The sequence below is a fragment of the Archocentrus centrarchus genome, chromosome 12, assembly GCF_007364275.1.
Source record: "Archocentrus centrarchus isolate MPI-CPG fArcCen1 chromosome 12, fArcCen1, whole genome shotgun sequence".
In the NCBI taxonomy this organism is placed as follows: Eukaryota; Metazoa; Chordata; class Actinopteri; order Cichliformes; family Cichlidae; genus Archocentrus; species Archocentrus centrarchus.
Window position 1 is genome coordinate 24,615,273 of NC_044357.1, and position 72,089 is coordinate 24,687,361.

Genomic DNA, 72,089 nt, shown 5'->3' on the forward strand with positions numbered 1-72,089 from the left:
CTACCCAATGGGAACTCTTTGCTTTTAACTGCTGTACGCTTCCGTCCCAGCCAGGAATTGCGCCACACGACCGTTGGTGGAAGTGTCTTACTGCCCGCCGAATGCAATTTTATTTAAGGTAAGAGGCTTCAAAAGTAACACTTTATGTCTATGTTGTTCGAGCAACTGGATATTGTATTACTTTACTGTGAGTAACCTAACAAGTTTACTGGCAGTATGTTCAATTTAATCCAGTTTATCGTAATTCAGAGTAAGTCATAGCTCTCTCCCCACCTCAACAAACTAGCTAAAAATTGAGCGCGAAGGCACACAAGAAATGTCCTCAGTCCCCATTTATTCCGTGTTATCAAACTGTTGATGATTGGTTGTGGAGAAATTAGATCACACTAACGCCGTTAATGTGAGAGGTTAGTAACTAGGCTCCTAATACTGAGTCGGGCGAATTGTGCGCATTATAATAAACCCCACAGACTCTGCTGTTCGTGGTCATTTGAGATATCGAGATCATAGTTGAATTATCTACTTTTCCCCCGGCAAATTCCTACAATTCCCACACTTTCTGCCAGTTTGGCGAAGGAGAGTGGATAGCATAAAGTTTGATAAACTAACTGGGCCCTTGGTGCCGTTTCTACTCCACCATGGCACCTAACGCACACCTGTCATTGCGCTAAGTCGCATGGCGGACAATCGCAAGGACACACAGACAGCTCGGTATCAGCTCGGTGTTGCATATAAAACAGATATGAGGACACCTTCCTGTTGAGCAGTTAATTCTGTGATGGTAAAATTTAGCTTTTTGCAAAGTACCCGGCAGATTCAAGTACGCTCAGATATGTGGGAGCCTTAAGCTGCAGTATGTCACTTTTATTGAAAGAAAAAAAATTTTTTTTTTTTTAGGGGTGGGACTTTAACGCGTTAATTTCGATTAATTAATTACAGGGAAAATAACGAATTAAAAAATTTTAACGCATTTTAATCGCACTTTGCACCGTGGAACGTTTCTCAGTGCACGAGTTCCAGGCATACAGATTATATCGACGCACGATGTCAAAAATTCAGGGGCCGCATCCTGCGAAGTACCCGGCCCACGTAGACCTCGCAGCCCACGAAGACCGCAATGACAAGAAGTGAGCGGCTAGCCTTCATATCAGCACCGCCTGCCCTCACTTCTGCGTAGCTCATAGCAACCGTGAGTGTGAAGCACAGCTGTGTAAAAGCAGCTGTTAAACGGAGAACGAACTTTTTCTCCTTTTTGTGGTTTAATTTTAAGTCTATAATTCAAAATAAGCTGTTAAAACAAGCATAACCATTTCTGTTTTTTTCTTAGCTTGATGCCATAAAAAGGTTTTCTCCATTACTGCTGTACACCACAATATTAACTTTATTTATTCAAGTAGTAAATTGCAGTAATTAATGCTTTTTGCACTCTCCTACTTCCTCTGCTATTTGCATGGTCTATGCATATTTTTGTGATTATTTGGCATAAAAAATTCTAGTTACAATTTGATAACATTGTAGCATTATCCTGCTATATATGTAATACATTATCATGTTGTTTATTCAAGCAGGTGATAACTGTGTGACAGTTCATCACAGGCAGACATAAATACATTTTTGGTTTCTTTCCAGATCCTGAGGAACAAAAAGCAAACGTCATAACCTCTCAAATAATTAAGGACCTCGTTGTACATACAAAGGTATGTGTAAACTCTTACTTATTTTGTTCAGTTGACCTTCATATATCATATTTGCTGAGTTTGTGCTCAAAATATTACTTTTTTCAAATGACTTTATGCTATGCATTTATTTCTCCATGTTAATATAATAATTTTTTTTATCCACCTTTAATGGTTAAGGTAATTTGATGCAGTTTAACCTGAAGTTCAGTTCAATTCAGTTTATATAGGGCCAATTCACAACAAATGTTGTCTCGAGGCACTTTCTTAAAAAAAAAAAAAAAAAAAATCAATTCAATCATACATACATTCCAATTGATCCTAGTTATCAAACAGTACAGTAAGCTCAATTAATTATCCAAAGTAGTTCAAAAAGTTTGTAAGGAAACCCAGCAGAGCATCGAGTAATTGACTTGCAGCATTCACTCCTCCTGGACGAGCATGCAGCGACTGCATGGCGTTGTGTTGTTGACTAACCTGAATTTGAAATGAAAGTGTCATGTCCTGGGCCGTTGGCCCAGCGTTTTGTGTTAGTTTATTTCCTAGTGTTGTGATATGTCTGCGTCTCTGTCCTGAGTCTGTGCCTGTTCCCCGTGTTTAGTCAGTATGTTCCTTGGTTTGTCACTTCCTGTTTATTTTGACAGTCTGGTTTTCCTGTGCTTTGTGTTCAGCTTTGCTTCCCCTGTGTAATTAGTTTCATTTGCCTCACCTGTTGTTCCCTGCTGTTTCCTCTTGCCCTGATTACCCAGTGTGTACTTAAGCCCTCAGTTTTGTTTTGTTCTCTGTTGCGTCGTTGACGTTGTGTGTCCGTGTGTTCCTGTGTTCCTGTGTTCCCTGCGCCTGCCCTTCGTCTCCCTGTGCCTCCCTTCCAAGGTTTTTGTATTTTTGTGTTTCCCCGGTGGAATAAACGCCCTTTTAAGTTACCTCTGGAGTCCTGCGTTTTTGCCCTTCCTTGCCCGTTTCCTCCCCGGCCATGACAGAACGACGCAACCAAACTAAAGACCCTGCAAGCTCCGGCTGCTACAACGGCACTCGCCTGGCGCTGGGGGGACCAGCTTTTTTGAACGGTCCCCGGCGACGCCGCTCACCGCCCCCGCCTAAACCGCAGGTCTGCCGCGTGGGCGGACTGTTTTTGGCGCCGGCCGCTCCCTCACCTGTCACTCCGCTTGCTGGTCCCTCCTTTTCTCAGCAGTCGCCGCAGCCACGGAGGACGAGATACCGGAGGAAGCGGAGAGACGTTTTCCTGGAGCCGGCGCCCGGAATGACTCCAGAGGAGTCATTTTTCCGATTCCTGGGTCACAGGGGTCCTTGGCCTCCCACCACTTCCGCGTCACCACTGCCTGCTGCTGACGGAGGAAGACCAAGCTCCCGGCAGCATCAGAGAGAATCGCCGCGGGAGCAGAAAGAGCAACTTCAGCCCGTCATGTACTCTGCTGCTTCCTCCCTCTCAGAGGAGAGCAGGAAAATTCTGATCCGAAGAGTGGACCGATTATGCTTGGACTTGTTATCTGACCCGTGTAAGGAGGAACAGGAAGCCATCACCACCAGGCTTCAAGACCTGATTGCCAGTTTCCCTTGGCTGTTGGACTCCTTGCACGGGTTAGTGAAAGACTTTGTAATCACCACCCTTCACCTACAGCCAGCACCACAGACCACTGCTGCAGCCTCTCAGCCACTCCTGTCAGTTCCCTTAGCTTCTTCCCAGTGTTCCCAGTCAGCTGTAGCTCCAGCTCCCCCTCAGTCGCAGTGTTCCCAGTCAGCTGTAGCTCCAGCTCCCCCTCAGTCGTGGTCCCAGACCCCTCAGTTAGCTCCAGCTCCCTCTGCTCACCCTGCTCCAGCTCCCTTAGCTCCAGCTTCCCCTGCACCCGTACCTGTTCCGCGGGTGGGGGCAGCCACGGACGGGCTGACCTCTGCACCCGTACCTGTTCCGCGGGTGGGGGCAGCCACGGACGGGCTGACCTCTGCACCCGTACCTGTTCCGCGGGTGGGGGCAGCCAGGTCCAAGCCTTCGCATCGGTCTTCTGTGTTAGCTGCAGCAGCAGGGTCTCAGTCAGCTCTAGCTCCAGTCGCTCTCTCTCGCCTTCAGTCAGCTCTAGCTCCAGTCGCTCTCTCTCGCCTTCAGTCAGCTCTAGCTCCAGTCGCTCTCCCTCGGTTCCCCGTGTCAGCTGTTTTAGTGCCCTCTCAGTCAGCTCCCTCTCAGGCCCCAGTGTCAGCTAGCTCTCACCTCTCTGTTTCCACGCAGCCAGATCTCCCTAGCCCTCAGGCTGCTCCCACGCAGCCAGCAGCGCTGTCTCGCACTCAGTCTGCTCCAGCCCCTGTAGCTCTCCCTCGCACTCAGTCTGCCCCAGCCCCTGTAGCTCTCCCTCGCACTCAGTCTGCTCCAGCCCCTGTAGCTCTCCCTCGCACTCAGTCTGCTCCAGCCCCTGTAGCTCTCCCTCGCACTCAGTCTGCTCCAGCCCCTGTAGCTCTCCCTCGCACTCAGTCTGCTCCAGCCCCGGTAGCTCTCCCTCGCACTCAGTCTGCTCCAGCCCCGGTAGCTCTCCCTCGCACTCAGTCTGCTCCAGCCCCTGTCGCTCTCCCTCGCACTCAGTCTGCTCCAGCCCCTGTCGCTCTCCCTCGCACTCAGTCAGCCCCAGCCCCTGTCGCTCCCTGTCCACTCCACTCTCAGTCAGTTCCAGTAGCTCTTCCTCGGTCCCCAGTGTCAGCTAGTTCCTGGCCTGCTTCCACGCAGCCAGTCGTCTCCCGGCCTGCTTCCACGCAGCCAGTCGTCTCCCGGCCTGCTTCCACGCAGCCAGTCGTCTCCCGGCCTGCTTCCACGCAGCCAGTCGTCTCCCGGCCTGCTTCCACGCAGCCAGTCGTCTCCCGGCCTGCTTCCACGCAGCCAGTCGTCTCCCGGCCTGCTTCCACGCAGCCAGTCGTCTCCCGGCCTGCTTCCACGCAGCCAGTCGTCTCCCGGCCTGCTTCCACGCAGCCAGTCGTCTCCCGGCCTGCTTTCACGCAGCCCCCTGCACCTCGGCTATTCCCCGAGCAGCCCCTGCTGCTCAATAAAGCAGCAGTGTGTCCTGTTCCGCGGTCCCAGCCTACGCATCCGGTGCCTCACTATGTAGGCCCCGTTCAGCCCATGGGCCCCGCTCAGTCCGAGCCGGTGGGGGTCTTCGCTCAGTCCGAGCGCCCCGCGCCAGAGGGTCCCGCTCAGTCCGAGCGCCCCGCGCCAGAGGGTCCCGCTCAGTCCGAGCCGGTGGGGGTCTCCGCTCAGTCCGAGCGCTCCGCGCCAGAGGGCCCCGCTCAGTCCGAGCCGGTGGGGGTCTCCGCTCAGTCCGAGCCAGGGGGTCCCGCTCAGTCCGAGCCGGTGGGGGTCTCCGCTCAGTCCGAGCCAGGGGGTCCTGCTCAGTCCGAGCCGGTGGGGGTCTCCGCTCAGTCCGAGCGCTCCGCGCCAGAGGGTCCCGCTCAGTCCGAGCCGGTGGGGGTCTCCGCTCAGTCCGAGCGCTCCGCGCCAGAGGGTCCCGCTCAGTCCGAGCCGATGGGGGTCTCCGTTCAGTCCGAGCCGATGGGGGTCTCCGCTCAGTCCGAGCCAGGGGGTCCCGCTCAGTCCGAGCGCTCCGCGCCAGAGGGTCCCGCTCAGTCCGAGCTGATGGGGGTCTCCGCTCAGTCCGAGCGCTCCGCGCACGGGGGTCCCGCTCAGTCCGAGCCGGTGGGGGTCTCTGCTCAGTCCGAGCGCTCCACGTCACCCGAGGGTTCCCCACCAGAGCCCGGGGTCGCCCTTCTCCGCCGCCGCATGCCCCGCGGTCGGCCTCCAGTGTCTGCTCCCCGTCGCCGCCGCCGCACGCCCCGCGGTCGGCCTCCAGTGACCCCTCCTCGTCGCCGCCACCGCTGGGAGCGCGGTCGGCCTCCAGTGACCCCTCCTCGTCGCCGCCGCATGCCGCGCGGTCGGCCTCCAGTGTTTTCTCCGCGTCTCCGCCGCCGCCGCTGGAAGCACGGTCAGCCTCCGGTGCCTGCTCCCCGTCGCCGCCGCCGCTGGGAGCGTGGTCGGCCTCCAGTGACTCCTCCTCGTCGTCGCCGCCGCCGCTGGGAGCGCGGTCGGCCTCCAGTGACTCCTCCTCGTCGTCGCCGCCGCCGCTGGGAGCGCGGTCGGCCTCCAGTGACTCCTCCTCGTCGTCGCCGCCGCCGCTGGGAGCGCGGTCGGCCTCCAGTGACTCCTCCTCGTCGTCGCCGCCGCCGCTGGGAGCGCGGTCGGCCTCCAGTGATTCCTTCTCGTCCTCGTCGCCGCCGCCGCTGGGAGCGCGGTCGGCCTCCAGTGATTCCTTCTCGTCCTCGTCGCCGCCGCCGCTGGGAGCGCGGTCGGCCTCCCTCGTTGGGATTTTGCTTTGTGGCCCCTTGGCCTCTGCGGCCTCCTGAACTGTGTGTTTTTTGTTTTTGGATTTCCCACTGACTCCCCTGAACTGTGGACTGTTTTTTCCCCTGCTGTTTTTTGTTTTGTCATAGCTCCTGGACTGTTCCTTGTTTCGACCCCCTGTTTTGGACTGTCTCCGGCCTTGTGCCATCGCCTTTTGTTCTGGTCCTGTGTTTTTGTTTTCTTCCTGTACGGGTTTGATTTGTTTTGTTCACGCCCTGTGATTTCTGTTTTGCTCCCTGTCTTTGTTTTTGTTTCGGGCCCTCCCTCCTGGTCCCCCGCCTCCCGCCCTTGTCTGGTTTTGTTTTCTGGTTTTGGCCGTCGGGAGCCGGCCTTTGGGGGGGGGGTACTGTCATGTCCTGGGCCGTTGGCCCAGCGTTTTGTGTTAGTTTATTTCCTAGTGTTGTGATATGTCTGCGTCTCTGTCCTGAGTCTGTGCCTGTTCCCCGTGTTTAGTCAGTATGTTCCTTGGTTTGTCACTTCCTGTTTATTTTGACAGTCTGGTTTTCCTGTGCTTTGTGTTCAGCTTTGCTTCCCCTGTGTAATTAGTTTCATTTGCCTCACCTGTTGTTCCCTGCTGTTTCCTCTTGCCCTGATTACCCAGTGTGTACTTAAGCCCTCAGTTTTGTTTTGTTCTCTGTTGCGTCGTTGACGTTGTGTGTCCGTGTGTTCCTGTGTTCCTGTGTTCCCTGCGCCTGCCCTTCGTCTCCCTGTGCCTCCCTTCCAAGGTTTTTGTATTTTTGTGTTTCCCCGGTGGAATAAACGCCCTTTTAAGTTACCTCTGGAGTCCTGCGTTTTTGCCCTTCCTTGCCCGTTTCCTCCCCGGCCATGACAGAAAGCATAAAATATAGAACATGTTTTTCATAGATATACAGTTAATTATGATGGCATTTGGTTTGTACCCATTTGTTGTGTACAGTCTTTAGATGGCAGACAAAAACTATTTAAGTATATAATATTAAAACAGAACCAAGGCTAAAATTATAGCTCCTCAAATTCTCTCACTGTACATTATACAATTACTGGCACTATTATTGAGGTAGGTTGCTGTGTATACAGTGATACTGTATATATAAATTCATAGGACCTTTTTCCTCAATACTTTACATCTTGGCGTATGGGATGGCAATGTAAGATCTGCAAGTCTTGGTCTGCTACAAAAGGAAGCCTCCTAAAGCATTACAGACTACAGCACGCAACTTTTGGTCGTGGGCAGAATCAGCCATGTCTCTATGGTGGTTGCCCTTGCACATTCAGAACACAGAGTGCGCTTCGCACACATCTATCCAGATACCATACAGCTAAGGAAAGTCTACAACCAAGTATTATTTCCACTTTTAAGTGTTTAGTTTGTAATGCTAGTTGTTCATCTCAGAAGGACTTCTTTCATCATATCGGGAATCATCTGAAAGGCAATGAAACTGTCTTGTGTGTGTTTGAAGGGTGCAGTTTTCGGACAAATATTTACAATACATTTCTAAAACACAGAAGCAGAAGACACCAACCCTATTCTCTGAGTGATTTTAAAAAGGCTGTGTATGAGAGACATTATCATCAAACAGCTGACCTTTCTGATCTACCAGAGGCCAGTACTGATGAGCGAACTACTTTAAATGGTGATCCCGAATGTGCATCACACCTCATTTTGAAAAGAATTGCCTTGCTTCTGCTAAAGCTAGAGAGCATATGTAATGCATCTGTGAAGTGCATTGATACCTTGGTTGATGATCTTCACTTCATTTCATCTTCAGCATCTGTTGCTGTTGTTAGAAATACACTTGATTCAACACTGAGAATAAATAAATGCACTGTAGACCCGGCCATCATAACTGACTTGGCCGAACAATTGTGTACCTTCCATCCCATTACTACAGCACTAGGAGCAGGTGGTCCTCTTAGTTCATCTTTCAAGAGAAAAAGCTATTTTAAGGAACACTTTCAGTGTGTTGACTCTGTTGAATATATTCTTGATTTTCAAAAGAACAAGACCTTTCAGTATGTGTCCATTCTCAAAACTTTGAAGGATATTGTGAAGAATACAGAAATTGCAGAGGGAATTTTATCCGGTTGTTCAAACAGAAGTGGATATATTAAGTCAATTTTTGATTCCAGGTTTTACAAACAAAATCCTTTTTATGCTGGAGGAGAAACACGACTCTCAATAATCCTTTATGTTGATGATTTTGAGATGTGCAACCCACTAGGGACTTCAAGGAAAAAACACAAAATTACAGCAGTTTATTGGACTTTGGGAAATTTGCCATTTGAATTGCAGTCTGAATTAACATCTATACACCTAGCATTACTTTGCAAAGCTGTTGATGTCAAACAGTTTGATTACAAAGTTGTTTTGGAACCTCTCTTGAAAGATCTTGTAACTCTAGAAAAAGGAGTTTTTATCCCCAAAGCTGGGACAAGTATTAAAGGGACAGTACACTGTGTTGCAGCTGATAATCTCGGTGCACATTCCCTTAGTGGACTTGTTGAAAGTTTCACAGGGCCATACACATGTAGATTTTGTCTTGGACATTCTTCCAAATACCAGATACATGAAGTGCGAAGTGGAGCATTTTCTCCTCGTACAAAGGACAGCCATAGTTTGCATGTGCAAACTGTTAAAGAAAATCCAAGTTTAACACATTTCTTTGGTGTAAAACGTTCATGTCCACTTACTGACAAGTTGAGTCATTTTCACTTTGTCTCTGGGTACCCACCAGATGTACTTCATGATGTTTTTGAAGGGATTGTTCCAAGGGAACTTGCATTGTGTATTCAGGTTTTCACAAAGAAGAAGTACTTCAGCTTAACGCAGCTCAATGAGTTAATTGCGTGTTTCCCCTATAAGGGCTCAGACAAATGTAATAGCCCTCAGGAAATCCCTCAAAATTACATAACTCGCAAATCTATTGGGGGAAATGCTCATGAAAACTGGGCCCTAATACGGTTGTTGCCACTCATTGTTGGTTCATTGATAACTGAGGGTGATTTTGCTTGGCAGGTTCTCTTGACTTTGAAAGACATAGTTGAACTGGTGGTTGCTCCTGTTCATACACGTGAGACCATTGCATACCTTGACTTCAAAATATCCGAACATCGTGACAGATTTTTGGCAGTTTTTCCAGAAGAGACATTGACACCCAAACACCATTTTTTGGAACATTACCCGACATTGATTGAAGAATATGGGCCTCTGGTTGGAGTATGGACAATGCGCTTTGAAGCAAAGCACAGCTTTTTTAAGAAAGTTGTGAGGCATACAAACAATTTCAGGAATGTCTTGATGACCCTTTCAACACGACACCAGATGATGATGGCATACCACCTGCAAACAGATCGTGGAAAGCAGGCACTGTGTGTTACTAAAATATCTGAGGTGCCTTTGAGTGTGCTGCATCCAGACATACAGGAAATCTTGAGACAAACAGCACCACTTCTATCTGCTGTGCAGTTAGAAAAGACTGTGACCTGTTATGGAACAAGGTACAATGTTGGGATGATTCTGTCCTATGGCTCTACAGACAGACTTCCTGATTTTGCTGAGATTATTCAGATTGCTATTTTGGAAAACTGTGTGCACTTCATCGTGAAGCAACTAACTGCCTGGTATGAGGAGCATCTAAGATCTTTTCAGTTGGAGGACACTGGGAAAATGGCACTTTGGGAACAGCAGAAGCTTGCCGATATCTACCCCTTGGCTGCATACAGTGTGGGAGGAAAACGTTTGGTTACACTCAAACATCACATCTGTTGTTCGTTTTAGGTAAATTATATTATATAAACTTTACATCTGTACACACATCATGGTGTCTGTGTTTGGGTTCAGGAAACTGGGATTTTAATGTCTTTTGAACTATTTAATCATGGTGATAATTATGGCAGATGTATTGTGATGATTCTATAATTCACATCGTAATAATAATAATTTTTCTTAACTTGTTTGGATTACCCACAACGATATCTTTAAAAGAATATATAAATTGATCAATTAAAAAGTTAAATAATTTAGGAATATTCACATCAATAATTTAATGTTAAGTGGAATGTTTTTTAAAAGAGTCAGTTTATTCCGGCCTCTAAATCTAAACACTTAAAGTTGTCCAACACTTGATAGTAGTGTTAATTTACATTAGACATATAACTAATAACATCCATAAAATTTTTTCCCTTCAGCTCTCAGCGGAGACGGTCGCACTTTTCTTCTCTCCCCAGCCCTTCCTTTTTCCCCTGCTTTGCTGCTTTAGAGCCTCTCTTCACACAACTTCCGAACTGGAATTTATAATTATGGATCTGGTCAGCTGGTCTCTCAAGGCCATTGTTTTGATCAAATTTTCATCATGAGGAGATTAGTTAATTAGTGTAATTGTTTTGTTTGCTTTTTTTTGGTCATTTTTAACATTCTCTAAATTTTTTGGTTCCTCTTTTTCTGATGGCATATCTAGGCTCTTTATTGTAGTATTTACTATACTTGTGTATAAGCATCTCCCTCTATTTGTTCTCATTATCAGGCTAGCAGAGATGGAGGCAAAAATTCGAGTAATCATTGAAGACCGGATTGAGAAGTTGGTCCTTCCATAAGGAATCCCACTGACTGTGGAGGAGCTGCAAACATCTGTGAAAGAGTGCTTTGGAATTTCTGAAGAGTTTAGTCTTCATTATTTGGACGAGGAGTTTGAAGATTACTTCACTCTACATAAAACGGATCAAATTAAACATAAAATACTTCCGGCGCCGCGTGAGCAGGCAGCCAGTTTCAGCAGCTCCGCACTCATTCCGTGTTTTTTCTCATTTTGTTTAGTATTAGATGTGTTTTTGTGTTTCTGTATCTTCTGCTCTTTTTCCTCATGATGGAGCAGACTTTTTTCTGGAAAACTTTGTTTTTGTTTTTTACCCTTTTTATGGTGTTTATGTTTGGAGACTGCGAGAGGGGCCACGCTCCTATTGTTTACTCTCGGGACCAGCTGATCTCCATCGGGAGCTCCGCTGTGCCTACTCCTGCAGAACGACCTGATATTCCCCGCGAACTGAGAAGGAAGAGACGCGGGAGACGTGCGGGCATAGGTCGTCGTTGCCAGGGGAGAAGGTACAGGCCCGTCATCCCGTCCATCATCATGGGAAACGTGAGATCTCTTCCCAACAAAGTGGACGAGCTGGCAGCGCTAACGCGACATCAAAGGAGCTACCGGGAGAGCAGCCTCATGTGCCTGACGGAGACGTGGCTAACCGAGCTAACCCCGGACTCACACATAAACATGGACGGCTTTCATTTGATCCGTGCCGACAGAACCAAGGAGAGTGGTAAGAAGAGGGGCGGGGGTCTGGCTGTGTTTGTGAACGATAGATGGTGCAACTCCAGACATCTAACCATCAAAGAGACGCTCTGCAGTAAGGACATTGAACTGCTCGCTGTTGGTATGAGACCGCACTATCTTCCTCGGGAGTTTTCACATGTTATTGTGATAACTGTGTATGTGCCGCCCTCTGCTAACGCTGCTGCAGCCTGCGATGTCCTCCATGCTACTACCAGCAGACTCCAAACACAGCACCCACAGGCCCTCTTTCTGATCTCAGGGGACTTTAACCACATCTCCCTGTCCTCCACTCTCCCCACCTTCACCCAGTATGTCACCTGCCACCAGAGGTGGGAAGTAACGAAGTACAAATACTTCGTTACTGTACTTAAGTAGATTTTTCAGGTATCTGTACTTTACTTAAGTATCTATTTTTCTGACTACTTTTTACTTTTACTCCCTACATTTTTACACAAGTATCGGTACTTTCTACTTCTTACATTTTCAAACAGACTCGTTACTTTTTAACACGTCAGAGAGAAGTTTGCATTTCCGGTCAGTGCGCCGTCAAACATCAAGTGATCTGAGCCTAAACGGAGGAATAATAACACATAAGAGACAATCGTACTGGCGTATCCTCCATCACCGGGGCTGATCTCGTACAAAGGGATTAAATACGCAAACCCATATAATTAATGTCTCATTTATAGCGCTATAATCAGGGGTTACAGCGGGCCGGACCGAGTCCGTAAGTTGCGCTGCGGCACATAAACAGCTTAGCTAGCGCTACTGAAGCGGAGCGAGCATGAAGGGAGTAACGTGTGTCAGGTAAATGCAACGTTAATAAATGCTCAAGAAATATCAGCAAACACACAAAGTGTGTGCAGTTTGTCACACAGTGTGTCTGCTAGCTAAAAGAAGAGCTGCTGTATTTCAGGGAGAGCAAAGAGAGAGAAGTTCACTCAGAGATGGAGAAAGAGGACAGGAGAGGAAGAAGAGAGGTTAGAATTAAAGGTAAGGACTGGAAAATAAACTGAAGTATGCTGACTTTGTGTAATTCAAAGATTGTATGAAAATGCTGCAGTTTAGTGTGTAATAAATAGGTTAGCTTGTTGTACTGTATTTACAGTAAAGCTCTGTGTTGGACTGGAGTACAGTGTTTGTGTTCATGGTCAGAGTTACAGGTTACATCAGTGCAGCAGAGATGAGTCTGAATCAAAGCTGCTGATGCTGAGATCACTGAATCCAACATTTCTACAGCCTGTATGCTGTCAGTGTAGGGGATGGAGATCAGCAGATAGCTGTGAAATACTGGGTTACATCTTTGTGAATTCAGTTCATCCACACAGAGCAGTAAACCTCAGAGCAGCAGCAGCAGGTCAGCTGATCACAGCCTGCACACCAACATCATTTACTGCAGCTCACAATAGAAAGTTGTGATTCTTCTCCCCATGCAGAGTCACTACAGCTGATCTTAGGGTTCCTCCACCTTCTGAATCCCACTGTAACCCCTGAGTATCCTCATGTTGGTGTTTAGGTGGAGACACAGTCACCCTCTACTATGGAGGACACAGAGAATAGAGCTGTGCTTAAATTCCCTTTCGCAGTTTGTGTCCTACATAACAGTTTTAAGCTGAGTGCACTCATTAGGATTAAAATTTAGATTGGAATAACATTTGTATTCTCATGTAATATTATTTTATGTTATTACAATAATATATAATGAGGTTCGGTTAGTTTTACACAAAAATAGCAGGTAGAAACATCCTCCAAAGAAGTACTTTTACTTTCTTACTTTGAGTACATTTCAGAGCCTGTACTTTTTTACTTTTACTTAAGTAGAGAAGTTGAACCAGTACTTCGACTTTTACTAAAGTATTTTTTAACATAAGTACTTGTACTTCTACTTAAGTACAGAATGTCAGTACTTTTGCCACCTCTGCCTGCCACACCAGGAATACCAACACACTGGATCTACTGTATGCCATCAAGGAGGCATACAGCTCATCACCTCTGCCTCCCCTGGGGGGCTCAGATCACAACCTGGTTCATCTCCAGCCTGTGTACAAACCCTTGGTACACAGAGAACCAGTTGTGACACACACAGTGAAGAAATGGTCTGAGGAGACTGAAGAAGCTCTGAGAGACTGCTTTAGCTCCACTGTGTGGGAAGAGCTTTGTGCCCCTCATGGGGAGGACATCGACAGCATCACGGACTGCATCACTGATTACATCAATTTCTGCGTGGAAAACACTGTGCCCACCAGGAGGGTACTGTGTTTTTCAAACAACAAACCCTGGATCAACTCCGAAATAAAGGCTCTCCTGAAGGAGAAGAAGAGAGCCTTTAGATCAGGAAATAAGGAGGAGCTGAGAGCCGTGCAGAAGGATCTGAGAAGGAAAATCAGGGATGGAAAAAACATCTACAGGAAGAAGATGGAGGACCAGCTACAGCAGAGCAACATCAGTGGGGTTTGGAGGAGTTTGAACTCAATTTCAGGCCACAAACCAAGCCCTAGGGTTGTGGGAGACTTAGAGTGGGTGAACAACCTGAACCAGTTCTTTAACAGGTTTGACCAGCCACCCACCCCTCCCCCAGCCCAGTCCCCCCTGCTGTCAGCCCCACCATCTTTAATAACTGCCAACCTTTCTTCTTCTTGGGACCTCACACCTCTCAGCTCTCAGCCATCACCCACCCCCTTCACTTCTGAGGACTCCATCTCACAACCCCCATCCCCCACCTCCATCTTGTCCCTCTCAACTCATCATGTGAGGAAGGAGCTACGTAAAATCAAGGTGCGAAAGGCTGCTGGTCCAGACGGCATCAGCTCCAGGCTCCTGAGGTGCTGCGCAGATCAGCTGTGTGGCATCATGGGATACATGTTCAACCTGAGCTTGAAGCTGGGGAAAGTACCACAACTGTGGAAGACCTCCTGTGTGGTACCGGTACCAAAGACCAAACATCCAAAGGATCTTAGCAGCTACAGGCCGGTAGCCCTGACATCGCATCTAATGAAGACCCTCGAGAGGCTGGTCCTCAACCATCTACGCCTCATGGTGTCGTCTTCGTTGGACCCGCTGCAGTTCGCCTACTGGCCTGGCATCGGGGTGGATGACGCCATCATCTACCTCCTGCACCGAGCTCTGACCCACCTGGAGAAGCCTGGAAGCACTGTGAGGATCATGTTCTTTGATTTCTCCAGTGCTTTTAACACCATCCAGCCAGGACTTCTGAGAGACAAGCTGGAACTGTCAGGAGTGGACCACCACATCTCCGAGTGGATACTGGACTACCTCACTGACCGCCCACAGTACGTGAGGACACAGGGCTGTGTCTCTGACAGGCTGGTCTGCAGTACGGGGGCCCCACAGGGAACTGTGCTGGCACCGTTCCTCTTCACCCTCTACACTGCAGACTTCTCCATCAACTCCCCACGCTGCCATCTGCAGAAGTTCTCTGACGACTCTGCCATAGTTGGCCTCATCACAGGTGAGGATGACTCAGAGTACAGACAGTGGACTCAGGACTTTGTGGACTGGTGCCAGCGGAACCACCTCCTGATCAACGCCGCTAAAACCAAGGAGCTGGTAGTGGATTTCCGCAGGCGCAGACCCACCACACGGACACCGGTGAACATCCAGGGAGTGGACATTGAGATAGTGGACTCTTATAAGTACCTGGGTGTTCACCTAAACAATAAACTGGACTGGACTCATAACACTGATGCGCTCTACAGGAAGGGTCAGAGCAGACTCTACCTGCTGAGAAGGCTGAGGTCTTTTGGAGTGCAGGGGACACTCCTGAAGACCTTCTATGACTCTGTGGTGGCATCAGCCATCTTCTATGCAGCAGTATGTTGGAGCAGCAGCTTGTCTACAGCTGAGAGGAAGAGGATAGACAAGCTCATCAGGAAAGCCAGCTCTGTCCTAGGATGTCCTCTCGACTCAGTGCAGGTGGTGGGAGACAGAAGGACTCTGACCAAAATAACATCACTGATGGACAAGGTCTCCCATCCCATGCATGAAACTGTTGCTGAGCTGGAGAGCTCCTTCAGTGACAGACTGCTGCATCCTAAATGCACAAAGGAGCGTTACCGCAGATCCTTCCTCCCAGCAGCTGTAAGACTTTATAACCATCACTGCTCCCAACAAAACCACAATAACCTACACAATGTAGGATAATATATAATATACTGTAAATAGTCCGGCCTGTTAAGGTTCAACACACAGGCACATCATGTACATTGTATATAGTGTTATTATTATTAGTAGTATTAAGGTTAATCTTGTTTGTTGATTTTATATATATATATATATATATATATATATATATATATATATATATATATATATATATATATATATATATATATTCTTTTCTTAATAGTGTGAATTATTATATTTTTATTTATATTTATAATAACTGCGGCTGCTGTTACACCCAAATTTCCCCTCTGTGGGACAATAAAGGCTGTTTCTTCTTCTTCTTCTTCTTCTTCTAAAGACACTGTAAAGGTTGTCTATGCTGCCCCAGTTATTCTTACCTTTCAGCAAGTTGATAAAAGTGTGGACATTTCTTTTGGTCAGCAGTCAATAGACTGTGACTCTGTTTCTTCTGTGGAGCCATCTACAGTGAATGCAGAGTCCTCTGTTGAAACATCATCTTCACTGGACACCATTATCCAACCTAGACGGAGAAGCACCACTGAACGATGTCAGCCATGGCCAAAGTCGTGTCCTGTTCCATAATTTTCTTATGAGACTGAGATGTACCTTGAAAGAGCCAATGAAGAATACCGGAAGAATGGAACACTTCTGACTGCCTCAAAGGTCAGAACAGACATACTGGAAAAGCTGGCTGAAGCTATGTATGTGTATACAGCTTATTCATCAGGTGTGCAGATATGTGATGTGGCTGAGGCACTTGTAAAGAAACATCCTTGTTTGAAAGAACCTGGCTCCCTCTATGGTAACTATGGGTGGCAACAAAGCCTAAAATACAAGATGGCAAATTATCGCACCAAACTTAGAAGCTACGGGATTCCTGAGGTCATGTGCAATGCATTGAAGCGCAAGAGCCCTGCAGACCAGAAATCTGCAAAAAATGTCAAAAAGCCTCGAAAAGCAGAAGTGAACTACCTCCCACCTTACCCAGCAGGAGAGGATGAGGAAACTCAAGAACAAGAAAGGATTCAGTTGCTAACGGAAGTAAGGAAAAGAGACAACAACAAATTGATTAAAGAAAAGATGGCCCAAACCTTCGCACACAGAAGAAATGAAATCGTTAACCAATCACCCACCATAGAAGACATCAAAGCCAGATGGCCAGCTCTATTTGATGCATCTAATGTGAGTTACAAATGTATGGTGATCAGAAACATTCATTTACAGTTGTGAGAGGTCAGGTATTTGATACAAGATGTTTTACTGTCATCTAGAGATGCAAACAATTAATCGACTTTTAATTGTTGATTAATGGTTACTTAAAATAAAATTTGATTAACTTAGACCTTCTTTCAGTGTTGTAGTGCAGCTTTAAGTGTTTCAGATATTTTATTCTTTTCATCGTTTATTTTTCTATTCAGCAACCTAAGAAGTTCCTGTTTATCTTTTATAAATAATTTATATTCAGTCTGTATTTAATGCAGCTGACAAAAAAATTGTTTAAATGTAATGATGTACTTCTATTTTAAGTTCAGCATATTATGAAAATTTCACTCTTTAAGTTATGAAAAGACTGACTCTTTTGATACAAGAGAATAATTTTAAATAAAATGGCCACTTATCAATTAATTGTTAGTTGATCGATAAGATCAGTAAACTTTTAGATTAAGATAAGATAAGATAAGATAGATAGTGTTTATTTGTCACATGCACAGTTATACACAGTACAATGCACAGTGAAATGTATTTTGTACCTGCAACCATATATACACACACATATAAATAAGAAGAATAAAAATAAAAAAAGTAATTCACACTATACACTATACTCTATATACTATACACTATACACACTTTTATAAATTATAATATTTACATTGTGCAATAATGGTCCAGTTAGGGCTCAGAGTTGAGCAGACGGATGGCTTGTGGGTAAAAACTCTTCTTCAACCTTTCAGTCTTAGTCCTCAGGCAGCGGTAACGCCGGCCTGATGGGAGCAGGGAGAAGAGAGAGTGTCCGGGGTGGCTGGGCTGTTTTAGGATCTTCATGGCCCTCAGCCTGCACTGCTTGGTGTAAATGTCCTGCAGGTTGGGGAGGGTGGTTCTGATGGTCCGTTCAGCTGAACGAACCACCCTTTTTAGGGCCATGAAGTCCTGCTTGGTGCAGTTTCCCATCCAGGTGGTGATGCTCCCACGCATGATGCTCTCGATGGTGCAGGTGTAAAAGTTCCTGAGCACCTTGAGTGGGAGCTTGAAGTCTCTCAGCCGCCTGAGGAGGTAGAGACGCTGTCTGGCCTTCTTCACAGTGATGTTTATGTGATGAGTCCAGGACAGGTCCTGTGAGATGGTCACTCCCAGGTATTTGAAAGTGTCCACTCTTTCCACCTCAGCACCACTGATGACAAGTGGATGGTAGTCCCTCTGCTGCTTCCTGCTGAAGTCCACGATCAGTTCCTTCGTTTTGCTGACGTTGAGCAGGAGGTGGTTCTCCTGGCACCAGTTCTCCAGGTGGGAGACCTCTCTCCTGTAGGCTGTCTCCTCATTGTGAGAGATTAGTCCCACAACAGCAGTGTCGTCAGCAAACTTGATGATGACGTTGGACTCTGACGTGGCCTCGCAGTCATGGGTGTACAGTGAGTACAGCAGAGGGCTGAGCACACAGCCTTGGGGGGATCCAGTGTTGAGGGTGAGGGAGGATGAGGTGAGGTGACCCACTCGTACCACCTGTGGTCTGCTGGTCAGGAAGCTGTGAACCCACCTGCACAGGGATGGGCCCAGGCCCAGGTCCAGCAGCTTAGAGACCAGCCTGGAGGGAACTATGGTGTTGAATGCTGAGCTGTAATCTACAAACAGCACTCTCACATAGTTCCCCTTACCAGTGTCTATGTGTGAAAGGGTCTTGTGGAGGAGAAAGGATATGGCGTCATCTGTGGATCTGTCTGGCCGGTATGCAAACTGTAGTGGGTCGAGGGTGGTGGGCAGTGAGGAGGTGATTACCGTACTTTCCAGACTATATATCGCTCCAGAGTATAAGTTGCATTAGTCAAAAAATGCGTCATGAAGAGGGAAAAGAAACATATATAAGTCTCTCTGGACTATAAGACGTAGGACTAGCCAAACTCTCAAAACAACTGCGACTTATAATCCGGAAAATATGGTAATTCATTAATCGATAACTTGCATCCCTACTGCCATCTCATGAAGCATAATTCAGGTGTTTTGAATAATAAATATAGTTTACAGGTTCATCATTTGTCTTATAGATCCAGGATGAGTTTCATCGAATTACAACAGTGCATCTGGAATCAAAGTTCATGTCCAGGCTGGACGAATACTCTCCTAGGCTTCTGAACCTTTTCAACTCAAAGGGTGGAGCCATCGGATTAAGGTTGCGGACTGTCCTACTGAAGGTAACCATAAGTTTGGCCATATAATGTTTTATTTATGTTTGCATCAAATCTGGAAGACAAGTAAGTGTACATCTTTGTAATTACAACAGTTTGTATGCACTTAATAGTCACCAAATTAGACATTGTTCATCACACCTTATCAAAAATGTGACTATTTAATTGTCTCATGCAAAATATTTTTATCTTTACATACAGAAATTAAATACTCTGCCCTAAATACACTATATTGCCAAAGTATTGGGTGATACCACAAAATCAATGATTTTAAGTATTCCAATGACTTCCAACTTGACTCCACTGCAGAGTCCTTACTATTCACAATCATCAGCACCTCTTGTAAACACTGAGACAGACTAGCAGCTCGTTTGTCCAAAGGTGACAAAACTCAACTACGAGTCTATCATATGTTCAGTGATAAACATGACATTTGAAATGTTTTGGTTTTATGAAAGGACTAGTTACTTTCTGGAGTGATTGCTAGTCTTCTGAAACCTCAGTTTAGACAGTAAGTGATTCAAAAGGCTTGCTGCTTTGGCACTGCGTTATTAACAGTCTTTTCTCTAAATCTAAGTCTCCTCTTAAAAACTGAGCCATGATCTTCAGTAATATTAATTTGTCATTTTAGGCTCCTAGCAATCCCACTATCAACTTGACCCGAGACCTTGTCATCCAGTGTTTGATGTTGTACTTTGGGGAATCTGCAGATCAGCTCTTTACAGAGTATTGTGTAAGTTAAAATGCATATATCCTTATGTCTGTTTTTTGACCGTCACCTTTAGCTTTACAGTCTAAAATACTTTTTTTTTTTTTTCTTATTGTAGGATGCAGATGAAGACCATGTGGCACAGAACCTTTCTGGACAAGCAATGAAGATCTACAGCATCAAAACTGATCCGTCAGAGGATAAAGAGGACATTGGTATTGTGATAGATGGAACAAAGGTCCTAGCTAACCTGGGCAACTTTCCGAGGGCTTGTGCCATGCTCATGGGTGTGACTTATGCATTGAATCTTGCGTACCCCAAGGAGCTCAGGTACACTTTTGAAGCCTTTCAGAAACTCTTCCTCGAGCTGGATGGGTCAAAGCTTTCCCCAAAAGTACACAACCTCAAGAGCAAGTTACTGGCTACTTGAGGGTGCAGAATTTTGTGCTGCAGTTAAGTCTTCAAGTCTTGTTCAGAAAAAAAAAATGTTATTCACATTGATTTGAAGGATATGATGTAATGCTTTTGACAATGAGAAATGTGTTTTGAAAATGCAGAGCTTCTTAATTTGACTGAGGACTTTGCCACCAGCTTAGGATCTACGGATGTCAGTGACACAATACAGTCCACTTTCACTTTAAACCACCTCACAGTTCCAGATGGACAAAATTATTGTTTGACCTTCATCTGTTTTGGTCAACTCTTAGTTGTAAGCACTTTCTGTACAGATCTAACACTAAGAAATCAACCTGTGAAATTGTTCTGCCTCAAATAGCAAGTGTCTTTGTTTGCCTACAGAAATACTTTATCACTCTGCTTGCGGGCCTCAAAGTTCCTGTCATTCTTGACCATTTGAAAACAATTTTTTTTTTTCTGATGTAGTGTTTTGTTGTTCACTGTCAGATGTCTGATTTTCAGTGCTGCAGTTCTAAAAAAGTCAGTTTTTCATACTTAATGAGGGGCTTGGTGTTGTGACTCTGTTGTGTACACCAGAGATACATAATTGTTGCATGTTTTTAATAGAGGAATTTTGAATTGGCACAAATAAATTATTTGAGTACCTCTTAAGTCCTGTTCAAAATAGAAAATGAATGCATTGCCATCATACGTATCCCTGGTGTACACATTGTTTTCTTACAGGATTCATTGTTAGTTCTTTGTAATTTTACACAAACATGGTTTAAGAAAAGGATAAAAATTTGTACGTTAGCAAAATTACCGAAATAAATGTATTCTTGCTGGTTTTGTACATGTGATATTTCTTAACTGAGCTTCAATGAATTCTTGCAAAAACAAGTTATGGTATTAAGTTGATTCAATACAGAAAAGTTATGGCAACAAAGTGACAGTCAAGAATAAATAGATTTTAAGACATCTGGTACCAGTTCAAAGAAAATTTGAGCAATTAATTTAAGTAAACATAACTAACAGTTGCAGTTAAAATGTGTTGAATTAAGTGACTTTGTTACAAGTTATAAGTTTATGAAACTTGATTAATTTATTCAATCCAAATAAATCTTATTCAGAATTTTAGAAATATAGCATCAATTTCACCCAGCAAAATTAATAAATATAATTTTTTTTCATTCAGATTATTTGTCAATATAAATTAATTCAACCTAATAAATTAGTAAATCCAAATCTTTTTTTTTTTACAGATATTTGGTATATTTAAATTAAATTCTTGTAGATATTTAGTAAATATTCATCAGTTTTTGTAATAAAATTGGTTTGGATTTACTCAAAATTTGTTAAACTATTAGTAAATCCAACATATTTTAACCAATTATTTCATTATTTCCTATTTAATAGTTTTACTTAAATTTACTTAATTAAATCAATAGTTTTTACTTAAAGTTGGAGCTCTTAAAATCTACTCAATTATATTAAGTGTCACTTTGTTGCAATAATTTTTTTAAGTAGATGGTGGTCAAACTTTTCTGAGTGTAGGTGGCGCTCTAATGTTTAGGGACTTTATACATATCATTGTGTTCAGGGCGGGAGGCTTATCACACCACTAAAGTGTGACGCAGATTGGGCAATGTGGCTTTGAGTTACTGCCATTTTTGTCTTCATAGGGAAACACCGAATGTTGCCATCCTGCCAGGTCATACCCTTTGGAAGAAACTCACAGTTTTGAAAACAGTGTAAGTGTCATGGTGCTGGGCCAGTGGCCCAGTGTTATGTTCCTTTTGTAAAGTTCTGTTTTGGGTTTTGTTTGTGGGGCTTGGTTATGTTTTGCTTTCTAGTTCCTTGTGTTCTCCCAGTATTCTGTGTCAGGTCTGCGTCTCTGTTTCCTCGTCTTACTTCCTGTTTTATTTTGATAGTCGTCTAGTCTCTGTCTGTTGTGTTCAGTTTTGCTTCCCCTGGTCTTGTCCTTGTAATTAGCGTCACCTGTGTTCCTGGCTGTTTCCACTCCCCTCGTTATCCTCCTGTGTATGTAAGTCCCGTGTTTTCAGTGCCTGTTGTTGCATCATCTTCGTCTAGTTCTTCATTTCCCCTGCTGTGTGCCTCTGTCAGTTTTCACTATTTTCTGGAGATCTAGTGGAGTTTAATTTTGTTCATGCCTTTTATTTGCTCTGCCAAATAAAGCTGAGTTTATATCTTACCTGTCTGGCGTATCCTGTGTTGGGGTCCTCCTTCCTGCCTGCCACACAGCTGATCCATGACAGTAAGGCTCCTTGAGGCTTTTCAGGGGAAATTTGAGATGGTTCAGCTCAACCACCTTGGAGCTGTACCTCAAAGTGTAAAACATGACATTTCTTGCTCCCACTAGATGGCGCTGCGACTGTCAGTAAATATTATCATATGTATGGGTTCAGGGGCGGATCGTCATCCTACTGTGGAAGTTTAATCCAGATTGAATAATGCAGGTTTGAATGAGAGGCAATCAAAATTTCCAGGCGGATGATGGAAATTCACTGTGGTGTCACGGCCATGCCCTCTGGTAAAAACTCAAATATGAAGTTGATAACATCCAAAAGACTTATTAGAGAAAGTATAAGGGCAGGAAATTGCTAAAATCAGCCATTTCATTCAAAATGGCTGACTTCCTGTTGGGTTTAGGCCCATTGGACCCTGTGGTCTTTTTTGTTCGTCTGGACGTTACATATGTGTACCAAATTTCATACATGTACTGAAACACAGCAGTGGGAACTGAACTAAAGGTGATGCTGTAGAGCCATTTTGAAAGGGCCATGCCTGAAACCATTAAAATGCTTAAATTTTCACCATAAAACACAGATCTGACGTGTGCAAAATTTCACGAGTTAAGCATGTTTAGGTCCTCAAAAAAGCAATTCATTTGCCTAAATGTCCAAAACAATTACAATAGGGCCTTTGCACAGGTTGTGCTCAGGCCCTAAAAATCCTGACATCAATGTATGTGGAAAATTGTTTTGTCAATGTTGTATTGTTTCAGAACAATAACTTTTATTTTGATAAAGTATTTTCTATTTACCTATAAACTTTGCCCAAATCTATCCTGTGTTTTAAGTAATTAATGATCCAAAGGTAAAAAAAAAACAAACCAGTTCAAACTTCATGAAAATTCTTCATAATTATTAAAAAGTATCTGTATCAGTATCGGCGATACTGGCCCTGTATTTACTTGGCATCGGCTCAATAATAAATCTTGCAGTATTGCACTCCACTACATTGAGCAGTGCATACGAGGAGTGATTGACAGTGCTAAGACCCTCCTCCTGGCTCTGATTGGTTGTTTTGACTGGGAATGGTTCAGGGAGGAGATGAGGAACTCGATTTTTTTCACAGATTATCGGTCTGATACTGTCATAACATGGTATCAGGTTTAACAAATATGTAAAAAACAGATTTTTTTTTTTTTATAAAAGTTACATACTGCAGCTTTAGTCTGTATAAGAGAGAAACTTGTGGCTTTAGTTCTTACTGTCGATGATTGTCAATTTTTCAGTTTTACACATTTACCTATGTGGTTTTGAAATAGCACCCATTTTCACAAAGATTGTTGTTGGTTTAAAAAACATAACTTTATGTATTGTTTAAATGAAAGGCAGAGAAAAGTCAAGACTATTGTGATGAACTATGAATAATTGTCTTACATTCTGTGATAAATGATGGAAGCCACCCAAAGATGGTTATATTTATTTGAGCTGAGTGTTTTAATATCTAGGTGTTTTTATGGGAATGTGGATCTTTCAAATCAGTTTGAGAAGTGAGTTTGATCATGTTTCACATTTTATTGTGTCATGTAGCGTCAGGCACGGCTCTTGGTCTTGCCTTGGTCTCTGGTTAGGTGGTCTTGACTGCAACACTGACAGTCTGAGAAATGAATTTGGAGTTTGTAAAACGATAAAGAGCTTTTGGTACTTACAGGAAAGCACAGAAGCAGCTCACAAACATTTTTTACATTGCTTGGGTATTAATCAGATACAAGCATCATGAAAACACATAAATAAAGCCAAGTGTAACCAGTCCTGCCGGTAAGTCTACCTGGGTAATTTCCTTCTCTTTCCTTTGTAGAGACCAAAGTATGCCTGAGATGTAACGCAGCATGCCAAGAGGTTTTAGTCTCAGTTTTGTTCTGCAGCCCAACCCAGCCCTCATTTTAAATTTTTCCTTAATTTTTTTTCTTTCTGCTTCTTATATTTTTGGATCTTAACAAATCACTTATGAGTATCTTACTAGGAATACTGAAACCAATGGACATGTTTGATTTTGCCAGAAATATAGATGATGCTGAATAATTGATTGCATTGCTAGGGTGTCTCTGGGTGTTGATTCTGTGACTGTAATGACAGTTAGAGCTGGAAACTGCTGCAGTGATACTGCAAAGTTTGGCCCCTTAGCCAAAACATCATTCTCAGTGTGATGAAGTTCCCCGTATCCCTGTCTTTGTGCAATTTCTGCAAATGCCATGCATTTTTGCCAATAACACAGAGTGCAATAAAATAAAATTGATGAACAACTTGTTTATAAACACGAAGAGAAAACGAGGACCAGAGCACAGAATGTCAAATAAAGTTTGCCACAGGGATATGTTTCTGCAATAAATACATTGGTACAAAAGCAAAAAAACAGAAAGCGGATGTTATAGACATTATGACTAATTAAAGCCATTCACTGACTTGCAACATTCAAATGTGTTTACAGCTTTTTTGTTTGCATATAGTAGATAAATAGAGTTCTAGTTCCTTAAACAAACCTATAAAATAGGATGAAGATGATAAAATCTACATTAGTGGATATTAAATTTGCCAAATATAATAATTAGCTTGATTGTAATTCTTCTGTTTGCATTCTTATTCTTTCCATGAAAACCAAAAATATGCTCATACCTTTCAATAACATCAGCTCGCACATTGTTAACAATTGTTAACAGCAATTATGATATATTATTGTAGACAATATATATCGCACACCCCTATGTGAGTGTATGATATTTAAAGCTGTGTATAAAACTAAAGTGCTATTAAAATTGAGAGGAAGCAACATGAGCACCCAACAACCCTACAAACATACTCAAGAGGTAACTTCACCATTGCAAGCTGCAGGTCTCTTACCTACACCAAGTAGCTGACAAGGAGAGAAAACTGAACTAATGGTGACACCTAGCAGAGAATCACAGTCCTTACACTTGCATGCAATGCTGTGCCAAACATTTTTGCTTTTCCAAGAGGTCTATAAATTCTCCTCTTTGAAAATGTTTTTTTTTTTTTTTTTTTTTGGGTTTTTGGCCCCAGCGGCTTTTTCGTGACAGACAGGAAATGGGGGAAAGATACAGGGGAAGACATGCAGGCAAATCGGCAATGGGCCAGGACGTGAACCCGCGCCGCCTGCACCGCGTGTGTATGTGGTCGCCGGCTTCACCACTAAGCCACCCAGGCGCCAAAAAATGTTTTTATTTTTCTTTATGTATTATTACTATTATTATTCAGAAGTGCATATCTAATATGGGAATATGGTGACTGACAGGTAAAAAAAAGAGTAATAGGGAAAGAGAAAAGAAAAACTGGAGAGAAAATAAAAGATAATAGGATAATAAGGGCACAGAGGAGAGAACAAAAGTAGAAAAATATATTGGTACAGCCAACGGCAGTATGTGTTTAAAGCACACACACACACAGAGTGAGTGAGTCAGTGTGGATGTCTGTGTGAATGACTCTCAGGAGCCAGCAGAGGCAGAGGGAGAGACCCAGGAGACTCAGGCCGCCCACAGCCCTCTGGAACACTGAAGACCTGAGGCCACACATATCGATGGGAACCACCTGCCCAACCCCCAAGAAGAAGGAGGGAGGCCCTAGCCAAAGCAAAACATAAGACCTAGACAACCAGAGGTAATGGGCAGACCACCCCCACCTCCTTGGTAGGAGTGGAGAACACAGTTCTAAGGCCCCCAGGAGCCCGATAACTGCCTGACACCCAGCAGAGGTAACCTGCCCCCCTTAACTTGTCAGCTGATATGTTGGGTGCATGTGTTGGTGTATGTGAGTGCATGGTGTGAAAAGGATGTGAATGAAAAAAAAACCCTCATGAATGAAAAATGAAAACAGAATAGTTTGCTGGTGCTTTCATGTATATGTTTATTCCTCTAAAATTCAGCTTTGATTCTTTTTAAAATAATTAATAAAGTGGAGCATGCCAGAAAATGTTTGGGAATTATTGTGATAGCAAAACTTTGATAAAATAAACAGAAGATGGTCTCAGTGCATAGCTAGACAACAACTGGACACAACAACATTACTGGAAAACTGTGCTTATTTTATTGTTCCCAACAAACAAGCTCAGTTTTATTAAAACAACAAACATAATATAAATACGATACCTCAGCTGTAAATTACTGTCATTCCCTATCGATAAAGTAAACGTGTCTTACAGAGTTTTGGACCACTAGTTGTGCTAGTGCTAACAAACACTGTCTTTACAGTAAACTGTAAAGACAGTGTTTGTTCGTGGTGCCCACAGGTGTGTGATTAGTTGGTACAAAGAGGACCAGAAATGTACATTGAAAGTTGCTGAACAGTGTAAGATTTAAATATTATAAAAATGCTTCAAAAGGAAGGAACTGGATTAAACACACATGTCAGTGATGTGCAACAATACTTGCACATCACTTGTGACATGTGTATGAACTGTTAAAGAAAGCGAGTACTTTTAAAATGAGCATTTCTGACACAGTTTCTCTGACTGTGCCATCATATGTAAGCAAATACATGGATGGAGCGCTTTGTTATTTGCCCCAATAAACACAGAAATCAAAGCTAAGCTAACATATTGAGCACTCTGGATCTGCTGTTTTCTTTTTAAAATTTGGGAAATAATTTTCATGATTTGGAATTTTCTTGAAGAGCTCCATGACTTGGTTAGTATCCCTGGACTTGTTGTTGAATACGTGATAGCGATTGCCACACGAGTTGATGATTTTCCTGAGAGGCTCCCGTTCATTAATAAACTGCTGCGGGCTGTGCTGCTCTTTCTTCAGGTCGTCTCCGTGGGTCAACAACACCACTGTTTTCTCTCTGATCTTGCAGCCTAGCTTGTCCTCCAGAGTTTCCAGTATTTCTTTCTCATCATCTGTGAACCGGCTCAGCTGCAACACGAGCAGCACGATGCCGGGCTCTGACTGACAGAGCTCCTTACATATCTCCATTGGTTCTTGTTGGTTTTGTAAGTGCTCGTGAAAGAAGTCCGGCGTGTCGACCACTCTCAGTATGATCCCAGATGGCAGTGGCATTATTTTTTCCTGACAGTGGGTGGTGACCGGCAGGGAGCTGGCCTCAGATTTAAAATACTTTGAACTTCTTGTGGTCACAGAAGACAGGATGGTGTTTGCAGATGCGCTCTTTCCAGTCCCAGCTTTACCCAGCAGGACAACAGTAAACACAATCCTGGATATTTCACTGGCCCTGTAGTCTGCAGAATAAAAGGTACATGTTTTTGACTTATCCATTCAATCAAAAGATCTCACACACACACACACACACACACACACACACACACAAATGTGACGTACAAAAGTACTTTTGTCAAGCACAAAGTCACAGAACAAAGTATCCTTGGAAAAGCGTGCAGCCATGCAGCATGTAAACGACCTGAGATGCTTTGCCCTGTTCAGTCAGAGAGACATCGACTAGAAGACGACTCGCTGCAAGCTTGAGGATCAACTCAACCTTATTGTTATTGGAGAGAAGTTTACCTGACCTCTATTTTTAAGATTAGGCTTAAAACTTTCCTTTATGATCAAGCTTATAGTTAGGGCTGGATCAGGTGACCCTGAACCCTCCCTTAGTTATGCTGCTATAGGCCTAGTCTGCTGGGGGTTCACATAATGCACTGTTTCTTCTCATTCTCCTTATTTACTTTGTTTATACTCCACTCTGCATTTAATCATTATTGATATTAATCTCTGGCTCTCTTCCACAGCATGTCTTTCTCTCCTCTCAGCCCAACCGGTCGCGGCAGATGACCCCTCCTCCCTGAGCCTGGTTCTGCTGGAGGTTTCTTCCTGTTAAAAGGGAGTTTTTCCTTCCCACTGTCACCAAGTGCTGCTCACAGGGGGTCATTTTGACTGTTGGGTTTTCTCTGTATTATTGTAGGATCTTTACCCACAATACAAAGTGCCTTGAGGCGACAGTTTGTTGTGATTTGGCGCTATATAAATAAAATTGAATTGAATTGAATTGAATTGTCTGTGGAGTTCTTTGTGATTGTAGTTTGGTGGCTCAAAGGTGAACAGGCCTTTGAAAGCTTGGAACAAATTCATCGATGATGAATCTAAGGGGTCACCTGGTTTACCTCCTGAGGCCAGTACCTGTGGTTGTGCTGCCCCTACAGGAAAGAAAATTAACATGTTGTATTTCACATGGGGTGGATGTTGTGTTCAGTGCTTCCAAACTTACAGGTGTGATGTCCGAGTGCTTGTTCTCCAGCAGGGATGACTTGGGGGTTGGGCACATGTAAAGGATGAGTTCCTGTGAAAATGCAGCATGCATACCCCCATTTATTAACACACAGCCTTTTATTTATTGTCTCTAAACATTGATGAAAATATATAGTATCTTCTGAAGCATACCAGTGTGTTGATCAGGCTCTGATACTCCCCCACAGGCTTGCTCACTTATGTCTGCAGCAATGACCAAAACATCAAGTCAGAATGATAAAACACACATATGTGTATTATATAAGTGTCAGCTTTAATTTGAAGGTATTCACATCCAAAGTGGAAAAAGGATGTAAGAGGTCAAATCCTTTAAGATGTAAAGAACCAACAATGACTGGCAGTTGACTGTTGTGAGTTGTTGTGAGTTATTTGGTCATCTTTACTTCAGCAGTTAAACAGGTAAAAGGGTTTTAGTTGATCCCAGGCATCTAAATTTGGATGATGTTGCAGAAATTGCAGGATTATTTCCATGGTTAGAAAAACTGCGACATCCAGTTAAAAGCTTAAGACTGTCCAGGAGGAAGGAATGCCGTGATCCCAGTCTGCCATGAAGAGAAGATTTGCAGAGGGTTCACCATGTGGTGCAACCCCTTCAGCAGCCTCAGGAGGCCAGATAAGACTTACAGTTACAGGGACCTTTGATAGAGTTGTGCTAACTAATGAATTAATAACACAATAGTGGTAACACCTTGCCTTCACAATCTGTACGTATAAATAGAATCAACATTTTTTCCTGCCAGCGTCCCAACCTGACCAATGTTTTTTTTTAATGATGTAGTTAAAACCAGAAACTTACCTGCTCTCCACTGTCCATATGGAGGACTGCCATGACCGCTGAAACTGAGATTAAAAATGCTTTAAATATCATGTTAATACCTATAGATAGAAGTTTAGCCTAATTTGGGGTTATATTTATTCAGCTAAGTTTCCCCCTATCAGCCTTTTATGAAGCTTTGTTCTAATGTGATTCAAGATTAATGGGAAACACCTGAGATCACTGATTTTTACAGGCTTCCAAACACCAGCTGGACTAAGGAAAAGTCTAATGGAATACTTTTGGATTGGTTCTTGTTTGGAGGTTACAGTTTTCCCTCAAAACCTTCTTGTTATTCTATCATTTTCAGCTTCCTATGATTAAAAATTTCAAAACAAATTGGCTCAAGAATTAATTATGAAAACGTGTCTTCCAGTGGACATTAATGGACAAGCTTTAGCATTTAGTCGCTCACATTTATGAGACAGCAAGGCTACCATCGGCTGCTGCCACGCCTTTCCTGATACAGGATCTCAAACTGGGGATCCTTTTTTTGTATATTTATTTCAAGTTACAAGACACGTAGTTATGAGAACAGACTTGTATGTATTTGGTAGGTAACACCAAAGTAATCGGGTATTTGTGATTTACTGACTGAGATAAAGAAACTGAGCTGCTTTGTTTCTGCCTGTCTTTTTATAAGGAGTGAGAAACACCTTAAAGAACAAAGCCTGGATCCAGTATAAAGGGGAATTTCTGCTGCTCATAGATAAACGTATAGTTGAAACTATCATGAAGTAAAGTTTTACCCTCTGTTCTGTAAGGTCGCCCTTCTTCGGTTCACCGCTTTTTCTATGTAGCTTTTGTAGTCATACAGGAAAGGCTGGCGGCCTGAACACCACTCTACACATTTACTGGCCAGATTTTCATTGGCGATTGTCAACATGATGCAAAGCTTTTCTCTGAGGTGGTTCAGTGACTGGAAGCTCTCGATGTCTGGCAGCGTGACTGCCAAGTTGCTTGTGATTTTCTCTCCGAAGGCATCCTGAAGTTGCTTGATTTGAGCCATGACTTTTTCCTCTTTGGTGTTTTCTGAATCCACTGCCAGTATAAACAGTTTGGGGCCGGGATACGAAAGCGCCATTAAGTCGATGATTTGCTGGTCCGGGTTCAGGCATCCTTCATTAAAGAAATCCGGGGTTTTGATGATTTTGAATAGTTTCTTTGCTTTCCATTCAAAGCTATCTGACACTGTGACAAAAGCATCTTTGTTGTTGAGGATCATGTTCCCAATGATGTTCTTCAGCTGAACCCTCTTTCCCAACAGAGCGATGATGGAGGTTTCAGGGTATGCTGTGGAAGGAAAACAGTATAACAGAATTCAAGTTTAACAGGACTGGAAAGGACGCTTTGGTTTTGAGATGTTTCCGTATATTTAACCTGCCAGTGTAAAGATCTCACTGGCAGATCTCACTGAAAAGTTGTTTGAGACTAATTGAATTAGTGAAACTAACTAAAGAACCAAAAGGATTTTATTGCCAGTAGATGATGATTCAGAATCTCTGTATATGAAAAGTAAACACTGTGAGAGAAAAGCTCAGGCCTCAGGCTGCTCCTAATATGTTTGCAGTAATTTTCTGCCTTCATGCTGTTATGGTCCCGGGCCGTCTGCCCAGCGTTTAGTTCTGTTTTCACTAAGTTTTATTTATTTCCTAGTTTGTTTTGGTTTTCTTTGTTCATCTTAGTTCTGGTTTTATTATTTGTGGTTTTCCAGTTCCCTTTGTCCCTGTCTGTCCTGTGTCTGTGGTCTCGTGTCTGTTTTGTCCTTATGTCTTACCCCTGACCTTCTGTGTTTTCATATTGAGTTTTATTCCCAGTGTTGTGACTAGTCTGCCTTTCTGTCCCATGTCTGAGTCTCTGTTTCCCTGTGCTGTGATCCCTGTTTAGTTTTCTGTGTCTAGTCTGCGCGTTCGTTGTTTAGTCACTTCCTGTTTTATTTTGACAGTCTTGTGTTCCCTGTGCTTCGTGTTTAGTTTTGCTTCCCCTGTTATTAGTTTCATTTGCTTCACCTGCTGCGCCCTGCTGTTTCCTCTTGCCCTGATTACCTGATGTGTGTGTGTGTGTGCCCCTTAGTTTTAGTTCTGGCAACAGTCCAGCCCAGTTTATTTGTTTGTATGGTCCTCATTTTCCTTGGAGTTCATTTTTCACCTTTTCTGAGTCTCCTGTTTTTGGGGTCCACCTTTCCTGCCTGCCACAACAACTATGACACATGCTGATCTGACATCAGATCATTATTTGCATTTATTACAGACAAAGCTTTTCTGTGTGTTTGTTTTTCTGTCCAATAAGTTCACTTGGCTGTGTGTGACTGTAATTTTTTGGTTTTCATAAATTGTAAAAAAAAAAAAAAAAAAATTAAAAAGTATCCACTATAAACACACCATACACAAGTTATCTGTTATCCTTGTACATGTAGCTGTGCATCCATCCACCTGCAGCAACCTTAAGATGCCAAAATACTGATGATGTCACCACTTCATTTCATTTCATTTCCATGAACAGAAAAGCAGCTGCTGATCATCAGCTTCTCCAAACCTTTCACTAAGTGAAAGGTTTGGAGAAGAGACTGAAGAAGTAAAGTTTACTTCTTCAGTCTCTGAAAACAATTTAAAGCTCCTCCTTTTTAATCCCAGCACCTGAAGAGGAATGCTGCTCTTCCTGCTTTCACTAACCGGTGGACTGAGACCGGGCGTTCAGAACAAAGATAAGATAAGCACACCTGTTTTTCTAGCTGTAGCTTACAAGCAAAGACAAAAGTGATTTCGAGCTGAGGTTAAAGAGGAGGGACCACAGCTGCAGAGCGCAGCTCCCTGGTGGAGATTTATTCATTCATTATGTTTTCAGTATTTGTGGAGAAGAGTGTGACTTGTAGTGACTTCAGATGAAAAACTGCCACATTTCAGACAAAATGTTGCACAATGATGAAGCTAAAAATCTCCAGAAGAAACATTCAAATGTATAAGCCCAGGATGTCTCAGCAGCATGCTGCCTGTGCTGTACAACTTCAGCTGGACTTCACATGCAAACAGGTTTTTGTGTAATGCAGATTATTAATAATGAGCAATGTATACTTTGTAGACTGTGCTATCAATTACATTTAGCAGCCAGTTTGCTTTCACGAGGCACATCTTATCCTGTATTTCCTTAAATAATTTCCTTAAATACAGCACTATTAGACCTGAGTTAAAGTAATAACTTGGTCAGAAGGAAGTTTTGCATCATGCAGATGTTGCATACAGGTGCTCAGAAACCTCTCCCAAACTATAAACGGGTGTCACTTACGTGGAATAAGTTTTCCGGCCTGCATTTTTCCTGCTCAGGAAAGAGTAAACATGTAGCTTTCCACACAGTCTCTGTATCTGAAGCTGTCACACTGAATCTCACTCATATAGGCCGGTCCACCTTATGTGGGCGGGCACTTGCACCATATTAATTGTGGTGAGGTTTGGTGTTGATTTACTCGGACAGGTGCCGAGATGGGTACCCACTCCTCAGTCCCAGCAGGTGAAGTTGGAATATTTTATATACCAATATACCAATCAGGTTGAAATGGTTTCATTATTGGAATTTCATGTCGTGACAAACATTTCTTTTCACAGGGGCTCCTCTGAGAATTGTGATGGTTGGGAAAACCGGAGTGGGGAAGAGCGCAGTGGGTAACACCATACTGGGCCGGAGGTATTTCAACTCATTGTCGAGTCCCCAGTCTGTGACGGAGACATGTGAGATAGAACGGGTCCACTGCCACAGACAGATGCATATAATCGACACACCCGGCATTTTGGATACATCTAAAAGTGCTGAGAACATAAAGAAAGAGATTGCAAAATGCATCCATGTGTGCACTCCGGGACCTCACGTCTTCATCCTGGTCCTTCAGATTGGCAGGTTCACCAAAGAAGAAGAAAACTGCGTGCAAGCCCTGGAGAAGATCTTTGGACCCGAGTTTTCTAAGTACGTGATTGTCCTGTTCACGCGTGGTGACGAGCTGAAGAACAAAACCATACAGCAGTATCTGCAAACCGGGCACCCCAAACTTCAAGAGGTGATAAACAAGTGCGGTAACCGTTACCACGTCTTCAACAACAAGAAAATGAGGAACAGAGCTCAGGTGGCCAAGCTGATCAGGAAGATTGATGAGATGGTGTCAGCGAATGGGGGAAAGTATTTCACTGATGAGCTGTTTGAGCAGTCCTTTCAGCAGCAGCAGCAGCTGCAGCAGCAGCCGGATAACAGTGATGCAGTGAGGCAGCCGGATAACACCGCCTCCATGTATGACCTGCTGCAGAGGGTGATACTGTTTCAGGCAGCTCTGGCCTCCTCCTCCCAGAACAGCGCCTGCAGCCCGGAGCAGTGTGACCCCGCTCCGGCGTACTCGCTGATCGGATAAGATTCTGATTCTTGTCTCGGGCTTCGGCTCCTCTTATAAAAAACAGCTCAGTCAGATTAGCTGCTGGTTTTTATCAGCACGTTCATTCTTAGTTCTTCAGTGGGAGGCTTTACTGCTTTTCTCTGATTCATGCCTTTAATCACTGAATCTCCTACAGTTACTAAATGATTAAGCTAATAATACATCTACTGTAATACCTAATCAATACCCAATGTTATTTTATAATGAAAATGATCCTGGTAATGCAAATGAGTCAAACCTTTTTATTTATCTGTGTTGTCTCTGAATTCAGCCCCTCTTAATTAGACTAATTATTAATTAGAGTCTGCTCTTTAAAATAAAACCTCTGTCACGCTGTCTGTTCATTCAAAACATCAGCAATAAAGTTACCACTGCTAAAAACGTGCTCTCTGTGGTCCTTTACTGTCACAGAAGGCATTAAATAAATCAACAGCAGTTGCAGCACATTGTAATACAAGTACTGATAATTGGCTAATATGATACTGCTGTATAATATAATGCAAGTGGCTGTGGCTCAGGAGGATTTGCCCCTTTTGATGTATACCCTCCTGTTTTTACCCCTTATGAATTTCTCCAGATTTTCAATCAATAGCTGACTCTACTAATTGGAAGGTTGGTGGTTCAATTCCTGGCTGCTCCAGTCTCAAACTATCCTTGGGCAAGATGCTGAACCCCAAGTTGCTCTGTGATGCAACCGTTGGAGTATGAATGTGTGTGACTGTCAGATAGTAAGTAAGCTTGTGTGAATGTGTGTTGGCGGGTAAATGCAGACATGTTGTATAAAGCAGAGTTACAGTAGAAAAGCGCTGTATAGGAACGAGTCCGTTTACTGTGTGCTGTGATTGACAGTCTGTTGTAAGGTGAAGCCACCACACCTGAAGCCTTTAGAGTCCCTCTACAGATTTTAGGGCTGCTGGAAAATCTTGACTTGAGGAATTTTGCGAACTCACAGAGAGATTTCCTGATGATCGTCTAAGTGGTGCAGGGCTGTCGAGGCTAGAATAAAGAACATTCATACATGCCTTTGCTTTTCAAATACAAACGGTTACATTATATTTGGTATGCAAAGGCTGTAGTGACACATTGTCCACAAAAACAGACCAGACTGCTATTAATGCATGGTAAGGTTTTAAAGAGAAATAAATACTTTGACACCATATATGTGGGTTAGGTCTCACTGTCTGTTAATCAATCAATCAATCAAATACTTTATTTTCCCCGAGGGGCAATTTGTTTTGCAGCCAACAGCAAAATAAATAAATCTATAAAAACAATCAAACATACAACACACACAACCAAGGACACAATTATCTAAAAGAGTTCAAAAAGTTAATAATAAAAGAATAAAAGAATAAAAGAGAATTTAAATCTGTTTGTTCTGCACTGTGGCAGAGAACCTCCTTCCTGAAGGCAATAACTGATACATTGAGGACAGGGGATGAGCGCTTTCACCCCGAATCCTTTCTGCCTTTTGGGTGGCTCGCACCCTGTACAGGAGGGCAAGATCATTAAAACTTACATTTGCCACCTTGCTACACAGTTTCACAATGTTCTCTAACCTTCTTTTGTTCTTGAGGCTCAGAGAACCAAACCAACAGATTAAAGAAAAGGTTAAAACAGACTCAATAAAACAAGAATAAAACATTTTCATAAAAATCTTATCCACGTTAAAACCCCTAAGTTTTCGATACAAATACATACGCTGATGAGCTTTTGCACAAATGGCATCTGTATTTGCATCAAGTGACAGTTTGTTGTCCAGTATAGTGCCCAAATATTTGTATTTCTCCACTACCTCTATTTCCTGGCCATGAATATGAACAGCAGGTATTGATGAGGTTTTCCGACGAAAGTCTATGATCATTTCTTTTGTTTTTGATGCATTTATGTCTAGAAAGGAATTCCCACACCATGTTACAAAATCGTCTACAACCGGGCCGTGGTCAAGATCTGCATCATGGAGCAGAGAAATGATCACTGAGTCATCTGCATATTTAATTATATATCTGTTCTTATAGTGGCTCTGACACTCATTTGTGTAGAGAACAAATAAAAGTGGAGAAAGGACACATCCCTGAGGGGAACCAGTGGAGGATAAAAGCAGATCTGATACAATGCTGTTGACTCGCACTCTCTGTGGTCTATCTGTTAATAAATCCATGAGCCAAGATACCAGACCAGAATCAAGATTGTATGTACTAATAAGCCGTCTCGCTAAAATATGGGGCTGGATGCAGTTAAAAGCTGATGAAAAATCTATAAAAAGCAAACGAGAAAAATTACGTGCACCATCCAGATGCTCCAGAACCTTGTGGAGCAAAGTGCACACAGCATCCTCCACACCCCTCCCTGTTCTATAGGCGAATTGGAGGGGGTCTAATTTTGTCTCAATGGCACAAAAAATTTCATTTCTTACAAGTTTCTCAAATATTTTCATTACAAGTGAAGTTAAAGCTACAGGACGATAGTCATTTAATGATTTAGGTGCTTTAACTTTGGGCACTGGTACAATAATAGAGTCCTTCCATATACGTGGCACTTTATGAAACTCAAGAGATTTTGAGAAAAGAAATGAAAAACTTCCAGCCAATTGCTCTGCGCAGTTTTTAAGGAGATGCCCATTTATTTTGTCTGGGCCTGGACTTTTTCGCTCTTTCACCCCTTTAAATAATTTAAGCACCAATAATCTATCAATATTAATAACTGATTGTTTTGGAGAAACATCCCTGTACACAGCCAGTTCTTCATTAAAGTTGTGAATGTTAAAACGATTGTAAAAAAGATTCAAATCATTCGCCAGCTCTAAATCAGACACACCTCCAAAAGAAATGGGACACTTCCTGTGTTGCAAACCCATAATAGACTTAACCCCCTCCCAAGCAGGGCGTGAGCATCCTGTGCCCAGCAATGACTGCACTTTATCTTTATATTTAATTTTGGCAAGCTTCACTTCTCTTTTCACTTGCTTTTGCAACTCTCTGCTATAAACAACATCCCCACAGTTAAATGCAATATTCCTCTGATTAATAATACTTTTCAGAGCTTTGGATACCCATGGTTTGTTGTTTGCAAATATGCAAATTTCCTTCTTTGGGATTATCAAGTCTTCACAGAAATTAATATAAGCTGTGACAGTCTCTGTAATTTCATCTAGGTCATAGCAGGTTCTTTTGAATAAGTCCCAATCGGTACAAGTGAAACAGTCTTGAAGGGTCTGAATGGACTCCGCTGACCATACTGGAACCAGGCGACGCTGGGGTTTTGTTCCCTTCAGGACAGATTTATAGGTGAGAACCAAATAAACAACATTGTGGTCAGACATGCCAAGAGGTGCTCTGCTAAAAGACTTATAAGCTCCCTTAATTGAGCCATAACAAAGATCCAGAGTCTTCAAATTCCTCGTGGGGCAATTTACATATTGATGCAGGTTAGTGAGCGACCTCCCAAGTTTACACTGGTTAAAGTCAACCATTACAAAATTGGGGGCATCTGGTGCAATGCACTGCAGTCTGTGTACCGTCTCCACTATGCTCCTAGTGGCGACTTCCACATTAGCCCTCGGGTGAACGTACACAAGAGTAACAAATATCTGTGGGAATTCTCTTGGTAAATAAAAAGGACGCAGAGAGACAGATAAAAGTTCAACATCAGGAGAACACGGTGATTCCCTCACCACCGTGTTACGACACCAGTTCTTATTAATATAAAAACAGAGACCCCCGCCCAGGGTCTTGTTACATGATGAACTTGTTTTCATGGGCCCCTGAACATCAAACAAAAACCACAGATTGAGGTGGTGCTGTACTTATTAATGTTGCCTGAAGCATGAAGGGTTTGATTGTTTCCAGAGATGCTGAGGAGGAAAAAAAAAGCCTCTGTAGGCATAAAATGTTGTTTGCATGTTGGGGGTGATTGCACTGGGCTCCAAATAGAGATTATTGAAGGTGTTTGGAGGCAGAGATGTCACTGAATTATTATTGTATCTATTTTCTGTACTCTATTGACAAGGTTATCATACAGTGAATAATCAGAGTGATTTCAATTTGACCTATATGAACACATTACTTCTTAAATGACTGCACATTCAGGGTTTTATAGAATGACTTATGTCATACTATCACCCCTCAGTCTCTGAGCCTCCTCCTCCAGGATGGAAAGACTTAAAGCATCACTTACTGTCACTGCTCATAAATTGCCTTCTCATTTCCTGCTGACTGATATCTGTCTGTGTATGACAATGCTCGTCATTATGATTATGATCTGAGCTAAAGCATCTCTCATTCTGATAAGACTCTGGTATGTACTCAGGGAAGTCCCGGAGTCACGGAGATCTTTACAGCACCCGCTTTGAATGTTATCAGTCCATTAAATGAACATTAACAGTTTTCAGGCCCATAGTTAAGGGCCAGTAGGGACCGTCTCCACCTCCTAGCTGGTCGAAAAGGTTGTTATCAGGGAGGATAATGTCTTCAGATCTTGTACAGCACTTTGGTCAACGTCGTTGTTTTAAATGTGCTTTATAAATAAACTTGACTTGACTTGACTTGACTTCAGTCACGCGGCGCTGGTTTGGAAACCTGCTGACTTTATCAGGAAGAGAGAAAACATGAAGCTGGAAGAGCGCCAGAACATCCCAGATCACTTAAGGTAGACGTGAAGTCAAATTAAAGCCACTGTGTGAAGACACGTTAGTGCTGAATTACTGCGATCATGAGTGGTTGTGGTGTTTTGACTGTGTACCATTTGAAAGTGTTCCCAGTTAAATGGATGCTGTTGATTTCTGCACAGCAAGATGAAACAATCACACACAAAAAGACAGAAACTGCAAAGCAGAAGAAGAATGAAGTGAAACCTGAGAGGTTAATTTAAGAATTTCTCCCAAAAAAACACACATACGCAGTAAAGAAGACAATAGGTAACAAATCCATATACAAACACATTATAGTGTAGAAACAAAGACATTTTCCTCCCTTATGCTCAGTGATGAGCACGTTTCTCTCTGCTCCTCTGCTGCATCTACATTTACTGCTGAACTTCCTGACCTTTTAAATAATAAATATAAAGTAACGATCTGACTTGTTACGCTTATCATCCACATCAAGTGAGATGAAATATTGGAATGGAATATGTTGTTTAATCTACCCAATACGTAATGTAAGGATACCAATAATGTAATAAGTAACTGATATGTGATTATTGAACTCGGGAATAGCAGTGTGTTACATTAAGAAGTGATGGCAGTAATGTAACCTGTTAGATTCAGAGTTCAACAGTGACACAAACACATTTTTTATGACTAATATTTATTCCATCACTTAAACATTTGAATACATAGAATTAAAAACATGCATTCACTTTGTTGGGTGCACCTGTTCGTATCTTGTTACTGCAATTATCTTATCAGCCAATCACAGCAACTCAGTGCATTTAGGCACGTTCAAGAACACCTGCTGCAGCTCAGTGAGTCTCAGAATGAGGAAGGACGGTGATTTAAGTGACTCTGAAGTGGCGTCGTTGTTGGTGACAGTATTTCGGAAACTGCTCATCTACTGGGATTTTCCCACACAGCCATCTGCGGGTCGGAAACATTTTAAAAAGAGACAAAATATCGAGTAAGCAGCAGAAAAACCCTGATGATGTCAGAGGTCAGCGTAAAACACCAAGACTGCTTCAAGCTGATATGACGCTAATCAGAGATGGTAACGATCCGAAGAGGAGGAAAAACAGTCGCAGAAATTCAAAACACTGATCGGGTCACCGAGTCTGTGATCGAAAAACCTGCCAGATAAGAAATTCACCGAAAGTCAGGAGGATGTTTTAGCAGGAAGAGAGATGCAGAGGTCAGATAGGATCACCGTCACCATCACCATCATCATCATCATCTGAGGATTCTCTGCATTTTTCCTTTAATTTGATTTAAAGGAAGATGAAGCATAAAATCTGTTCATGACCACAGATGAGATAAAGCATAACTGGAAAAGATGGAGGCCAGGCTGATAATGTCCCGAACATGTGAGTGTCGAACTAGCACACAGGGTCACCTGAGGCCACTGCCACCGTCTGACAGTTTTATGGCTCAGAGGCGTCACAGCGCTCAGGGAACGAGCTGCAGACGACATCATCATTGATACAGAAAGTCTGAACAAACTTCAGCTGAAAATCAAATCACAGTCCTGAGGAAAAGGCCAAAGGTGAAACAGAGGATTCAGATTCTGTATTAATCATCATTAATACAGGATGCCTCGTCTTTTTTTAAGCTTTGGGTTCTCAGTGGATCTATTGAAGTGTTTGTTTGGTGTCCTTGTCCTTTAAGTGTTGAGTTTTGTACTCACTGAATACTGAATCCTAATTTGATTTCTTTATTCTAGTATAATCTGTGTCTTATTTCTGATATTACTGAGTCCTCGAGTTTTGTGTTTACTTAATCTTTAGTCCAGTGATGAGCGTTAGTTTAGCTTTAGTTTGGTGATTAGTCCAGTAGCTGCAGTAACAGTGGACTCCTCGGTGTTTCTGACCACGCCTTGTTCCTCTGTGTCCTCGTGCTGTTAATATTCACGTGTGAGAGCCGTTTGGGGTTTGTTTATTTTGAAGATTAGTTTTCTTCGTGTTCTGAATTAATTCTGTTTTGAGGAGCTGCAAGAAGAGGTCAGTCCTCCGTGTCTACACAAAGTATGCAATCAGTATGTGAAGAATGACACTAGACAGGCAGCAGCTGTCTGTGTGCACCTGTGAACAGGAAGTATACCAGTGAAGACATCAGTGCAGGACTGCTGTTCAGTCCGACTCTCATCTTAAGTTACTTAATGTTATACCGAGGCTCTGAACTGCCTTTTATTTTAGTGGATCCATTTTATTTTAGGACAGTGAATTCCCAGAATTCCAGACTGTGCATACTGACAGTGTGGTGTGGAGAGTGACATTTCAACCCAGTCCAAATGTAAGCTGTAGGGTGGAAGTGAGGGTCAAAGGTCAGAGGTTAAAGAACCCTTATAAGAGGGGCCCCTTCACAACAAATGTCAAAGATCTGTCAACAGATGAAAAATGTTAATTGTTGTATTAAAAGAGCAGAACTGTATCAGGTTAAACGATCTCGGCACTAAATGTTTCTGGTTGTAAGACGAGCCTGTTACCGGAGCGCTTCAGCTGCAGCAGCTCTGACATTTCCAGCTGTACATTTATGGCACAAGGCGTGATCTCGATAGATGCTCCATAAAAATCAAACCTGAAATAACTCATGACAGCGGTGATCAAATTCAGGCTTTGGGACCAGCAGGAGAGCACTGCAGGCAGCCAAAGGTCGTGCAGTGCTTTAGACCTGCTCAGAGCCTGAAGACTCAGAATAAAGATCAGTGCACATAGGAAGTGTCTGCAGAACATAGTGTGGGTGTTCCTCGGCTGAACTGGGGCTCACTTACATTTCCTCTATCCAGCCCTGTGATGGATAAAACGTGGTCACACTGAGGAGCGCCGCTCGTGTTCTGCAGTGTTCTTTAACTGGTCAATACATCCATCAAACACAGAGGACACTTTTAACCCTCCCTACCCAAGAAACACAGCACTCTGTGTCTCCTCATTCATTCATTTCTGTGCAGTCAAAACTGCTGGTGTCACAATTCAGTTTTAAAAACGGTTCGATACTGTCTGAGTCATCACTACACACACACACACACACACACACACACACGCACACACACACACACACACACACACACACACACACACACACACACACACACACACACACACACACACACACACACACACACATTTGGATTTACTGCAGTAAGCCGAGTGGACCTATATGAAGCAATCAGATAAAGGAGGCTTTGCAGCACTTTCTCCAAAGCCTTCTCTGAACCATTTACATGTTCACTGGCAAACTTGGGTAGTTTTCTCCTGATCATCCTCATCCCGTGAGGCATGGAGCTCCAGACCGAGGGTGATTGTAATCACGCCAACAGCTGGCTGTCACCAAGCGTCTTGCTGAGGGTCTTGTAGCCCATCCCAGCCTTGTGCAGGTCTACAGTCTTGTCCTTTCACAGCTGTTTGGTCTTTCCCAGTTTGGAATGGAAGAAACTGATTCTGTGGACAGGTGTGCTTTATATGCATAACAAGTTACAATCAGAGGTATCTGGAACTGATTGAATGTAATCTGTGGGAGCCAGAATTCTGTCTGGGTCTGGCGTGTGTGTGTGTGTGTGTGTGTGTGTGTGTGTGTGTGTGTGTGTGTGTGTGTGTGTGTGTGTTAGAGGGTGTTATATTTTTAGATAGGGCCGCTCCTATCTAAAGGTCTAACAGCAGGTTAATGACTCTCAGAGTGAGAGTATAAATAGCAGCAGAGCTGCTGGTAATGTCACCACCCATGTCACTCGGATTATCACCGCTCCGAGGTACAGCTCCTTCATCTCTGCAGGAAGTGACAGATATTAATGCATCCACAAAGGAGACACAATACAAATATAATAGTTCCTCAAAGGGTCTATTTCTCTGTGTGTGCAGGGAGTTTGAAGCAGCTTAAAGATGTCCAGTGAGAGGAACCAGGAGGTGGTCGGCTGCGACGCCTCCATCATGAAGAACGTCTGGGAGATCAGAGTGCGAGAGCATCAGCTGAAGATAAAGCTGGAGCAGGAACGGGTACAGAGGAGCGCTCTTCCCTCGTAAGGGACCGAACTCTTTATGTCTGTTTTTGTACAGCCAGTGTGTAGGCTCATGTATATGTGTGTTTGTCCCTTTATTGGTGAAAAAAGTATTTATTAAAGTCTCAATAAGACAATTTTTTGTTCGTTATCTCAGTCAAGCGCTCAGCAGATTCCACCTTCTGACAGGCCTGAAGGTCAGGAGTGTTACAGAGTTTACTCAGTTAGTCCTGATACAGCAGAACAGCTCAGTTTGTTGCATGAAGAGAAAAATATAAATCATCTGTTTAAGGAAATGAACAGACCTTCAGTGTTTGGATGTTCAGTTCCTGCAGAGCTGAGCAGGTCCATGACTTCCTGTTGTGTTTGTCCATTTTTTGGTTTGGTCAGTAAGCCAGGCTTAAAAAGGTTTAAACTGTCACTAATCTCTCACCATTATTTCTGTATTCACGAGCTTGTTACACTGTACATGCCTCTGCAGTAGCACTGACACATCAACAAGCTGTTCCAATTAAAACTATTTCTTACTCCTAAAATTTCTTTCATAACATGAATGGAAAACTGGGATGATAAATCTGAAAAAAAGAAAAAGTAGGAATGATGGTGTCCTACCAGGGAAATTTGATCCATCGGGACACTGAAAGGTCACCGTTAACTCTGACATCAGCGCTCAGACAGGAGGTACATGCGCTAAAATACAGTCATGACACTTTGGGCAGCTTGGATAACTGATTTATTGGGGCGTGTAATGAATACCTGAACAAAGTGACACAAATTACAGTTGACAGTGATACTGAAGGAGGGAAGCTCAGGGTGGGACTACAGAACACCAAACAGCAAAGACTTCAAACTGCTGTTTCCTGAAGCAGGAAAATCTGGTTCTGTTTTGGCTGTGAATTTGTCAGTCCTGCTCTATTTCTACTCCGTGTTGAGCAGTAGTGAAGTCTGATATACTTATAAATGAAAAACCTGAAAGCCAATCAGAAGCCAGATTTCTCTGTGGCTGTAACGTCAACACAAGACAGATGTAAGAAATTAGAGCTTTTTGAGGGTCTACACTTTCATTTTTTCCCTTAAAATTCCAATAATACTAATAATGACAAGCCAAGTGTATTTGTACTGACTGTGCTACAGTATTATACAGTATTATTTAGCCTGTGATTTTATTCCATTCGTAGGTGGTTGCTAATATTTCATGCATATTTTGTAGATGTCCTTGGCCCGGGTCTTTCTGTGTGGAGTTTGCATGTTCTCCCCGTGTCTGCGTAGGTTTTCTCCGGGTACTCCGGTTTCCTCCCACAGTTCAAAGACATGCAGAATGGATGGATAGATGAATTACTTTAGGTTGGAAAAAGTTGTTCATACTAGAAGAATGACATCATTGTGGGTTTACTGTTTAAGTGAGATGTTTGTTATGTTTCTCTTCTTGCTCTCAGTGGAGACGGACATATTTTTTCCTCTCACACTAACCCTTCTTTATCCACCCTGCTTTGCTGCTTTAGAGCCTCTCTTCACACATCTACTGAACTGGAAATTAAAATTATGGATCTGGTCAGCTGGTCTCTCAATGCTATTGATGATCAAATTTTCATCACGAGGAGACTGGGAAAAGGAGAACCCTCTTTCCTGTTGTCCGACTGACATACCCGGCTGGCTACGTTATGGATTCCTGTGGAGAGTGGAAGATGACGTGCCTGGCCGTATATATTGCCATATATATTGGCTTATTGATACCAGGATTTCTCCTGATTGGACTTGGGGATACCTGGCTTATCATGAAATTCAGGAAGTCTGTGCAGCTGTTCAGGCCTTGGTAAGGCTGCCTGTGAGGGGTGCAGAGCTGTACAAACTCAACTCAGACTCAGTATATGCTGGATCTGAATGGCGATGGATTAGATCTTGGAGGAGTGTGTGTTTCTGCGCAGCGCGGTAGAACCAAGAAAATTCAGATGATTGGATTTTTCGCCATTGAGAGGTACCAGAGAGACTGGAAGGCTGTCAGCAAATTAATCAGTTATGACAGCCTGTACAAAACAATTGTAGTATCTGAAATTTGGCTCCCTGACCGGCCTTGGATAGCCGTGTATCTCAATTTTCTCCTGGATGTTATGTAAACAGATGCTCTAACACCCCCCCCCCCCCCCCCCCCCCCCCCCCCACACACACACACACACACACACACTTGTCCTGCTTTTTGTGACCTGTGTGAACTGATATCCAGGCGACCAAGGCTGACTATTCCACCTTATCATGAACATTATCATGAACTGCTAGCCGAGGGGGGAGCTGGCTGCCTCCACAGTACCCTGGACTCACTCGCCTCCGCTGGCACATCCCCTCCCCTCCCCACCCTAGTACTCCCATGCAGTTTATGTGCTTCTAAGCTATGCAGAGGTTTTTGCAATCTCGCATTGTGCCCTGTGTGGCTCTGTGGCACCTGGGGCATAGTATGAGATGAATTTTTTCTCCTCACCTAATCCTGTTCTGTTAACTATAATTACCCCATTGTGGGATCAATAAAAGTATCATTCATTCATTCATGTTACATTTTTTTAAGGTTTTTCTTCTGTGTGTGCTTCTGCAGGATTGACCAGGACTGGGCAAATCGTGTGGTTGCTAAACTGGCAGGATACAAAAGGGTGGAAAGGAAAATTAAACCAGCTGAGGGTCAGACTGACAACAATGTTTGGAAGAGCATGCACCCCCAGCTTCCTCATGCTCTTCCTCATAGCACAGGCTCAGGTCCACTCAGAAGACCAGGAAGCAGCAGCAAAGGCTTCTCCACTGCAGTTCCCAGCATTAAGGACAAAAAGGTTCAGGATAAAAAAATCAACAGGTTGCAGTTACTCATGTTTATAACTCAAACTCAGCCTTCCACTTTGGTGTGGGGGAAGTCATGGAAGTACAACAAATCCTTGCCACCACCAGCAGAGGGCTCCACAGACTGGGGCCAGAGCTGGATGTTTGCTACCCAGCAGCCTTGCTCTGAAGCAGGTAAGCCTTGGCAAAATGAGCCAAACTTAATGGATCCTCAGAATCTTCATGTCTGGATAAAACCTGACTGTAGGGCATTGGAATCACAACAACTGGATTTGAATCTTCCCACTGAAGATTGGAAGATGTCCTGGAAGAAATCTGATCTGAGCAGTAAGAAGGATACATCTTCTACAAATGGTGATAATATCTCCAAATATGGATTATGCACATACCTAATTGAGACCGAGCACCACGATGACATCTTGCACTCATCAGAATGGAGTGACTCATGGAGATCAACCAAATCTGGAAACCAGCAGGATCCATTCACTGTTCCAGATGATGCTGTACTGAATGAGTCTGTTGCTAGCAAGCAAGACAAGAATCAAGAGATAAGCTCCAAGTGGGAAGAATGTTGGAGGCTTGCAAACTACCAAAGCCGCAACACATCCAAGGTGCCTCAACATCAAAAATCTCACAGTCCAGAGTGGGCAAATTCATGGCGAGCAGTCACTGTGGTCCTCAACAACTCCAAGAATTCAAATCTCTCTCTGAGAAAAGGTCCTGACAATAGCTTTGATGACCAAAACCAACACAGGAAGTCCTGTTTCCAAGAAATCATGCCTGTATCATGTGAGCATAAAGACAAACATCTTTACTTGCATATCGTCAAAGACTTTAAGGTGCTCTCTGAGTGGAGCAAGTCATGGCAAGTGACCAAAAACAACTCAAACCCATGTGAGGAAATAGAGAAAATCCTTAAGGCATTACCCCCAAAGACAGAGACTGAGGCTCAGAGGGTGGAGAACAACTCCAAGGTGAATTTTTCAACTTCAGAGGAAGCAGATGCACACTATGCGCAACTGAAACATGATGTAATATACCAGCCAAAGACACAATTCTGTCAGTCTAAGTCATGTCTTCTGAAACATCTGGAAAAAATGTTGCCTTTCATGGAACTGAGGGACTCCTGGAAGATAGTAAAGCACAGAATGAGGATGGAGAGACGAAGAATGAGGATAAATCTTCTCAACCCTTCCAGAGATTCAGAAAAGGGGGATGACACGAAGCATGTGGCCGCAGAGTGGAAAGACTCGTGGAGGTTTACATGCCAGCCCTTGCACCAAGAGCCTGAACTGTGGCAGCAGGGTTGGTCCACCACAGGAAATCGAGCAAAGCAACAGAGCCACTTTGTACCTGTGGATTTCCCTAAGAATGAAGGAATGAGGGAGTGGAGTTTGGGGGAATCATGGAAGTTCTCAAGGCACCAGCATCGAGCAGAATATGGACCAAAAAAGGTACAAGTCAACCAAGAAAGTGTGACTTCCCACAAGCCTGACAAATCATGGACACAAGGGAGACATGTTGCATCCATTCCAGACTGGCAGGCAGCCTGGATGGTCTCAGAGACTCAGTTCCATCATGACAAACCATCCTTAACTCAATGGAGAGAAGCCTGGAAATGGTCCATCTACCACACACACTGGCCTACAGAAAACTTGGTGGATGAATCAACGGAGGTTCAACCCCTAAAAGGGAAGATTTCCTCACAAAGGGCCAAAACTAAAACGAGCCGGACTTTTGACAGCCAGGTGTTCGGGGAAAGATACCCTGAGAAAGATTGGAGCCCTTCGTGGAGCACTGCATCACTTTTTGACCATCAGCCAAATCATTATGGGTCTTCAGAATTAATAAGCAACACTATTCAGCAGCAACATGTCAGTGCAAGTGAGTATGGATGCAAGTGGGGAAGGTCATTCAGACTCGCCAACCCCATGCCCCAAGTGAAGCAGCCGTGGGTGGAGTCACCTTCTAACCAGTGTCAGTATTCAGTCATGTGGTCAAGAGAAAAGAAAGTCCAAAGTAACATCAGAAATGACTTTGACAACAATCCTGCAACCTACAGTCTTTGGGGAAACTCCCACGAGTTCCTGCAGAGCACCAGTGCAGACAGTGAAGAGAAAAGAAAGCTGAAGGGGCCTAGTGACCCTAGGGTGATTATAACAAAAAAGGCTAAATCAAGGAGGCATTTGTACTCCAGCACTGACAAGGAGAAACAATTAGAAAAGAAGTGGGCAGGATGCCACCTATTGGGTAAAACCCAACCACGCCCAAGGAAAGGAGCTAGTTTAGTCAAAAATCCTGAGGACAACACCAATGAAAAGTTCTTTGAAGAGTGGGCAGAGTCTTGGAGGTTCTTGGTTAGGTCTGGTAATCTGAAAAACCAGATGACCTTTAAGCCTCTGACAGGTTGGAATGAGTCCTGGAAGTTTCTAATTCCACTGCACCGACCTCTGAATGGCCCCAAAGCAAGATAAGCAGAACACGACTGCACAGTTCATCTTAATTCAAAAGATTTCTTTCAGAGTATAAACCCTTTCCCTAAAAGCTAATGGCTATTATCAGAGCATAAAAAGAAATCAAAAATATTATTTGTGTAGCCCATTAGAAGAATATTGACAGCATATTCCCCTTTTTTGTACTATGAAAACATTTTATAGTTGCCTCACATTTTGCCTGCTAAAACTCAAAAACATTGACAAAAACACATATATATCTGTTAGATAGATAGATAGATAGATAGATAGATAGATAGATAGATAGATAGATAGATAGATAGATAGATAGATAGATAGATAGATAGATAGATAGATAGATAGATAGATACAAATTAATTGAATTTGATGGCATGGGATGGTTACTCCAATCATTAGGCCACTTTATGTTACATAAGGTTTCATTTTAATTTTAGAATTTCCAGGCATGTACTTTTTTCTTAGTTCGATGGCTGAAAGCCTTGTTAAAGTATATAACTTTCTGAGTGTTGTGAGAGTTGAACACGATCATTTCTGGATGCACAACTAGAAGTATTATTTATGATGGAGGACAAACAGAAAAATAAGAGTGAAACAGAAAGTGAAAGTTTGAATTGTTGAGGAAAGGCTGCAGTGGCTGGGCAAAGATACATGGAAGTGCATTATAGTGTTTATGAAAGTGGATGTAATGTCAAAAATGGTATTTCAATTTAAGGAGTAAAACATTAATCTTGTGAATTTTTGCACTGTGGTAACTTTCAGCAGTTATTCATATATTTGCACTACTATAATTATGAACAGCATGTTTACGTTAGGGGTTAAAATGAACTTCAGATCTGGTTTCAGATATTATGTTTTCCTATGTATTCGTAGTTTTATCCTCATTTATCTGCAGTCATTGTTGTTATAGGACATTATTTCTGCTAAGCTCATTTCTATGATTTAAACTCGATGGCTCGAAAGGTTTTGAATGAATTCTGTTAATATTTTAGGGTGCAGAGTGGGGTCAACATTAACGACCCATTAACATTTGGCTCACATCCACCAAGGTCTTGAAGTGTGGTGTTGATTGTCAACATATAGAAAGTACCATATATAGATTTAAAATATTTTATCACATTTGACCTCTGACCTCTCCTTCAAGGTAAATAAAGTGATCTGAAGGTCAAAGTTACGGCCATTGTTTGTATTGGCAACATACAGACATACAGGGAATGATATATGGTGATTGTGAAAATTAAGTTACTTTTGACCTTTGACCTCCTCTTCAAGCTCAAATACATTCAAATTTTCATAAACTGTCTTTTATTTTAAAACTATTCGTAAACTCCCACTGCCTTTGTTTTATTATGACTTTGTTACATAGATTAGAATTATAACCATTTCAATATTAACAATCTGAATAAATGTAAAAAAAAATCTTGTGATCAAAAACTTTTTCACATGATATTTATTACTAAACATTTAAATGAATTTTACTAAACAACACAATGAATGCTACACATGTGCTATATGCACATAAATTATCCATGCATCCATTCTCTTCTGCTTATCCTGTTCAGGGTCGCGGGGGCCCTGGAGCAGGAACTGCATGTCTTTGGACCGCGGGAGGAAACCGGAGCACCCGGAGGAAACCCATAAAAAAGTAATTATTATATGTAAAGTATATTAAGATGGGTTTCAGCAGGGCAAATAACAAAAGCCTGAACTTTGCACATGTTTTTACTGCACTTCAAATTAGCGTACATTTAAAAAGAGCAAAGAAAATGAAACTAATTTAAACAAAATATAATCCTGGTCCCCTAAAAGGAAACGCTGCTCAGGGAGGGAGCTGCCTTGGTGGAGGTTTGTGCTCTCAGAGTGCTTCTTTAAATCAAATTAAATGATGATATTGATGCACTTAAATGCAAGAATATATATATTTATAATCCTCTATCTTAACTTGAAGGCCAGTGCTCAACCAAAACAATGATAATCACACATTTCATGCAGGTCAGTTTACAAACATTTACTCTTCACACTTTGATTCAAAAAAAACAGCAGAAAAGGTGTTTTAATTCACTCTTTAATTCACTCTTTAATTCACGCTTTAATTCATGCTTTAATTCACTCTTTAATTCACTCTTTAATTCACGCTTTAATTCATGCTTTAATTCACTCTTTAATTCACTCTTTAATTCACTCTTTAATTCACGCTTTAATTCACGCTTTAATTCACTCTTTAATTCACGCCTTAATTCACGCTTTAATTCACTCTCACATGTGTATTTTAGACCAAGAAAAATAAAAAAAAAATTGATCTCCTGTTTCCCTTTGGATATTTTGCTGATGGATTTGTTATTAGTAGTGTATGTGTGAAAAGTAAAGCCTTTTAGTTAATATCTAAAATTAACAGAGCCACTATAACTCCTGCAAAAAAGAGCAGCAGTTTAGAAAAAGGTCAGATGCATTTGCCTCGCTCACAGAGCTCCTCAGTACAGAGGACGTATGAGCTGATAAAGAGCAGCTGCTCAGGCTGAGGAGGAGAAGAAGAAGAAGGCTCACTGAGAACACCTAGTGGACGGGCTCAACATGACAACATGAGTTCAGATTTTTAATCCTGTCACACAGATCGAGTGTTTGCTGTCCTCTGATTTTGAATTATGTAACTGTACTATGATGCAAATGGTATGGGTATAAATAAAGTTATGAGTGTTCTTGCTGATATTTGTCTTGATGTATTTCTTGAGACTACTTTGCTGCTGCTTGTAACAGACTTTTATTTGAGTGTTAATTTGGTGATAAAACTTGATGTTTATGATTATAATTGAAGAGTGAGAATTAGTAATTGCATAATAATGTATCAAATGCCAGTTTAAAACTACAGGAAGTTACCTGCAGCCAGGGGCGGCTCCAGAAATATTTTTCTGCAGGTGCTTGAGGAGGGGGGGGGGGGGGGGGGGGGGGGGGGGCTAAGCATTTTACTGAGGGTGCTGTGAAGGATCATTTGTTTCTTCAGTTCTCAACACACACAGACACAAGCTATTTTCTTGGGGGTGTATGGGGGTGCGATGACTTTTCCAGGGGGAGCTATAGCACCCCCTAGCGCCCCCCTGGTGCAGCCACTGTCTGCAGCTCTATCGACATTAGCAGCTCATTTTCTTGCTGTCATACCCACAAACAGTTTGCAGAGAGCACATTTCTAAAAATCCCCTCTTCACTCCCTGCTCAGCATCAAATGGCAGACACAAAGACAAGGTGGGGAGTTATGCAGCTGACAGGGATCCAAATAGGTCAGAAACTATACAGGTATGCTTTATGTGTTATTACCACTTTTAATAAGTGGAATATCTGTATGTCTGTAGATTTTCCTGTTGGTTGGTTTATATAATTTATGTCATATCACTTTCAAATTTTATTAAATTAAATCCCATCAAGCTTCTGTAATTGAGGACTGGTGGAAGCCTTCACTCCTTACCAGAGAGTCAGTGTCTGTTCAGAGGGAACCCGGCTCACTCAGTAAAGTTGAATTAAAGTTTTTCTCCTTGAGTTAGAGACTTTGTTACCAGTTACCCACCTGCAAAGGTCCCAGCTCCTCCGTGTCTGTGCTTGAATCCCCTGATCATGGTTCTGCCTAGACTGGTTTTTTTATTTAATAAAAAGCACCTGAAAGTGTGAAAACTGGTCACTACATCAATTACATAAAGTTCACTTTTATTGATAAAGAATCAAGAAAAAAGTACTTTTGATCAATGTGCAGTTTCAAGGTCAGACCTACACTGATACAGAGATTATTAAAATTGGTTAGAGTGGTATTAATTAAATGACACTAGTTTTTTTTTGCCTCTCTTCCACAGTGTGTTTTTTGTCCTTTCTCAGCTGCTTGAGGCTCATGACCCCCCCTCCCTGAGCCTGGTTCTGCTGGAGGTTTCTTCCTGTTAAAGGGAGTTTTTCCCACTTTCACCAAGTGCCGCTCATAGTGCGTCATCTGATTGTTGGGTTTTCTCTGTATTATTGTAAAAAAAATTTTACCGTACAATATAAAGCTCTTTAAGGGTGCTGTCATAATTTGGTGCTATATAAATAAAACTCAACTCATTTGTTTCTATTTTGATGAAATCTTCAAAACCTTTCAAATGACATGATTGGGGGAAAAAACTGTAACCACCCAAAGGTGCAGGCGTTTTCTTGCTTTATCAACTAACAATGAAGCAGACAGTAAACAGCTTCATTAAACTAACATTTGATTTGAATCAAATACTGTATGTACACAATAGTCATAACATAGAGAGGACTCCTCCAGAGTAAATCAGCTCTTGCTGAAAAAACACTGGTGAAGCCTGTTTGCAGCGAGTGTTGAACCTGCTGCAGTTTTCTGTCGTGATCTGAGGATCCCATTACAGGTGGAGGGGACTCCTGCTGCTGTGTGACCTCAATGAAAACTGACCCGAGAGCAGCAGCGGTGCCTGCTCCGTAGCTTCAGTACGTATAGAGAGTTCAGTCAGATGTGTAGAAGTGTGAGGTCACATGGTCAGCCCAGGAAATGATTCATTGGACAGTTCTCCCGATCTCATTAGTCGTTGTGTGTCAACAGTTTATTCTGTCGAGTCACACTACGCGGCTCGGAGCCCTGAGGCTTCATTTCATTCGCTCACCTCAGTTGGTCTTGAAGTATAAATAGTTGTTTACAAAGCATTATTAGTTCGAACCACAGGACGTCTCTCATAAATAATGATGAAATGAGATATGCTGGACTCTTTCACCAAATTAATAACTGGAAATGTGGTAACAACACTCAAAATAAATCAGACAGGGCTGTAAGCAAGCAGACAGTTTATCCAGATTATCTAAACTACTAAATCTGGAGGTCACACAAAAGGGGAGGTGGGTGGACAGCCTGGACCAATCAAGCCACAGCTGAGTATATTAAATATGGAAAGTTTACAAACATTTCACAGGAATCCACCTCACAGACCATAAAAGATGGATGCAGACATTTTAAATCACCATCCACTGTGGAAACCCTGAGCTTATTATTTTTGTACCCCATCATGATGGTTTTTGGAACCTAAACTTTATATTTGGACAAGTGGATTTAGTCTTAGACTAAGGTCAGCAAGGGTGGTTAGCAAGCTTCAGAAACTGTACAGGTGCTTCAGATAGAAATGCATTAATTCAGGTGACGTGAGTATTAAATTGCCAGAATTTCACCAAAACTGAACCTCAGACTTCTTGGATGGTCTGTACTGCACAGCCAACTGTGGTATTTGTCAGGTAAGTTCTTGGAAAAATGCTCCAAAATGCACCAAACGCTGTGGAGAGGTTCACTTCAGCCCACGCAGGTCACACAGGCCTAGAGACCAGCTGGAGACCATTTGGCAACCAGTGGTTAGAACGGAAAAACGAGTGTTCTGCAGCCAGATGTTGAATGATTGAGAGAGGTTGCTGGCAGCCACTAGGTCAAATTGGTCACAAGGTAAACAGCTCTGCACCTAAAACATCTCAGCAATAGCTTTGCTTGCTAGCAGACTTCATCTGCAGATGCTCATTAACTTTTCTGCAAGCAGCAGTGAAACTGTGAAAGGAGACACAAACCAGAAACAGAGAACATTCACCTTCAAAGTAAAAGCTGCATCTTTTGAGGCACATGTTTTACTTTGAAGGTGAAGCTAGAGAGAGTTTGCAGACAAGTTGGTGCCTTGCACACAAACTAAAGGCCGTTGTGGCAATCTGCTAGCAGCAAAGCAATAACAGGGAGGTTTTTGGTGCAGTGACTGGTTTTACCCACTCACTACCAGGAAGCTCAGGAACCACTCACCAGTTGGTTGGGAAGTATGCATTTTTCCTTCATAACTGTTGATTGACAGGCCATTGCTGAGGTGAGACTTAGCAGACATCGCTCAGCTGTCAATCCAAGCAAACACGCCCCCCCCCCAACATTAAGTCTTACTGGTTATAGAGTTATAAAAAAGGTAATTCACTTTACAGCTGTTTTGAAATGAGAAACACTTCACAAAGGCCAAAACCTTCTTTTCTTTTCTTTTCTTAAATCCGGCTGTAAACGTGTTTGTTTCTGTTGTAAACTTGGACATTTTAACATGAAGCTTTGGTGGATTGACTCTTTAGTCTCACGAGGCCTTTAGGAGAAGTGGAACTGCTGTCTGTCATTTTTCAGCTGCTTGGTTCACAAGAATTATCCAGTTATTTTAGTTTCAACAAACTGATCTGCACTCATGCAGGCGAAGCCTCGAGGAAAATACTGTAAAGTTTTTATGGGGTACCATGAAAGAGGTCACACCCTTTCCCCTTTCAGTTCCTTTAGTTTATGAAATTGTGAATAATGCAGTAAATTTTCAGGGGTTTTTTGTTTTCATTGCTACTTTTGTAATAAATGCCATCAGTTTATTTTTATTCTTTTAAAAACCTGCATCTTTAACATCTGTTATAAAACGTTCTGTTATAAAACCACCACTGCCCCTCATATGGGATCTAGTTTCTAATCGGCTCTACAGAATAATCAGTTTTATTATACTGACTTTACACATCAACACTTCCTGGTTAGCAGATCCAGGTTAATGACACGCTCTCCTTCAGCTTTTATTCCCACACGCTCGACACTTTTTAAATGACTAGACCAATTATCTAAACCAGGACAGTTTCACATCCCAAATGTCAGTGAAACAATTACCCCAGCTTTTCCCACAGGAGTCCAGATGACCTGCAATTTGATACAGAGAGGCGCTTCAGAGTCTTTGTGCTGATTGGCTGATTGCCAGGGAGCGTGAGAAATGTCTGGAAGAGGAGCTGCTACTTGGACCCCTGTCATAGTAGATGTGCATGTTTCAGCAGGAAGAACATTTAAAAAGCACCTGCTTTTGTGCAAACAGCTGTCCTGTTTGTTTACTTGTTGATAAAAGATGAATTTCATGTGAGTGTTCATATTAATTAATGTCACTTCTCTGCATTTCCACGCAGCCTGCTGCTCCTCTCCTGTTTCTCCTTGCCTCACCCCAACACTAAATTTAGAGCTCTGGATCTGTTAGCGTACGATGTAAAAATAGCAGAGAAGGGAAGCCTTCTCACCGCGGAGCAGAGACACTGAACACACTGAGTGTACGCTGTTGGAGTTAAAAGCAGAAACGGACTGAAAACAGACAGAGAGGAAGGAGAACCTCTGAGACAGACAGGCTCAGATACACAGGCTGAACACACACTGAGGTCCACATTACAGTTACACACCAGAAGGAATGTGAGCAAAAACTCAAACTGAGACAAACAGAAAAACATCAGGTAAGTCAGGATTTTCCTATTTTTATTTTTCAATTTTTGAACCTCATATAAACTATATTATAGTTATTTATTTACTGAAATAATTTCAATCACATTGTTGAAAACAGTGTGATTGAAATTATTGAATGAAGAAAGCTAGGTTAGACATCTTTGTGCTAAGCTAGGACTAGGCTAACATGCAAGCTCAGGGCTCAAAAAGCAGCATAATACTCACATCTTGGACATGTCAGCAGGCAAGTTGCACTGTGGGTAATGTAGGCTCCGGGACTCCCAGTGTTAACTGTTTGGCCTGAGGAGTCAGCTAATAAAAGTACTAAATTAATAAAAGCAAAACTTAAGCAAAGCAAAACTGCGTCATCATCGCTGACCCCAGCTTTAACCCTGGGCAGTCACATTATCTAATTAAAAATGATTTTTTATTAAATTGTCCTCTCAGGTCTTGTTGATCAGGGAACAAAAAAAACAACCATTCTGACAGACATCGAAAACTACAAAGATTTTTCCACAAAACTTTGTTTTACCTGCAAAATGAAGAGTTAAGATTAACACCTGTGATGATGTAGACCTCAGAGGGTTAACATCCAGCCATTCAAAGAAAAACTGTAATGCCAAAATAAGTGGATGAAACTTAATTTGAAAACACCTTCTAGTTTCTGAAAAGTTGCATATTTAACATGTGGTTAAAATAAAAGCCAACTTTAACCCGTTAATATTTCCAGGTGTGTTAAAGTAATAAGAAGGCAGGTTTTGTTAGGAGATCATCAAATATTTAAATACCAACTAAATGTAATTTTTGAGTCCTCTCAATCTCAGGAGCTTTCTCCCTCCACTGGATGCCTGTCAAAGGTCTCAGTCTTATTTCCTTTTTGGTTTCTATCCCGTCTCTGATTCCTGTGAATGAAGCAGCATCTTTCTCAGGCACATGTGTGAGAAGTTTGCCTTACCAAACTGTGATTACCTGCCTTTCTTTCATCTGTATATATCTGTATATATTGCACTTGCTTTATTATTTATTTATTTTTATTTTCTACTTTTACTTTCCTAATATACTAGTTCTTAAATTTTATTTTAACTTAGTTGCTTATTTCAATTGTTTGTAAAGCAGTCGCTAGTAAGAATTTCATTGCTCAGCATAACCACAGTGTTTTGCAGTGTACATGACAATAAACTTCTTGAATCTTCTTGAATCTTCAGGGCTTTGAAGACATCGTTAAGATTATGACAGGGTTTATTAGCACCGCGACAAAACCACGTGTCAGGAAGTTTCATGTCCTTGAATTTGGATTCTTTGTTAATGAATTTATGTTTTGGTTTCAGTTTTGTTTTTATTATTATTATTTCACAAGTTTTTATTTTGATATTGAGACTCTCTTTGCTGTTTTTACTCGGTGTAAGTTGTTGTCATAATTTCTGCTCTGGTTTGTGTACTGAACAGCTGTTTTACTGGTAGCAGCAGTTTCTGTGTTGATGCCCCCCCCCCCCCCCCCCCGTGTTCTTTTGTCACTGACATAGTGTTGAAGTTGGTATTCAGGTCTGTGTTAGTTCTCTTTTGTTTATTTCCTGTTTTATTTTGAAGGGTTTTGTGCCCTGTGTCAGTTTTACTTCCTGTCTGATTCTCTTCAGCTGTTGCTGATTGTTGTGTTGTGCTCGCTCCTGTTTCCTGTTGGGTAATTAGTCAGTGAGTTGTTGTTTTCGGTTCCCTCTTTGTGTTTTTGGATTTCTGTTTCTTTCTTTGGATTTAGTTCATATTTGAGTTTTTTACATCACTGAAGCTCATTTTTTGTTGTTATGGCAGCATTACTTTGATCTAAATCTCAACAAGCAACTTTGTTGCCTAAATTCAATTCACTTTTATTTATACGGTGCCAGATCACAACAAACAGTCGACTCAAGGCCCTTCGTATTGTGGGTAAAGACCCTACAATAATACAATCTAACCAGTGGGTCAAATCCAACCTAAAAAGGAGTGGAGCTCTGATAACTCTGAGGGTTCTCCTGCCTCCTCCTCACTGTTCTTCCTCAGATTCAGAGGACAGGGTGGATAACTGTCTCAGCTTTGTGCCTTAAATATAAAGAGAGATCTGCATCTTTAACATTCCTTATCATAGCTGGCATTCACTCATTAGTTGGGGTATATTTAGAAAAATTTCATGTATTTTTTAACCCTTCCAGGCCTGTAGTCATTCCATATGTTGACATCACTGTCATGTGATTCTTACTGGTGTCCACTGGGGAAATCCTGAATACCATCCTCTGCAGTGAGGTGATGAAGGAGGTCTGAGGTCATTTTTTTAATTTTAGCTCATCGTTAGTTGGTTCAGTATCCTTTATTTATTTGCACAGACACTGTTAATCCTGGAGTCAGTTTTCCAGACAGAGATTAAAGTCTGTGACCTTTCTGAGTTCTCTGTACCTCTGACCCTGTTAGTGACCTATAGTATACTAGTTTGAAAGAACTATGCAGATATATTTTGTATAATTTGGCCGATTACCTATAGATAATGAATTGTGTGATAATGAATTGGAGGCCATGAACATTTTACTACTGTGGAAAAAGACACTAATGTAACCATAAATGTCAGATTTAAAAATGACCAAACTGGCATTAATATTATGTGAAGATAATATTATGAAGATAAACAAACTACAGAATAACTGTCTGCATCTTGATGGTCTGTTGTTGCTGCTGCTTAAAGCTGAGCTGAGTTTAATTTTAGAGCATCGCTGATGGCCTGGCATCACTGTTACATGAGTCAGTACTCAACAGGACGCTGCACTGAGAACTGGACCAAAGCTGGACGAGTGTTGTATCAGAGGCATGTATGTATGAGAAGAGAAGCTTGTGGATATATTAATTGTAAACAAGTTTAGAAAAGCAATACAGATGAAACAGAAGGTAGAGACATGGGTTGTGGTGTGTTTGTGTATTGTGGGAATTGTGATAATCTTCACAGCCATGTGGTGTAACTGCTTGGGGCTGAGGTGAGGGAGACAGAACAAAAGACATGCCTGAAGAGAGACAGAGATTATTAATAACTAATGATTTAATGCAGAGGGGTGCATTAACACACACAGAGAGTGAAAAGAGATGAGGAAAGAAGTGCATCATGGGAACCCCCCAGCAGCCTAGGCCTATAGCAGCATAACTAAGGGATGGTTCAGGGTCACCTGATCCAGCCCTAACTATAAGCTTGATCATAAAGGAAAGTTTTAAGCCTAATCTTAAAAATAGAGAGGGTGTCTGTCTCCTGAATCCAAGCTGGGAGCTGGTTCCACAGAAGAGGGGCCTGAAAGCTGAAGGCTCTGCCTCCCATTCTACTCTTAAGTATCCTAGGAACCACAAGTAAGCCAGCAGTCTGAGAGTGAAGTGCTCTGTTGGGGTGATATGGGACTATGAGGTCTTTGAGATAAGATGGTGCCTGATTATTCAAGACCTTGTATGTGAGGAGAAGGATTTTAAATTCTATTCTAGATTTAACAGGGAGCCAATGAAGAGAAGCCAATATGGGAGAAATCTGCTCTCTCTTTCTAGTCCCTGTCAGTACTCTAGCTGCAGCATTTTGGATCAGCTGAAGGCTTTTCAGGGAGCTTTTAGGACAGCCTGATAATAATGAATTACAATAGTCCACCCTAGAAGTAATAAATGCATGAATTAGCTTTTCAGCATCACTCTGAGAAAGGATGTTTCTAATTTTAGAAATATTGCACAAATGCAAAAAAGCGGTCCTACATATTTGTTTAATATATGCATTGAAGGACATATCCTGGTCAAAAATGACTCCAAGATTTCTCACAGTGTTACTGGAGGCCAAAGTAATGCCATCCAGAGTAAGTATCTGGTTAGACACCATGTTTCTAAGATTTGTGGGGCCGAGAACAAGAACTTCAGTTTGATCTGAATTTAGAAGCAGGAAATTAGAGGTCATCCAGGCCTTAATGTCTTTAAGACATTCCTGCTGTTTAACTAATTGATGTGTGTCATCTTGCTTCATTGATAGGTAAAGCTGAGTATCATCTGCATAACAATGAAAATTGATGCAGTGCTTTCTAATAATACTGCCTAAGGGAAGTGTGTATAATGTAAATAAGATTGGACCTAGCACAGAATCCTGTGAAACTCCATAATTCTTTAGTTTCTAGAACAAATACAGATAACAGTAATTGTTTGGCTATTTTTGTTGCAAGTATTTGCAGTTTTCCTCGGCCATGAGTTATGGTGTTGAGTATGGTTGCCTCAACTTAGCTGCAGGTTCACCTTACATGGACCAAACATCAGCTGCAAAGTGGCATTTGGGCCACATCTGCCCCACACAACATTTTCCAGTTTCAAGTTACCTGTTTGTTCTAGTTTGCCTTGTTTATTGTTTGTATGCATCTGCCAGGTAACAGGATGCTGTCAACAAAGGGGGAGCAGAGGAAGTTCAGCAATGGGCGCCTGAGAGACCAGTGGGAGCAGAGAGCCCAGAGCATCGCTACTGAGAACAAAAAGGAGGCCGAATGGAGGCAGAAAAGTTCCAGCAATCTGTGAGAATGAAGCATGTTTCCAGTTGTTGTACCTTTACTCCACAGCACAGCCTTTACATTGTAAAGAGAAAATGTAAAATTTTTAAATAGTGCTAAACAGTGACTACAGTCAGTTCTCTCCAGTTTATTGCACATTATTTTACTCATTCCTGGCAGTTTTGTCCAAGAGGACAGAAAAAAACAAAGTTTAAATGTCAACAAGTCAAAGTCCCAAAGTAATAACTCCAGTCAATTTGTTAGCATCCATTGAGTGCATAATTGCATTGGACAGACACAGACACTGATTATCAGTGCTAAGTAGCACACCAATAAAGTCCTGGAATTTCACTCACCAAACCTGGAGCTCCTTGGACTGCCTGCACAGTCTGACTGCACATAACAGTCCAGGAGGTTTGGTGCTTAGTGCACAGCTGATAAATGTTTCTGTTCATGAGATTATCAGTATCGACTGATTCAAAGTTTTTCTTTTAATCCGCAGACTCTACTCAAAGTGGAACTATCACTGGTCGCTTGTTGCCAATGGAGACAAGATGAAAGATGGCATGAGTGAGTTCAGGAGGGTCACGAGTGGCGCAGATGAAGCAGAAAAAAACAAGCCCAGAATTACATTCAAAATTGTCCCTCCTCCGCCTCCCAAACCTAAAGCTGATCCTCCTCCTCCTCCACCACCTCCCACAAGGTCAACTTCATCCAAACCTAAAAGGCAAAAGCGCAAAGTAGAGGTGGATGTATTCCAGCTCTGCTGGAGGGAGTCCTGGATGAGCCTGAAACCACCAAAGTATCTTTTCCTGAAAGCCCAAGAGCTGAAAACCAGAATGCTAGGGTTCACAACCATAGAACTGACTAAGAGCAGGACATACAAAACAAAGGGGTGTGGATTGGAGGATGAATGGACTTTTCCTACTCATAAGTGGAGTCAGTCCTGGAAACAGGTACAGAAATGATAACATATAAGAAACATTAGTTTTCATGTAAGGAACTTCCAAATTGCAGTAAGAAGGAATTTGGACACCACTGCCATGATAGCTGATCATATCCAATCAAAACCAAGGAAACTGCTTCATGCTTTCTTATTTCTCTGAATTGCAGGAGCATGATGTTATTCTCTCATTCAGGGATGACTGCATGGACTCTTCTGCATGTTTAAGGAGCAACACTAGCTGTGGTTATACATATTCTAGTCATTTTGATTGAAATCTGGCTGCAGATATAATGCTAATGATGATCTATTGGGGGTATCTATTACAAGACTTCAGATGATGTTTTCTTTGATTACAGTATGACTGTATGATTTTATGTAGCATTATCTTAGTTTATACCCAATCATGCCAAGTATAATTTCAACAGTTGGTAAATTCATATAAGCAACTCAAGGAGGCAGAAATATGATCTACATTCATGAGATGACTTTATAAACGGAGATACTCAAGATTTAAAACGAGGTGCAAACCACTGGTTACACTCAAGACTTTATCAGAAAACAGCTAAAAACCTTCAAGTGTTCTTCAAGAGAAAAATCAGTCACCTGATCTCAACCCAACAGAGCATGTTTTCACTTAATGAAGAGAAAGCTGAAGGTAGAGAGATCCACACACAAACGAAGGAGGCTGCAGTAAAAACCTGGCTGAGCATCTTAAGGATGGAAATGTGGGGATGTTTGTGGGTTCTGAGACTTTAGGCAGTCATTGATTGCACAGGATCTTCATTTAAACTGATGCTAGATTGTCCAGTTTCTTTTCAGCCTCTGAAAATGGGGGACTGTAATAAAAAATAACACTTCAATATGTTTGTCAAACCCTTGAATGACAGCTTAAAGTAAGTCACATTCTGACTGCGTGATTTAAAATCAAGAAAGTCTGATTGTCCAAGAACTACGGACCTAACTGTGTATTGTAGGAGAATAATATCCTTCATTCTGTTTTTGTCTCTTCTGCTGTATCAGCTGGTTTAAATATTAACAAATTTCAAACTGATTGAAGTGGAAAACGATATCTGTGGCACGGCTGCTAAACGACCCGTTAACCAAATGGTCAAATCTTCCTATTTTTCTTGTTTCCAGGTGAAGAGTCCGGCCCAGTCGGAGCTCTCTGAGGCTAAACTGTTTCACTGGGATGTTCTGTATCACGGTGAAATAGTTCATAAATATGATATAGACACGTATTCTCTTCCTGTTTGGGCCGGCACCTGGAAGATCATGAACTTTCCCTTCAGGCAGGAGAAAAAGGACTGGGATCACATCTGGCCTGATTACCAACAAAAACTGAGCAACAACTTTGACCAAATACAGCAGCTGGAGGAGGAGGTGGGACCACTGTGATGACTGTTGATGCTGATGCTGCATGATTACTGAATCAAATAAACACTTATTAATATTTTTATTACCGCTCTGTGTTTGGGTCGTCAAACAGGATGAGCTCTATGACTGGGAGGATTCATGGAAAATGTCTGAAGCAGAATTTGAAAGAGAAGATACTGAAGATGATGAGACACTAAGTGAAAGCTCCTTCGGCGCTGACAGCGAAGTTTTGATGAAGATTATTGATGTGTGCGTGCCCGGATGGAGCAAATCCTGGCTGCTTTCAGCAGCTCCTCCAGAGGAAGGAGAAGAACGGCAGAAAAGCTGGAGCACCTGCTGGGGATACAGGCAGCAGCTCAGGTGAGTTAGCACTGTGTCCTGTACCTGACATAGAAAGTACTGTATTTGTAAATGAAGGTTTTTGGAGGCTGCTGTATGTTCTCTAACCATAAGGCAACTTGATATTGTGTCAAAAACATCTGAATTAGCCTAAGAGCTTCTTGGTACTTTGAGACCACTGTACTATAGGTACCCTCAGCTTCAAATGCAGTAGTTCCTAATAAAGAGGTAAAGCACTCAGTAGTTTATAGTTTTACCTTTAAAAGTGCAAAAAGCCCTCTTTAGACCCAGGATTTATCAATTCGGGGCTACTCTGCAAAAATGGTGCAGGAACATGGGAGAGTCCTCAGGAGAGGAGCTCCTTATTTTGCTGATAAAATGGGCTGTTTGGATATCTCAGTTTGCCCTGCTCTCATGGCTCCATCAAGTCCACCGTGAAGAACCTTGGTCTTGCTTTTGACCGCCACGTTTCTTTTTACAGTTTGCAATCGGCAAGCATTTCAAATTTAAAAAATAATGGAATAAGCAAATACATTTAATCTTCCAGAGCACATGCTAAACCTTTCATGCTTTGACATGTGGTTTATTTCCACTGCAGATATTATATTTCTGGGCTGTGATTACATCCACAGGTGGCGCAAGGCTTCTGTGACCTCCCACCACCAACACAGTGCCATGCTGGAGAGAAAACGCACAGCTACAAACTTCCTCCTCACAGCAGAGTTGGATGAGGAGATGATGGACAGCACTGAGTGGACGGAGGCCTGGAAGGCTCCGAGAGGACAGTTTGAAGTGGAGGAGGAGGAGGAGGAGGAGGAGGAGGAAGCGGAGGAAACAGGTGACACAGGGGAGGAGGAGGATGAAGGCGTGGACAATGTGGATGAAGATATGGATGAGGAGGAGGATGACAATTTGGATGATGTGGAGGACGAAGGAGTTGAAGATGAGGATGATTTCAACAAAAATAATGTGGACAAAAAACTAGATGAGGAGGAGGAGGAGAGGAAAATAGAAATAGTTATCGAGAAGGAAGAGAAAGACCTTAACAAGAAGACTGAAGAGGATGAGGAAGATGAGGAAGAAGATGAAGGAGTAGATGAAGATGATGAGGAAGAAGAAGAGGATGAAGATACTGACAACAAGAAGGAAAGTGAAGAAGAAGATGATCAAGAGGAGCAGGATGAGAAAAATGAGAAAAACAAAGAAGCAAATAAGAAAGACGAGGACAGTGAAATAGATGAGGATGATGAAGAGGAGGAGGAGGAGGAGGATGAAAGAATGGAGGTACAGAAGCTTCAGGAAAAAGACAACACAGATGAAAACGATGAGGCTGAAGTAGAAGAGGAAGAGGAGGACAATGAACTGAACAAGCAGGAAAAGGATAAAGTGGGCATGTTGAATGAGGAAGAAACAGATGAGGAAGAGGAAGAGTACATAGAAGCCAAAGGCACAGAAGAAGAGGAAGACATGGAAGATGAGGAAGAGGAGGATGAGAATGAGGAGAAAGAAAAACATGACAATGGCAGGGATGAAGATGTAGAGATAGATGAGGAAGACAAAGAATACAACAAGGGGGATGAAAAAGAAAAGGGCAAAGAGGAAGACAAGAAGGACGAAGGTGGAGAACAAGAGGAAGAAGAAGAGGAGGAAGAAGAAGACACCAAAGATGATGAAGATGTAAAAAGTGAAGCAGATGTAAAGGAGAATAGTAGGATTGTTGTAGATGAGGAGGATGATGAAAAGGATGAAGACCAGGACACAGACAAAGATGAAGAAGATGATGTACAAAAGGACAAAGACAATAAAGTAGACAGTGAGGCTGAGGAGGCAGAGGAAGAAGTGGAAGATGAAGAGGAAGAAGAAATGGAAGAGGAAGAAGAAGAAGAAGTGGAAGAAGTGGACACTGACCAGAAGAGGAACGAAGACAAAGAGGACGAAAATGAGGATGAGGAGGAAGGCGATGTAATAGCTAAGAAAGATGAAGGAGACATTAGAGAGGATGAAGAAGAGGAGGAGGAGGATGAAGAGGAGGAGACTGGTGAGAAAGAGAGTGAAGCAGAGTCTGTAATAGAGAAAAACACAGAAGAAGCAAAGAAGGAGAAGAAGTTACGGAAACGAGTCAAATCCAAACTCGATGTCCCGATCCATCTGCAGTTCCACAAACTCAACACCTGCTTTCCTTCCTGGAAGCAGTCATGGATGGTGGCGGTAGCTCACCGAGGAGGTCATGATAGCGAGGATGAGGAGGATGGAGAGGGCGAGGAATCGGAGTTGCGGTCTTGGAAGGAGTCATGGAGGATTTGTCGCTATAGGAAGCCGGATGAGGATGAGGTGGTGTGTTTCTCTACGGAGCACCGGAGTCAGAGATACATGGGACTGATGCATGAAGAAGACGGCATGCCAAAGAGTGAGTGGACTCTGAGCTGGAAAATGAGCAAGACAAAGGATGAAGATGCTGAAGAAGAAGAAGAAGAAGAGAAGAAGAAGAGGAGGAGGACAGTTAAGATTTTCTGACAGCTGATAAAAGTTATGAAGCATAGATCGATAAAAGGTTGGGGAAATTTGAAGGGCCGGGTTATTAAACTACCTGAATTGTACTGAATGTGCCAAAGCTAGCATCAAGTCTTACTTCAAACCGTGAACAGAGATACTTTTAATCCAAATTGAATCCAGACTGTTTCTCTGTGATCAGGTTACGTTACTGGAAAACTGGAAAAACACGTTTGTTCCAACCTCACGTGCCTGGAAAGAAATCGCTAATACAGTTAGCAAAATGGCCGTTCCAGGTGGCTGATTTCTGTGTTTACTTTTGGTCAAATACTTCATGATGATTCATGAAGAAATAATTTTTCTTTCTTTTCAAAGCTTCAGAGAGGTTGTGCTTTTTTTATTGTTTGGTGCTGCTTTGTGAGGCTTCTTTTTCCCAGAAAGTGCAAAGTTAGCAAAGTTAGCAGAGTAAAAACATGAGCTAGCCAGCTCTCAGATGGTAAATGCAATACCATTTACATAACCCAAAAAACACACACTCAGCTGGCTTAATTACAGCATTTTGTTTTTGCAGTAGAAAACTAATTATCAAGAACTCTATACAGTACTGTGCAGAAAAGTCTTGATCCGTCCTTCATTCCTTCATATTTGGCTTCCAGACTTGAGCAACGTTCTCCAGGTTTTCTGAGGAGCTTTCAAAGTTCTTCTTTGGACATTTGCTGCTTTTTCACTCATTTTCAGTCTGGTCTTTGCACTGACCTTTTTCAAAGGAATAATTTTTTCTTTATGTGTTAAGCATAAGCCACTCAACACTGATGGATGCTCAAGCCTTTGACACAATACTGTATATTCTTCTCATTTGCTGTCTGCATGTTATATTGTATCTAATGCTGTGGAGTGGATGAAACATGGGTAGAGTGACAGCTTCGCCTCTTTGCTTCCAACATTTGATGCTAACAAGGATTAAAAACTAAACTACTTCAAATAAGGTTGTGCCAGTTGTTGCCATTACATTTGGTGCCCTAATGGCAGCAAGACCAGCTTAAACTTCAGTTTTAATAAAAGTTATCCAAGTTAGCATAAAGCATTGATGGGTTCTTCACTTACTGTTGCTCCTCTACAACAGGTTTATGAATTTTGACTTTGTAATATAAAAATATAACAGATAAACAGGGAAACAGTTCTTCATTGAAGTTTGATTTGTTTATTTATTTATTTATTTTTTGTGTTGGTACATAAATATTCATAAAGATACCCAACCCTAGATCTTAGCTAAAAGGCAGCAACTCAAATATCATGAGTTCATCTTTACAGCAACAGTACATACAAGGTCATGTGATTAAACATGAAAGTCCTCGACTATCAGACTAGAGATTTAATATTAAAAATTATAACACACAAGGTAAGATGATGTAATTATAATCTCGGTGCAGTGACAGCCATATTGCCACTTACACAGTTGTAGCTGCTTTCTCGACCTCTGTTGCAAATTGTTTGCTGAATACCGTCCTCTGTTAGACTGTTTGCGCCACTGTGGGAAATATCACTGCTTAGGTCGAGATGAACAATTTATTAATAATTTCACTTTTTCAAAGTACAAAACACCCTTGTGTGACATTCTGAAAAAATAAAGCTCTTTAACAGAGATGGCAGAGACATTGGTCAGATTTGTAAAGTGAGAACTTGTGGTATTGTGGTATTATCGATGAGCGACGCTGTGCAGAGATCAGTCTTAAGTGTTTGTATGATGATGTGCATCTTTACTGCATTGTTTTATGATGCAGTAAAGATCAAACTGCAACTTTTATTAAAGTTACAAATTTGCAAAAGTCTGTGTTTGTTTTCACGCTTCATCACATTTTGTAGCAGCATAAGTTTTCAGGTAGACAAATATTTAAGTGATCAGAGTCGGCAGTTCCACATTTTCAATATTTCACTGTTCACAGTGAGAGAATAATGTCAGTCTGGTTCATGTGTTCAGATCAAAAACTACCCATTCAGAAGAGGAAAGTTCACCCAAATCATTTTAATGAATCATTAACAGCTGAAAAAAAAAACAAAAAAGACCCAAGCTGAATTCTAATGAACTAAAGGTTATAATAATAGCCTCAGTAATTTTAGATTTATTTGTTCTCCATAAATAATCCATTCAGCCACCCATTTTAACTGCTGCTCCAGCTGATGGCTGTGGAAGGAGGGCTGGAGCCTTTCTCAGCACAAACTTCAGGGTCTTTACTTGGTTCAGCCAACGCAGATGTACAGAGTGTCCTTTGGAGATGGCCTGGTCGGGTTTATGCATCAATGCACGCTCATGCACAGACAAAGTTCTGTTTTTTACGGAGTGCATTTGGTGACCTTTGGTGATGATACATGGAAAAAAAACTGAAGCATAAATCCAGGTTGGAAAAATCGTTTAGTTCTCCACTTTCAGGTCTCTGCTGACTGTATTTTATAAAATGGCCACTAGAGGGAGATGTCGCTCTGTCTGCATGTGGTTTATCTGCATGCAGGACAGGATGTCATGGATTGCTGGTAATTTCTGGCTCATCCCTGAAGTCTGCACAGGCCCAGCAGAGGGTGCTCAAACAGGCTGCACAGAACACACCGGCGAGAGGGGAAATAATAAATAAGCATAAATAATTTACATAATTTTAGAAGGAAGTGATAAAGAATGAAGTAAATTTGTAGTAATAAGTAAAATCTGTATCTCTAATTAGACTGCTGGTCATTTTTGGATGGTTAAAAAGGATAAAAGACTCCGAGACTCATATTAAACCTATAAATCACTTTCTGTGCATGGCCATTATTATCTGAAATAGAGACCAAATACTGTGAAACTGCCAGAAGTACAGTTCACAAAAAGGCTGACTCATAATTCAGCTCTGTTTTCTCCCCGGCTTCTACCGCCTCTCTTCATTACATGATGAAGGCTCGGAGGCTGCGAAGGCTCCCTCTCCCCCTCCGAGTCTCCCTGTAGTTTGTGAGCTTTCTCATGCAGATTTCCTGCAGTGTTCAGATCAGGGCCTCCCCTCCTGCTGATCACTCTCCTGCTGTGTATTAGCATGAGATCAGTCTGCATTGTGATGCTGCACAGATTACAAAATACCCATTTCCACCTCTGATTGTCCCTCTGTCCTCAAAGCAGAGACAGATTAACAGAGGTGGGGTGGGGTGTCCTGGTCAGGGCTGTGGTGCTGGTTTGGTTACTTCATCTGAGCCCATTAGGACCAAAAAAATGCTTAAAGTAATCTATGGGTAAATATTAGGAGTTTAGTTTCATTATGATTCAATCTGATTAACAAATAGAAAATTAGCATTTTGTATTTATCAGGAGAGCAGAGCAGAAACTGTTTGACTTTTTTACTGATGTGAATCACACTTAATAAAAATCACAAGAAAACACAGCTGTTGTGTAGTGAAGGTAACCAGATCACGGTGACCTGTCCAGGGGCCGGGTTATGGAAGAGATCCATATTTCTTCCCTTTCTGGCTGCTGATGGGTTCAAACTGTCTTCAAACTGACTCTCAGACACTGATTAGATGTGGACAGAAATGTAAGGGACAAGTTTGACATGGGTTACAGTGTTGTGTGGGACTGACATCATGACACACCTGATTTCTGGCCCACATAAGGTGAACCTGTGATGTCACAGGTGTGCCGGTAACAGATCTACAGATTTGGGGCTTCATGTGAGCCAAACATCCACCCAACACCAGACAAAATGTTTTCCATATTTAATCACAGTCTGATGACTAATGATCATGTTTCAGTGATAAACGGGACTGAAGAAAAAAGATTTATACACAAAAAACTGAGCAGTCTGAATTTAAAGGTTTACACCCAGTGTGTGTGTGTGTGTGTGTGTGTGTGTGTGTAATACACACTGTAAAGTTTCTTGTCTGCACCAAAGAAAGTTTCAGTTGATGGATTTCCTTTTAGCAGCATGATCATTAACATGTGAAGGTGAAGTTAATATGCATATTTATGAAGTGAGAAAGAGAGAGAGGCTGTGTGTGTGTGTGTGTGTGTGGGGGGGGGGGGGGGGGGGTCAGTGAGAGAGGTCAAAGAAAGAAAAAGAAAGAGTCTGTGAAGTTTTATATGAGCAAAGAACTGAAATTACTTTCAGTTAAAATGGTTAAAAGTCTTCTTTCATCTTGTGTTTCACTTTAACTCTCTGGGATTTGCTGCTTTAAACTTTGTGATCACGAACATCATTCAAAACCTCCAGACTAAAGTAATATGTAAAGTATTTTTATGCACATTGGGGTGAATGTTGGTGACATTTGTATGCACAGTAGTTCTGTGTAGACACTGCACTCAAAGAAAGGAATTAACTGCCTGATTCTTCCAGGGATTTTGGATAATGACCGTTTTGGGTCATCCATCATCCATCATCCATCATCCATCCATCCATCATCCATCCATCTTCTGTTATTAGTTGCACTTTTCTTTAAATAGATGATTAAGAAACATCTTATGATAACTAAATTAGGAAACACTTAATTTTTTCTGCGGCATATTTAACAGAGCTGCTTTCAGCCACTTTCCACTACTGTTGATTCCACCTTCACCTCCACCCAGACAGACGTCAAACAGAGCACGATCGGGAGGGGGCGTGGCTTCCGGAGCCCCTCCCCCCTGCAGGAGAATCACCTGGAGAGCAGACGAGAAAAGTTTTAGAAGAAACAAAGCTGCGCCGGGAAGACGAGGAGGATTTATTGGGTTCTTCGGCTTTCGTCTTTTTAATGGTTTAATCTTAAAAAAAAAAAAAGCAACAAACATCTGTTATGGAGTAATACCTGCCCAGGTTAGGAGTTTTATTTTAGAGTTTATGGACACTTTTCTCTGACTGCAACCGTAAAGTTTGGGAATATTTTTGTTAAATTCAGCCTTTCTTCATCCGGATTTTAATTGTTTTTTCCCACTCGGAATTAAAACAGTGAAGAAAAGTCCCGAAGACGGTTTTTATTTATTATTTTTTAAAATTTCATCACTCCAGTAAAATGAGTTGGAAGGATCTGCTCAGGTGAGTCTGAATCACTGTGAAATTAACTCTGAGGTTTTTTTAAAAAATGTGTTTTTTAAATTAAATAAATGTCTGTTTCCAGGTTTGTGCTCTGCGCCTTCATGTGTCTCCAGCCCGCTGCTCTTCTCTCTGCTTCAGGTCTGTTCATCACACTCGCTTAGTTCTTACATTTCGAGCCTCGAAACTGAACAAAATGTAGAAATTAGGAGCCACCGACCCCTGCAGTGAGGGCCTCTGGTGGCTCTGTGATGCTGTGGGGGTCATTTTGTTGTCCTGCTTTGGCTCCACTGCTCGCTTTCCGGTCTCTGGGCCGAGAACTGAGGGCCACATAAGAATAAATAAAAACCTTCAATGGATTATTTTTTCCCCTTTTGAATTGACATGAAAATCATCTGTGGGTGTAAGAAAATTATAGCCATGATTTTCAAGAAGCACTGAAATACACAAATAAGCACATCAGCATGATTCAGTTCACTTACAAGTCAAGTGTTTGTGTTCTATAGAAGATATGGCGACGCGTGGAAGGCTTATTCCTTTTTTGGGGGGGGTGAAGTCGCTTAATTGAGCTTAAAGTGGCTCTTTGTACCTGCCTAAACTTCTGATAGGTGAAGGTCGGGAGGGAGCGGGTTGTGGTCAGAGGTTAAAATCATTGTAAAGCACCGCGTTTTCATTGGTCATTCCTCACTTAAACCATTCACTAAATTAAAGGTGTTATAAAGCTGCAGCAGCTCAGCCCGCCTCTCCTGCTCTCACTGACGTGTATGTATTCAGCTGGTTTGAATCTGCTGCTCTCACTGCTGGAATTGCAGCTACAGAACAGCTGCAGTAAATCTTTAAATGCTTCCGTTTAGTTTCACAGCTGTAACGTGCAGCTCAGCAAAATCAGCATCAATATAATGAACTCAAAGGAAACTTTTAGTTTTATTGGTCCGCCTGCAGAAGTTCCTGTTTTATTTATTTTTTATTATTTTGCTGTCATACTTTTTATGATAAAATCTTTGATCAGAGTCAGTGGCACTCGCTTTTATGCAGAAGAAGAAGAATTACATGATGTATGAGACTCCCCTTCTTTATGTGAGAGTGCTCAGAGGCAGAACCACCGCGGTGAGACTGTGATCTCCAGCTGGGGCTTCAGGTTGTGTTGACAGTTGATGCAGAGAGCCGGACTGTGATGAGCTTCCTTCGTAGGCCGCTCTGACCTGCTGGTCAGGAGGGTGGATGTTTGCTTTCACTTTGCTTCAGTGTAAGAGTGACTGTATGCAGATGCTTGTGTGCACCACCCATCCCTGTTCTTGCTGGGCTCAGATGTGTCCTTGCTCTGTGATGATGCCTGAAACATAAAATTTGTTCTTGTTCTTTTGCAGATTGCAAAGGAGACGACTGCATCAGAGGAGACACCTCCCCTACAGTGCCCCTTCCTTCTTACTCCTCAGTTCCCTCTTCGTTACCTTCTCCTTTACCCTCTCTTACGTCTTCTCCTTCCTCCTCTATGTCCTCTCCTTCACCCTCTCCTTCCTCCTCTCCTCCCTCTTTCGTGAAATCCCCAGAGAACTCCAAGGACTTCCTGGGCCAGTTTACCCAGGTGAGGTCACCAAACAGCGGGGACCGTAAACACCGTGACGCCAGCGCCGTCCTGCCCTTCATCGGCCTCACCAGCAGTAAGTTCACACTTCACTGCTGCTCACACAGATGCAGGCAGGAGGGGGGAGCAAGCCCGAAAATCCAACAAAGGAAAGAATTCAGCAGTTGACCCAAAACAGATGATTTGGACATCAGAGGAAAGAAAAACCTCCAAATTTCAGGTCCCTGCTCTATTTAAATTTCAAGGGATGAAGGTACTTAGCAAAAATTCATATTGGGGTAAACATGTCACAAATTTTGGACTTAAAAAATAGCAGAGGGATGTTTTTCTTACATAATTTTTTTGAAGGCCCATTTTAAAATTCCATTATCTGGAAAACTGCTTGAGTGAGTGAGGTCTTAGGGTATGATTTCATGAATGTGACTCGGGAGTGGAGCTCAGGTTAACATAGGATGATGAAGTCCTTTAAAGTATTTGGAGGCCGAGCTCTGATTTCACATTTAGAGGTCTGTAGAAAAGGTTTGCAGGTGAGGGAGTCATATTTTCATGAGATAACAGTCCAAATCACATGAATGGTTTCACAGATATTAAAGTTTGAATATGGAAAAAACACATTTTCATCCAACCTCAGTGTGATATTCCTCGGGTGTGGCACCATGTACCAAAAAGTTTCTGTTCATACTCTATCCAAACTCTCTGGTGCCGTTCGCTCTCATTTTCCTAACATGAATTTTTGAATATCATATTTATTTACCTTCATCCTACCAAATATAGTTTTTTTGAAGCTTTGAGGTGACTGTAAAAATAAAACTGAATAGAATATTTGGCACCTCAGATTTTCTCAGGCAGACCTGAGATGGTG

At 42.3% G+C, this 72,089-nt stretch overlaps 3 protein-coding genes across 3 annotated transcripts in view; 2 read left to right on the forward strand and 1 right to left on the reverse strand.

Moving 5' to 3' along the window:
* Positions 1-28,642: 28,642 nt before the first annotated feature.
* On the reverse strand, positions 28,643-31,164 carry LOC115789777 (uncharacterized). Its single transcript, XM_030743287.1, has 4 exons — positions 31,143-31,164; positions 30,115-30,658; positions 29,348-29,391; positions 28,643-28,734 (listed from the first exon to the last, which is right to left on the reverse strand). The coding sequence occupies exons 1-4, from the start codon at positions 31,162-31,164 to the stop codon at positions 28,643-28,645; spliced, it is 702 nt and encodes a 233-aa protein (XP_030599147.1).
* Positions 31,165-32,838: 1,674 nt separating this feature from the next.
* On the forward strand, positions 32,839-34,023 carry LOC115789626 (GTPase IMAP family member 7-like). Its single transcript, XM_030743118.1, has 2 exons — positions 32,839-32,869; positions 32,965-34,023. Exons 1-2 carry the CDS (start codon positions 32,842-32,844, stop codon positions 33,753-33,755), a joined length of 819 nt encoding a protein of 272 aa, XP_030598978.1. The 5' UTR covers positions 32,839-32,841; the 3' UTR covers positions 33,756-34,023.
* A 35,595-nt stretch (positions 34,024-69,618) lies between these two features.
* The window catches only part of tdgf1 (teratocarcinoma-derived growth factor 1), a 7,206-nt gene continuing 4,735 nt past the window's right edge, over positions 69,619-72,089 (forward strand). The window contains exons 1-3 of the mRNA XM_030743276.1: positions 69,619-69,645; positions 69,728-69,783; positions 71,010-71,303. Of these exons, the coding sequence (XP_030599136.1) occupies positions 69,623-69,645; positions 69,728-69,783; positions 71,010-71,303 (373 nt within the window). The 5' untranslated portion in view covers positions 69,619-69,622. The remainder of the gene's footprint in view (positions 69,646-69,727; positions 69,784-71,009; positions 71,304-72,089) is intronic.

What these genes read in the sequence shown, in the direction of transcription:
- LOC115789626 (XM_030743118.1), top strand. Translation starts at nt 32,842, where the DNA reads ATGGGTACCCACTCCTCAGTCCCAGCAG. An exon ending in CCACTCCTCAGTCCCAGCAG is followed by an intron (nt 32,870 to 32,964) that starts GTGAAGTTGGAA and finishes TTCTTTTCACAG; the next exon opens with GGGCTCCTCTGAGAATTGTG.
- LOC115789777 (XM_030743287.1), bottom strand. Translation starts at nt 31,164, where the DNA reads ATGAAAACACAGAAGGTCAGGG. An exon ending in GCGACCTTACAGAACAGAGG is followed by an intron (nt 29,392 to 30,114) that starts GTAAAACTTTAC and finishes TTTTAATCTCAG; the next exon opens with TTTCAGCGGTCATGGCAGTC. An exon ending in ATATGGACAGTGGAGAGCAG is followed by an intron (nt 28,735 to 29,347) that starts GTAAGTTTCTGG and finishes TCATTGCTGCAG; the next exon opens with ACATAAGTGAGCAAGCCTGT.